At 42.0% G+C, this 71,569-nt stretch overlaps 4 protein-coding genes and 1 pseudogene across 4 annotated transcripts; 2 read left to right on the top strand and 3 right to left on the bottom strand.

The window, feature by feature from the left end:
- Positions 1 to 10,388: 10,388 nt before the first annotated feature.
- LOC119769769 lies at positions 10,389 to 10,990 on the top strand (annotated as a pseudogene).
- A 17,155-nt stretch (positions 10,991 to 28,145) lies between these two features.
- LOC119769773 (uncharacterized protein K02A2.6-like) lies at positions 28,146 to 29,401 on the bottom strand. The gene is made up of 2 exons (XM_038263354.1): positions 29,095 to 29,401; positions 28,146 to 29,055 (listed from the first exon to the last, which is right to left on the bottom strand). Exons 1-2 carry the CDS (start codon positions 29,355 to 29,357, stop codon positions 28,146 to 28,148), a joined length of 1,173 nt encoding a protein of 390 aa, XP_038119282.1. The 5' UTR covers positions 29,358 to 29,401.
- A 102-nt stretch (positions 29,402 to 29,503) lies between these two features.
- Positions 29,504 to 31,030, bottom strand: LOC119769775 (uncharacterized protein K02A2.6-like). The gene has a single exon (XM_038263363.1). It carries the CDS (start codon positions 31,028 to 31,030, stop codon positions 29,504 to 29,506), a length of 1,527 nt encoding a protein of 508 aa, XP_038119291.1.
- Positions 31,031 to 31,045: 15 nt separating this feature from the next.
- Positions 31,046 to 32,098, bottom strand: LOC119769777. The gene has a single exon (XM_038263375.1). It carries the CDS (start codon positions 32,096 to 32,098, stop codon positions 31,046 to 31,048), a length of 1,053 nt encoding a protein of 350 aa, XP_038119303.1.
- Positions 32,099 to 33,239: 1,141 nt separating this feature from the next.
- LOC119769780 lies at positions 33,240 to 34,756 on the top strand. The gene is made up of 3 exons (XM_038263384.1): positions 33,240 to 34,010; positions 34,074 to 34,216; positions 34,652 to 34,756. The coding sequence occupies exons 1-3, from the start codon at positions 33,698 to 33,700 to the stop codon at positions 34,754 to 34,756; spliced, it is 561 nt and encodes a 186-aa protein (XP_038119312.1). The 5' UTR covers positions 33,240 to 33,697.
- The last annotated feature ends 36,813 nt before the right edge of the window (positions 34,757 to 71,569 follow it).

A 71,569-nucleotide genomic window follows, 5' to 3' on the forward strand; every position in this document is an offset into this window, starting at 1 on the left:
TGACAGGGCTATATAAACAGGGACGGCTGATGGCAGAGATTTTGTTTATGTTACTTTATTTAAAATCATGATTAAACAGATTTTACTGAAGTAACTTTTGCACATTTTTGGTGGAGAGGTAGCTTATTAGGAGTACTTTCAGAATATGCAATAACCCAGAAAGTGTCAAAAAGGACATGATGCCTTTTGAAATGTTACCGTCGATTTGCCGGACCGTTAGAGTTTGGCCACTAATTGTATCAAACTTTATGGTTTTTGATACTGGACATGAAATTTGATATTTTGGCAGTAGTGGCCACAATCCGGAGTGGCCGGAGGTCCCGCGGATGTTCCGATGGGGGGACATTTGCCGAACCGTAAGAGTTGGGGCAATATGGGTATCAAACCTTATGATTTTTGATACTGGATATAAAAAGTTGCATTTGGCCATTATCTGAATTTAAGCAGTTAAAATATATTGCTTATTAGCCAGGAAGCAATAAATAGATTACTGCGATGCACATTTTTTTGTGCCACTGCGAAGATCTGTTTCTGGAAATTTAGAACAACTATCTCGTAATCAATTAGAGCCCTGTAAAGGGCAGTTTTAATGTCTGCTGTTCAAATTTCCTTTACTGCCGCCGATTGCTTGCAAAAGCCTTGCAAAAACATCCCCGCATCTTGGTAACTTTCGAGTGGTGAAGGAAAGTCAATTGATTTCACTTCGATTTCTATTTCAGCTCCACTTGCAATTCCCGTCCCCTTAATTCGATAGGACGGTAATTATAAGGGGGAAATCGATCTGTAAAACTAGCTCTGGCGAGGGTTCTGGGCACTGTGGCAATCGAATGTACCGGCGTTTTGCTTCCGGTTGCATTTGATTTGAGGAGAAGGTTTTTCAATCCACCAGAGGCTTATTCGGGGCAACAGTTTCGGTAATCCGGAAGATCCGGCATAAAAAAACAAACTTAGACCAATCTTCCAAGTGTGCGCTCTTTTGGGGGGCGCATACCGAAGAAGAGCGGAATTTGGGGGGCGTTATTTCGGGGTTTGAGCGCGAATCGAGGGAGCGTTATTGCGGGGTTTCGCGTAAAACGGGGTTTTCTTTTTTAATTTTATTTACAATTTAACGAAATATTTATATAACGGGTCATCCTCAAAACACTGATAAGGGGCCATCCTCAAATCTGGGTATCCAAGAACTCCCGGATGTCATAGCCTAGATAGCTACCTGATCAACGGAGGTCTTTAAGGGTGAATTAAAAATCGGTATAGCTTCAGGTAGCTTCAGTGAACCACGATGGATACCCTTCACCATGTTGGATTAGTATGGGTCCTTCAGGAACTCCCAGGAGTTATGACCTGATGATCTACCTGATCAACGAGGGTCTATATGGGTGTATTAATCATCGGTATAACTTGAAATTGTTGGCTTGGCCAGCACAGAGCAAGAGACTCAGACCGAGTCGGCATTGCTACTAGGTGATTCAGGGGAGGTGACGGACAATCAGGAAAACCACGAATTTAAACTTTTTCACAGCACTTTATTGCGGGATCTTTGGGAAGTTGGAAGTGGTGTGTGGGTTTGTCAGTGTAAGTCGTTCAGGGGCTATTCTTACCGCGCAAACTCAGCTGATGATCGCGCGCTGGCGACGTTCGAGCCGGCAGAGTGGCTTCCAGCCTCGACTCTGCGGCGACGGCCCCGTAGAGGGGGGGGGGGGGGTTTGTTTGCTGGCTGCGGTGGCTTGTTCCTAGCTGCGTTCGTCCGGTCCTTCGGTTGCCGGATGCAGCTTCGTTCGCCGACCTTCGTAGGCGGCTCGATTCTACGGCTTCGTGCCGGTTCCGGGTTGATGGACGACCAGCGGGCGTTGCTGGCTCCGACGGGCAGGCGTCTTCCCTCCTTGATAAATCGGCAAGCCCCAGAGTCCACCGATTTGGACTCGCCGAGAGGGGTCCCTCCTTTACGTTCAAGGCCAGCGGCCTAAGGGTGGACGTCCTTGATGATTATGGCGCGGGGAGGCGCCAGACGACGGGTTGGGGTCCTCTTACGTTTCGACGTAGGCAGATGCGCAACGCGACTTACAAAGCCTAGGCCGACCAATCCGAGTCCAGGCCATGACTTCATGAATTTCTGGATAACCCAAAACATTCCATTTCTATCATGGTTCAGTGGAGCTACCTGAAGCTACATCGATGGTTGATTCACACATATATACCCCCGTTGAGCAGGTAGATATCCAGGCCATGACTTCCGAGAGTTCCTGGGAAACCCATAACAATCCAGCATGGTGCAAAGTGTCCATCATGGTCCACTGAAACATCTTGAAGCGATACCGATGGTTGATATACCCATATAGACCCGCGATGATCAGGTAGATCATCAGGTCATCACTTCCTGGAATTCTTGGATGATCGATAACAATCCAACGTACCCCAGAGTATCCATCGTAGTTCACTGAAGCTACCTGAAGCTACACCGATGGTTAATTCACCCATATAGGCCTCCGTTGATCATGATCTCAGGGAGTACCGGAAAACAAACCCCGTAATAGTGGACAATATGGTCCTAAAGCCCTAAGTCATTTTTTATGTTCAACGGTAAAAAACAGATTAAAAACCATTTCTGATCATTTTTTTTTTCATTTAAATGTAGAAAATAGGACAGGGCAACATTATTTTCGACTAAGTAACTAAGGTCCGCTTAGAACGAGCTGTCAAGTAGGACCTTTTTGTCAAGAAGGGCTGCGTTGTTAATTTTTTCAAATCGATTTAAAAATCGATTTTAAATCCTTCTCGGTCGTACAAAGTGTCATTGTACTCAGAAAAATAAGCTTTATCCACGCAGAAAAATGTTTTGTAGAATCAGCCTGTACGAGGTTTGAATCAACAAAATTTTTGTTAAATATTCTTAGCAGAGTGTAGTTAAAATGCGACTGTTCAGTTTGAATGTTCAGTCCAGAATGTATTTCGTTTCCCAAATAGTTAAAAGGTAACTTCGATTGTCTTCAATCTTCAAATATTCCAGGCTTCTTCGATTCGGTATTTCTTCACTCATCCTCGAACTCGAAGAATCCTAGTCCCAACGCAGCTCTCAGCTTCTCCAGCTTCACGCGGGTTAATAGTTTCGTCAGCGCATCAGCCACCATCGAATCCGTGGGACAGTACCGTACACAAATCGTTCCATTGGCATTCAGGTCTCGAACGTAGTTGTATCTGGTGTCGATGTGTTTGGTTCGTCTGTTCTCACCTTCCTTGTGTAGTATGCTGATACAGCTTTGATTATCTTCGTTAATGACAACCGGAAGCTTAACCTCCTCTCCAACATCAGCCATCAGATTCAGCAACCACTGCAGTTCCTTGCACGCCTCCGCAAGTGCCACGTATTCCGCTTCCGTTGATGACAGCGTGACACACTGCTGCTTCCGTGACGTCCAGCTGATAGTTCCAGTCCCCAACTGGAAGATGAAGCCTGAGTTGGATTTCCTGTCCGACTTGTCGCCAGCCCAGTCAGCATCTGCAAAACCGATCAGATTTCCATCTCCACCAAGCTTCAATTTCATCTCCGTGGTTGTGATCAGGTACCGCAGAGTTCTTTTGGCCTCAGTCCAGTCAGCTTCTGTTGGGTTGCTTACTTTACGACCGAGTATGGAAGTCGTGATCGCGATGTCCGGCCTGGTACATACTGCAACATAGAGCAAAGCACAGCAGAGTGTAGTTAAAATGCGACTGTTCAGTTTGAATGTTCAGTCCAGAATGTATTTCGTTTCCCAAATAGTTAAAAGGTAACTTCGATTGTCTTCAATCTTCAAATATTCCAGGCTTCTTCGATTCGGTATTTCTTCAAATATAATCAACGCCGATTTTGCGTTCAAACAAACCTTGATTTTTTCAATTCCACAAAAGTCTTTTGCTGTTTCGAAAAAGCTGCTTTGACGTTTAGCGTTGATTCAACAAAAATAATGATTTTTAAATCAACAAAATGTTTTGTTGATTCAAATATGCCTTATTTTTCTGCGTGTCGTTGTGAACAATAGTACACTCAACCTCCGGTGGTTGGTCACTTTTTCGTTTGACACTTTTTTAGTTTGTACCCCGTTGGTTGGTCAAAGTCAAACTAAAAAGTGACGAACTGTCACTTTTTACACGGCGCTTACGCACAATACCAAAACAAACGTTTGGTAGTGTGTGTGAATTCCGTGTAAAAAGGGTGTCAAACTAAAAAGTGATCCCGTTCGTTTGACAACAGTTGGTGTCAAACCATCGGGGTTTGAGTGTATCACAAATTTAAGCTTCACTTTAGGACCCAATTGAAACATATCAAACAAAATATTTGAAACCAAACCTGCACAACAACAAACAAACAGAAAAAATGAGGCTTTATTTTGTATCCAGCAAAGTATTTAATTCCTTTCGTTATTGCAAATTGACTTTTTATTGCATTTTCTGATTTGTATGAAACTTTGACCATTGATTTATTTATTATGATCAAAAAAGTTATTCAGCACTATTGCTTCATATTCTTCATACAACACCAGGTTTGAATTAAAAACTTTTTTATGTCTAAAAAAGATTATAGCTACTTGAAGCTATACCGATGATTATTACACCCATATAGAACCCCGTTGATCAGGTAGATCATCAGGTCATAACTCCCGGGGGTACCTGGAGGACCCATACTAATCCAACATGGCGAAGGGTATCCATCGTGGTTCACTGAAGCTACTTGAAGCTATACCGATGGTTAATTCACCCCGTTGATCTAGGCTATGATATCCGGGAGTTCGACGGTAACATTTCAAAATGCATCATGTACATTTTGACACTTTCTGGGTTATTGCATATTCTGAAAGTACTCCTAATAAGCTACCTATCCACCAAAAATGAGCAAAAGTTCCTTCAGTAAAGTCTGTTTAATCATGATTTTAAATAAGTAACATAAACAAAATCTCTGCCGAGGAGAGTGCGTTGAGCATCGGGCGAGAGCGGACGTCTGGCAACATCGGTCTCGGGTCGTAGTGGTTTTGCAGTTTTTTTCGGTTTTATGTTGATTTTTAAGTGTGAAAAAGGAGCATCTTTTCTGGTGCGAAAAGTGTGAAAGTGCATCTTTATTAGAGAAGTTGTAATTTTTTTCTCGAGGCAACACGAATGCTTCATGCAACGCAGACCACGGCGGTTTTACCCCCTTGGCCGGATTTGTGGCTAGTTTCTGGGGGCTTAGTAAAAGCAGGTGATCTGTGAACGGGGCTGAGTTTTTTTTTATTTAGGAAGTGATAGTGATCATTGTGAAAATACGGAAAATACAGCTGCAAAATGTTGTAATTTTGTGAAAACCACGCAATTGTTCAAGATGGCGGGATCGAAAGGCAAGGCGAGAAAAAGAGCGTGAGAGTGTTTTAGAAGAGAAGAAGAGCGGGCGAGTTTTGAAAAAAGATTTGAGAGAGCACTTTGGAAGAGAAGAGCCGGAGAACAAGAACAAATGTATATATACAGCAATTCCATTTGAAAAGAGCCTAAACCGAAAAAAAAGTTCTCCAATCGGGCTCAAAATTTTTCTGGGGGTTCCTTGGCCAAAATAATTAGACCCGTATTTTTTTGTTTGGCCGTTAGGGTGACCTACATCGTGCTAGGGTGGTTCGAAAAATGGCAATTTTCGTCATTTTTTGCAAAAATCACTTTTTTCGAAAAATCATATCTCCGCGCCATTTCATCCGATTTTAGCTGTCTTAGACGCAAAAGAAAGGTGATGAGTTTGGCAATTTAAGAAAAATAGTAAAAAGTTCCAAAAATCTAGCTTAACTATTGAAAAAGTCGTATGAAAACTTAAAATGGCGTTTTGACCGTGTCTGGACCAAAGAGCCTATGTCTGAAAATATTTTTATCGGATTCCTCGGAAAATTTCACGTAACATATCAAAAAATTGGCGATGTCGAACCGTACGTTTCCAAGATATGATTTTTTGAAAATAAAAACTGAGTTTTTCAACGCGCCAGTGGCCAGTGGCCACAAGCCGAAAACTGATCCCTAGGGTATTCTAAGCCTCTGTGCAAAATTTGAGCGAAATCGGTCAACATTAACCCATTGATACTCGGCCATGAAGTTTGTATGGGAAAAATCGTCAAAATGTATGGAGAAACGGCACAGTTTCGTAATTCTCCCTGTAGGTGGCGTTGCGAGTGTCCAAAATTTGCCAAACGTGATATTCTTATGTGAAATTTAATGCTCAACAACTTTGTAGAAGAGTGCAAGACGATCCGAGTTAACCCCAAAAAGTTATTAGCATTTTAGTGAAGTGGTCTCCAACCGACATGGCCAAAGGGCCTAATCCGGTATTGCCACTAAGGAAAGCAAGCATAAAATTGTAATTTTGGGATATTTTTTGTCAAACAAAGAAAACAAAATCAACAAAGTATGAATTAGACTAAATCGATCCAGCTGAATCCGAATTTAAAGGATAATAGGCGGAATTTTCAAAGAGACGCAAGACATTCAAGATGGCGGCCAAGATGGCGGCTGTATAGAAAACCCTAAACACAAAGGGTATTATGTGACCTGCAATCGACTACTCAAATTTAACTAATCTTGGGGCTCTAAACACGATTAAGACCACTACAGACTTCCAAACAGACAATGTTATTCAAACTAAGATGGTGGCCAAGATGGCGGCTGTATACAAAATCCTATAGATAATTAAATACTAAAATACTAAAATACTAAAATACTAAAATACTAAAATACTAAAATACTAAAATACTAAAATACTAAAATACTAAAATACTAAAATACTAAAATACTAAAATACTAAAATACTAAAATACTAAAATACTAAAATACTAAAATACTAAAATACTAAAATACTAAAATACTAAAATACTAAAATACTAAAATACTAAAATACTAAAATACTAAAATACTAAAATACTAAAATACTAAAATACTAAAATACTAAAATACTAAAATACTAAAATACTAAAATACTAAAATACTAAAATACTAAAATACTAAAATACTAAAATACTAAAATACTAAAATACTAAAATGCTAAAATACTAAAATACTAAAATACTAAAATACTAAACTACTAAAATACTAAAATACTAAAATACTAAAATACTAAAATACTAAAATACTAAAATACTAAAATACTAAAATACTAAAATACTAAAATACTAAAATACTAAAATACTAAAATACTAAAATACTAAAATACTAAAATACTAAAATACTAAAATACTAAAATACTAAAATACTAAAATACTAAGATACTAAAATACTAAAATACTAAAATACTAAAATACTAAAATACTTAAAATACTTAAAATACTAAAATACTAAAATACTAAAATACTAAAATACTAAACTACTAAAATACTAAAATACTAAAATACTAAAATACTAAAATACTAAAATACTAAAATACTAAAATACTAAAATACTAAAATACTAAAATACTAAAATACTAAAATACTAAAATACTAAAATACTAAAATACTAAAATACTAAAATACTAAAATACTAAAATACTAAAATACTAAAATACTAAAATACTCAAATACTGAACTACGAAAATACTAAAATACTATAACACACTGAAATCCCGATGATTTGAAACCAACTGTTGTCAAACGAAAGGGGTCACTTTTTAGTTTGTCACGCTCTTCACACAGTGCTTACAATTACTACCATTTTGTTTGATAGTATGTGTGAGTCCCGTGAAAAAAGTGACCGTTCGTCACTTTTTAGTTCGACTTTTTCAAACCAACGGGGTAAAAACTAAAAAAGTGTCAATCGAAAAAGTAACCAACCACCGGGGATTGAGTGTACTAAAATATTTAAATACTGAAATACTAAAACATTAAAATATTAAAATACCAAATTAGTAAAAAAAACTAAAAACAATTCATTTCAAATAATTTCATCAATATTTGTGAAGCCAAATTAGAATTTTCTATCAATTTGAGCAACTTTTGTTCTACGAAAAACATCACTTCTCTTGTTTTATTTTTTTCTTGTTTCGTTTTAAGTATTTTAATTTAAATTTTTTTTGTTAGGTTTATGTTTGTTTTAGGTAGTATTTCGCCTTTTCTACCACCTCCTATCATTACATTTTGCCTATTTATTTTTTTCATGTTTTTACAGTAACTTTTTTTTATTTATTTTTTGCATGTTTTCAACATTTTCTGCTTTGTAATGGCACCATAATCATTTAAATTGTAAATAAATGTTAAGAGGCATAGTCTGGGGCACTAGAAAAAATACTGCATTCTTCTTTTTACTTAAAGTCTAGGAAATGTTAGTAAAAAACACAACCAAAGCATTTTAAAAATACATTGACGAAGTCACTCACAATAATCAAGTACTTCCAACCCACACAGTATTTAAAATTTAAGGCCTCTTCTTTCCAATGCTTTTTAAAGATCAAAAATTTGTTGAACAATGGATTTTTGGCGATTTTTTAAATCGAAGCCCGTCTAAAGGCGGGGTTGGGTTGTAGAGGGATAACCTTGTCTGTTTGGAAGTGTGTGGTCTTAATCGTGTTCAGAGCCCCAAGATTAGTTAAATTTGAGTAGTCGTTTGCAGGTCACATAATACCCATTGTGTTTAGGGTTTTCTATACAGCCGCCATCTTGGCCGCCATCTTGGTTTGAATAACATTGTCTGTTTGGAAGTCTGTAGTGGTCTTAATCGTGTTCAGAGCCCCAAGATTAGTTAAATTTGAGTAGTCGTTCGCAGGTCGCATAATACCCTTTGTGTTTAGGGTTTTCTATACAGCCGCCATCTTGGCCGCCATCTTGAATGTCTTGCGTCTCTTTGAAAATTCCGCCTATCAACCTTTAAATTCGGATTCAGCTGGATCGATTTAGTCTAATTCATACTTTGTTGATTTTGTTTTCTTTGTTTGACAAAAAATATCCCAAAATTACAATTTTATGCTTGCTTTCCTTAGTGGCAATACCGGATTAGGCCCTTTGGCCATGTCGGTTGGAGACCACTTCACTAAAATGCTAATAACTTTTGGGGTTAACTCGGATCGTCTTGCACTCTTCTACAAAGTTGTTGGGCATTAAATTTCACATAAGAATCTCACGTTTGGCAAATTTTGGACACTCGCAACGCCACCTACAGGGAGAATTACAAAACTGTGCCGTTTCTCCATACATTTTGACGATTTTTCCCATACAAACTTCATGCCCGAGTATCAATGGGTTAATGTTGACCGATTTCGCTCAAATTTTGCACAGAGGCTTAGAATACCCTAGGGATCAGTTTTCGGCTTGTGGAGCTGGGGGTCATTTTTTCTGGGCACCCTACGCGCCACGCGCAAAAACAGGAAAATGACGAAATCAGCAAAAAATCAACTTTTTTCACTAAAACTGCGATAACTTAAAAATTTCAGCTATGACCTATACATGTCTGTGTACCAAAAGTTGCGTCATTCAATTACGATGTTATGGTACCAAAAGTTGCGTCTCTCAATTACGAAAATTTTGGTACCCAGACATGTATAGGTCATCGCTGAAATTTTAAAGTTATCGCAGTTTTAGTGAAAAAAGTTGATTTTTTGCCGATTTCGTCATTTTCCCGTTTTTGCGCGTGGCGCGTCGAAAAACGCAGTTTTTATTTTCAAAAAATCGTATCTCCAAAACGTACGGTTCGACATCGCCAATTTTTTGATATGTTATGTGAAATTTTCCGAGGAATCCGATAAAAATATTTTCAGACATAGGCTCTTTGGTCCAGACACGGTCAAAACGCCATTTTAAGTTTTCATACGACTTTTTCAATAGTTAAGCTAGATTTTTGGAACTTTTTACTATTTTTCCCAAATAGCCAAACTCATCACCTTTCTTTTGCGTCTAAGACAGCTAAAATCGGATGAAATGGCGCGGAGATATGATTTTTAGAAAAAAGTGGTTTTTGCGAAAAATGACGAAAATTGCCATTTTTTGAACCACCCTAGCACGATGTAGGCCACCCTAATGGCCAAACAAAAAAATACGGGTCTAATTATTTTGGCCAAGGAACCCCCAGAAAAATTTTGAGCCCGATCGGAGAACTTTTTTTTTGGTTTAGGCTCTTTTCAAATGGAATTGCTGTATATATATATTTGTCTATAGACTTGTGGTGTTGGGAAGAGTCGGCGATTCTCCGAGTGGTTCTGTGGGGACGAAGAGCAGAAAGAGGAAGCAAGAGAGAACGGTTGTGAGCGAGGGGCGTGAAACTGGGCTTAATGTATTTAATTTGCGCATTTAATGTATTAAGGAATTAAATTCCTCTTGTCAACTAACATTTGACAGCGCCCAACCTGCTTTGTCGAAAACATTGAATTGTTTTGCGTCTCCTTCGCACACCCGCCTGTCAAGTTTGTGTTTGTTTAGTTGTTGAATTTGTTCTTGGTGAAAAATGTGGCGATGCCGGTCAGTATTTTTTGTTTGAAATTTGTTTTGGAAGTAATTAGTAAATTTAGATTGCTAGTAGGTAGCTGCAAAAGGTGGTACATCGTTCGCCGCAGTTGCGCAGTTTTCGAAACGCCGGTCGGTCGGTATTGAAGCTGACTCAACCCGCATCACCAAAGAGGTCATCGAGCTGAATGGCAAGTCCGTCGAGTAACTGATCGCTTTCGGCCGCGAGAACCTGTCCTCGATTCCGTCCGGTGGTGCTGCCGCGGCCGCTGCCGCCGAGGAGCAGAAAGAGGAAAAGAAGATGGGCGAGTTCGATTTCGAGGACGATGACGACATGTGCTGCGGTATCTTTGAATAAGGGATTTCCTCGTGGCCACATCGCCGGATGGCTACTGGCGGTTGCACTGGCCCAAAGACGGCAGGACGGAACTGTTCCGTGCAGTGGTTCCGGAAGTGTACAAATTATTTATTTCTACGAAATGCTAAAAGAAGGAAAAAGGACGATGGCCGTACAAAAAGGGCAATAATTATTTCGTTTTTTTATTCAGCTGCTTTGTTGGTACTTTTGGCATTGAGTTGTTAGAGTTTGAAACAATAAATAAGGAATCATCTGCTTGTTTTTATGCTTCCCACGATCAGCACGTTCGCTGGTCCATCCATGTTTCCGCCGGCATGGCCATCAGCTGGGATGATTGCTGAGCGTTGGAACTGGATTCGGTTGCTTCGGAAGAGGCTCCCAATGAGACTCTCGAGTGCGCGACAGCCGCAGGTACCGGTTCGACCTTGGACGAATTTCTAAACTCGGGTTCCATCTCGGCGGCGGCTGCCACCGGAATTCTTCCTCCGCTACTTCTGAGAATGTTCGGCTCGCAACGATTTCTAATCAGATAAATCAACTGCTCATGGAACTTTCGCGATAATATGATGGCCGGATTGGAGTGGGTTTGAGAGACGTGGATTTTAAGTCCACTCGACGACTACTCTAGCTCAGGGTGGTCAAAGTAGACGTCGACTGGGTGGTAGGAGAGCTTGTGATGACAATCTGGCCGACGCTGCTGGCTTGAACGAGTTGTGATCCGATATCAGGGTTGGTGAATGGGCCGGGGATCGGGTCCCGTTTGTCATAATTTCGGTGGTGGAAATCAGCTTTAAGCCATCGTTCGGAAAGAAGCGCCTCTGTTCATCGCTTGCTGTTGGAGGTCGTAGAGATGGTGCTGTCTTCTAGTAGCTCCCTGTCGTCCATTGCAATCGGGATGTTGTTCCCGTCGGGAGGTACCCGGTGCGCCAGTCGCAGGAGACGACGAGCTTCCAGCTGATTGGCAACCCTGATGATTCTCTGTACTGGCCAGCTGCAACAGGTCTCCTGAACTCGATGATCGTTTCCAACGGATCCCTCGTACGGGCCAGTTATTTTTTTTTTTTTTTTTTGAAGAAAACAATTTTCCACCCAACGCAACAACAACAATCACGCACGATGTCGAACTGTCAAACGTCGTCGGTCAAATCAATGTGGTGTAAAGAGAGGTGACGACGTTATGATCGTAAACAAAAGTTAATTCGTTAATTCCTGCAGTTAATTAATTAAATGTATTTATTTTTTTACTATTGTCGCGCCCCTCGGTTGTGAGAGTGCCCCTGGAACCCACATAGAAAAATGGGCGGAAAACGGCCAAAAAGCGGGGACGTTTTGCCTGAAAGCGGGCCCGATTTTCAGCCCGTTTTTTCCCCTCGTTGTGGCCCATTGCGTGCCAGAATGCAACATTTAGGCGGGCGTTACGCATTTTGGCCGCTGTGTTACGCCCGTCTGTGGCACGCTTTTGGGCCCGTTTTGACCACGATAACGGGCCTATAAACGGGGGACTGACGTGCCGGAAACCGGGGGGATTCTCCTTCCTGTTTACTTCGGATTTCAAGTTAGGGCGATTAAATAAAATAGGGTGACAAATAAACACGACAGATTTTTTTTTTATTTAAAAAAATATTGAATTAACAACAAACAACCTTAAACTAATTACCTAACTAGCTAAAAGATATAAGTTAGGTTAGTATGTTAACAGGACTTTAAATTGATTTTATTGGTAATTTGGTCAAATTTAGTTTATTTTAGTTAGATTTACTTAAATTTAGTTATGTTCAGTTAAACTTAGTTAAACGTAGTTGAATTTAGTTAGATTTAGTTTAATTTAAATAGATTTAGTAAAATTTAGTTAAATTAAGTTACATTTAATTAAATTTAGTTTAATTTAGTTACATTTAGTCAAAATAAGTAAAATTAAGTTAGATTAAGTATAATTTACTCAAGTTTCGTAAAATTTCGCTAAAATTATTTCAATTAAGTTAAATTTAGTTAAACTTAGAAAATTAAGTTAAATTAAGTTGAGTTTAGTTAAATTTAGTTAAATTTTGTTAAATTTAGTTAAATTTAGTTAAATTTAGTTAAATTTAGTTAAATTTAGTTAAATTTAGTTAAATTTAGTTAAATTTAGTTAAATTTAGTTAAATTTAATTAAATTTAATTAAATTTATTTAAATTTAATTAAATTTATTTAAATTATGTTAGATTTAATAAAATTTAGTAAAATTTATTTAAATTTAGTTAAATTTAGTTAAATTGAGTATTTTTTAGTAAAATAGTAAAGCTTAGCTAAACTTAGTTAAATTTAGTTAACTTTAGTTGTATTTAGTGAAATTTAGTTTAATTTAGTAAAATTTTGGTCAAATTAGGTAAATATAGTAAAATTTAGTAAAATTCAATTGAATTTTGTTTGATTTAGTTAAATTTAGTTAGATTTAGTCAAATTTAGTTAAATTTAGTAAGATTAAATTAAATTTAGTTATATTTAGTTAAACTTTGTTAAATTTTGTTAAATGTAGTCAAATTGAGTTATATTTAATTAAATTTAGATACATTTAGTTAAATTTGGTTATATTTAGTTGAATTTAGTTAAATTTAGTTATATTTAGTTAAATTTAGTCGAATTTAGTTACATTTAGTAACAATAAGTAAAATTTAGTTAGGTTAAGTAAAATTTTATAAAGTTTCGTAAAACTTCACATAATTTACTTGAATTAAGTTTACTTTGGCTAAATTAAGCTATATTAAGTTAAATTTAGTAAAATTATGTTAAATTTAGTTTAATTGAGTTATATTTAGATACATTTAGTTAAATTTAGTTAAACTTAGTTGAATTAAGAAAAATTTAGTTATGTTTAGTTTAGTTCATGTAAATTTAGATGAATTTAGTTGAATTTAAATAGATTTAATTCAATTTAGTTGAATTTAGTAACATTTAGTTTAAATTAATTAAATTTATTCAACTTTAGCTAAATTTATTCAAATTTAGTTAAATTTATTTATATTTAGTTAAATTTAATTAAATTGAGTTATAAAAATAAAATTTAGTACGATTCAGTAATGTTTATAAATTTAATTAATTAAATTTATTTAATTTATTTCAATTAAGTTAAATTTGGCTAAATTAAGTTATATTAACTTAAAATAAGTTAAAATCTGTTATATTCAGCTGAATTTAGTCAAATTCGGTTAAATTAAGTTCAATATAGATAAATTTAGTTGAATTTAATTAAATTTAGTAAAAATAAGTAAAATTTATTTAAGTTCATTAAAATTCATATTGGATAAATTTAGTTAGATGTAGATTGATTTCGTTGAATTTACTCAAATTGAGTTAAAATCATAAAAAATTGGCTTAATTTTAATGAAATCAGTTTAAAGAAAGTTATTTATTGAAATAAGTCGAATTATATTAAATTTAGAAAAATTAGGTTAAATTTAGTAAAATTTAGTAAAATTTTGTTGAAATAAGTTAAATTTATCTTAATTAAGCTTAATTAAGCAATATTATGTTTAATTTTCCTAAATCTGTTTAAACTTAGTTGAATTCAACTAAGTTAAATAAAGTTTGGCTGAATTTACTAAAATTTTGCTAAATTTATTTAAATTTATATAAAATTTGTTGAATTTATTCAAATTAAGATAAAATTTATGAAATGAAGTATAATTTAGTTCAATATGTCTGAATTTATTGAAATTACTTTAATTTGGCTGAAAGGTAAATTACGTTAAATTAGGTAAATTTAGTGAAGTTTAGTAAATCTATGTTTAATTATGTTGAATTCAATTAAGTTTAATATTTTTTTATAATCTTTGTTAAATTTAGTAAATTTAAGTTAAATTGAGTAAAATTGGATTAAATTAAGATAAACTTAGTTAAAATTGGTAGAATCAAGTAAAATAGAGTCAAATTTGGTTTAATCACGTTATATTTAGTATGATTGAATTGAATTTGGCAGAACTTAAGTCAATTAATTTAAATTAAGGTTAATTGAGTTGAATTAAGTAAAATTTAGTTAAAAAATGTTAAGTTGAGCGAAATTTCGTATAATTTAGTTTAATTTTGCTAAAATGAGCTAATTCAGTTAAATTTGGTTAAATTACGTAAAATTTGGTTAGATTAAGCAAAATTTATTTATGTTTAGTAAAATTTGGCTTAAGTTTGACTAAATAAAGTGGTATTGAGCTTAATTAGCAGAATTCACTTAAATTTTGATTAATTGAGTTAAATTTACTTAAATTTGGCTAAATTTGTTTTTTAAACTAGTAAAATAGAGTTTAATTACTTTCAATTCAGTCAAATTAAATTAAATTTAGTAAATTAAGTTGAATTATGGTTAATTTAGCTAAATTTTGGTAAATTTTAGTTCAATTTGCCTAATTTTAGTTAAATTTGGCTAAATTAAGTTATATTGTCTTAAATTTTGTTGTTTGTTTGTTGAGTTTATTAATTTAACTAGTTGAAATAAGGTAAATTTTATTTAGCTTGGTTATTTTTTATTGAATTCCATTGAATTCAGTTAAGTTAAATAAATTTTATTAAACTTCGCAAAATTTATTTAAATTAGGTTAAATTGAGTTGAATAAAGTTAAATTGGGTTAAATTCAAATAAACTTAGTTGAAATTGGTAGAATGAACTGGAAAAAGTTAAATTTCGTTAAATTAAGTTATATTTAGTAAAATTGAATCAAATTTAAATCAATTAAATAAAATTAAGGTAAATTCAGTTAAATTTAGTAAAATTTAGTTAAAGTTAGCAAAATTTGGTAAAATTCAGTTCAAATTGGCTAAAATGAGTAAAATTTTGTAAATTAAGTTAAATGTGGCTGAATTCAGTTTAATTTAAATAATTTTGCCTATTTTTTAAATATTAAGTTGTATTTTTGTATTTTGTATTTTTGTATTTTTGTTTTTTTTGTATTTTTGTAATTTTGTATTTTTGTATTTTTGTATTTTTGTATTTTTGTATTTTTGTATTTTTGTATTTTTGTATTTTTGTATTTTGTATTTTGTATTTTGTATTTTTGTATTTTGTATTTTTGTATTTTGTATTTTGTATTTTTGTATTTTTGTATTTTGTATTTTTGTATTTTGTATTTTTGTATTTTTGTATTTTTGTATTTTGTATTTTGTATTTTTGTATTTTGTATTTTGTATTTTTGTATTTTTGTATTTTTGTATTTTGTATTTTTGTATTTTGTATTTTTGTATTTTTGTATTTTTGTATTTTGTATTTTTGTATTTTATTTTTGTATTTTTGTATTTTTGTATTTTTGTATTTTTGTATTTTTGTATTTTGTATTTTTGTATTTTTGTATTTTTGTATTTTTGTATTTTTGTATTTTGTATTTTTGTATTTTTTATTTTTGTATTTTGTATTTTTGTATTTTGTATTTTGTATTTTTGTATTTTGTATTTTTGTATTTTGTATTTTTGTATTTTTGTATTTTGTATTTTGTATTTTTGTATTTTGTATTTTGTATTTTTGTATTTTTGTATTTTTGTATTTTTGTATTTTGTATTTTGTATTTTGTATTTTTGTATTTTGTATTTTTGTATTTTGTATTTTGTATTTTTGTATTTTTGTATTTTGTATTTTTGTATTTTTGTATTTTTGTATTTTGTATTTTTGTATTTTTGTATTTTTGTATTTTGTATTTTGTATTTTTGTATTTTGTATTTTGTATTTTTGTATTTTTGTATTTTTGTATTTTTGTATTTTATGTTTTGTATTTTTGTATTTTGTATTTTTGTATTTTTGTATTTTTGTATTTTGTATTTTTGTATTTTGTATTTTTGTATTTTGTATTTTGTATTTTTGTATTTTTGTATTTGTATTTTTGTATTTTGTATTTTGTATTTTTGTATTTTTGTATTTTTGTATTTTTGTATTTTTGTATTTTTGTATTTTTGTATTTTGTATTTTGTATTTTTGTATTTTTGTATTTTGTATTTTTGTATTTTTGTATTTTTGTATTTTTGTATTTTTGTATTTTTGTATTTTGTATTTTTGTATTTTTGTATTTTGTATTTTGTATTTTTGTATTTTTGTATTTTTGTATTTTTGTATTTTTGTATTTTTGTATTTTTGTATTTTTGTATTTTTGTATTTTTGTATTTTTGTATTTTTGTATTTTTGTATTTTTGTATTTTTGTATTTTTGTATTTTTGTATTTTTGTATTTTTGTATTTTTGTATTATACTGTCTAAGACTAGACCATTTCATTTAAAATTTAACAACCGATAAACGGGAAATGTCTCATCCGCAGCATCCGATTGTTTGCCTTGAGAATAATATATAACATCTTTTAACAAACACTATGATTTTGGGTCGCATCATCATCTTCTATGATGAATCCTGACCAAACACCCTATCCTACTAACAAGTTTTCAGGTTCCTGGCGCTCGTGGGGTGTAAGCACAAGTAAATCAGCTGCCCTAGTAGCAACCTGCGCTAACTAACATTCCGTCCCTTAAAATCGAGGTCTACAAACTGACATGGCGGGCGCCGTTGGTGGCCAATGACTGTTACCTATTCGCAACTGATCTAGCTTTAGCAATCATGGTGTTTATCTTTTCAGCGCATTCATACATGCTGTTGATAAGGGAAACACCACTAGATCGTCGAAGCCTATAATCAGTAGTGCTGAAAGGATATTACGGTTCTGTTCAGCAACGGAGGGGCAACCATGGGTGATCTCTCATGCTCATGCTCATGCTCATGCTCATTTTTGTATTTTTGTATTTTTGTATTTTTGTATTTTTGTATTTTTGTATTTTTGTATTTTTGTATTTTTGTATTTTTGTATTTTTGTATTTTTGTATTTTTGTATTTTTGTATTTTTGTATTTTTGTATTTTTGTATTTTTGTATTTTTGTATTTTTATATTTTTGTATTTTGTATTTTTGTATTTTTTATTTTGTATTTTTGTATTTTGTTTTTTTTTTGTATTTTTGTGTTTTTGTATTTTTGTATTTTTGTATTTTTGTATTTTTGTATTTTTGTATTTTTGTATTTTTGTATTTTTATTTTTTGTATTTTTGTATTTTTGTATTTTTGTATTTTTGTATTTTTGTATTTTTGTATTTTTGTATTTTGTATTTTTGTATTTTTGTATTTTGTATTTTGTATTTTGTATTTTTGTATTTTTGTATTTTTGTATTTTTGTATTTTTGTATTTTTGTATTTTTGTATTTTGTATTTTTGTATTTTTGTATTTTTGTATTTTTGTATTTTGTATTATTGTATTTTTGTATTTTGTATTTTGTATTTTGTATTATTGTATTTTGTATTTTTGTATTTTTGTATTTTTGTATTTTGTATTTTTGTATTTTTTTTTGTATTTTGTATTTTTGTATTTTTGTATTTTGTATTTTTGTATTTTTGTATTTTGTATTTTTGTATTTTTGTATTTTGTATTTTGTATTTTTGTATTTTTGTATTTTGTATTTTGTATTTTGTATTTTGTATTTTGTATTTTTGTATTTTGTATTTTTGTATTTTGTATTTTGTATTTTTGTATTTTGTATTTTTGTATTTTTGTATTTTTATTTTTGTATTTTGTATTTTGTATTTTTGTATTTTTGTATTTTTGTATTTTGTATTTTTGTATTTTGTTTTTGTATTTTGTATTTTGTATTTTGTATTTTTGTATTTTTGTATTTTGTATTTTTGTATTTTTGTATTTTTGTATTTTTGTATTTTTGTATTTTGTATTTTTGTATTTTTGTATTTTTGTATTTTTGTATTTTGTATTTTTGTATTTTTATATTTTGTATTTTTGTATTTTTGTATTTTTGTATTTTGTATTTTTGTATTTTTGTATTTTGTATTTTGTATTTTTGTATTTTTGTATTTTGTATTTTTGTATTTTGTATTTTTGTATTTTTGTATTTTTGTATTTTTGTATTTTTGTATTTTTGTATTTTTGTATTTTTGTATTTTTGTATTTTTGTATTTTTGTATTTTTGTATTTTTGTGCCAAATGACGAGGAAATTAAACAAATTGTATTCTTTTTGAGAGGAGAAAGTGAGACATGAAAAAGTGTTGAAAAATGAAACAGAGAAGAAATGCCAGCTCAAGAGTCTTTGAACATGAATCGCTTCATTGATCAAAGCCAACAAACATCGACGCAAGAGGATCCATCAAATTTGGTGAGCTCGTTCTATGTTGTGTGTGTGCAAATGCGTGTTTGAATGAAAGTGGATAGTAGGCCACGAACTATAATTTCTATGCATTTTCTTTCAGGATAACGTAAATGACAAATATTTTCTTTTTATTAGTACAGTTTTTTACGCGTCGGTTAAACTTTAGGATTCGAACGATCAATTCGATTTTTTTTAAATATAAATATGCTATCTAATTAAATACTTTTTGAATCGGTCGTTTTAATTTAAATTCTAACTCTCGCATTTAAATATAACAAATGAATAAATAAATATTTGATGTTCACTCCGCATTGCTGTAAGAGTTTAAATTCAAGATTCTAATTATGCGTTTAATCATTTTTAACCTCGAATTTCGCTTGAACACACAATCATTTATAGAAAAATATATACAAACTTCGCTTTACTCTTACAGTCAATACCTTGAGTTTAACAGCAGACATGTTAAAACTGTGTTTAATCGGCATTGTTTTTACCTGAGGAAATGGTTGGTTTAGTATTACTACAGACAATTTAATCATGCACGGCTTCGTCGCGTTGTATCTGCCGTGGCTTTAAATCGAATATATATATAAATCATGCATTTTTTATACTGTACAATCATCTGTATAAGTTTAATAATCAAAAAACTAAATCTAATTGACTCGCCCGCAATACCTTTCGGGGTATATCCTAGGGTTCTACCTCTCCTACTAACATTGAGTCCAAAACCTCCTTACAAACATCTATACCACTAAGGTGACGTAGGGGTCTCTGCGCACTTTAGATAGGTGTTTACTAACATTCCTTCATTTCCCCGAGGATAGCTTGGACCCGGCGTGGACCCCCTTATGCCCTGGGCTGTATTACACACTCATCGAAAGATGAAGACATGGTATCTCCCGTGTTGGATTATTGTTCCGGATGAGGGTCTAACACAACTACACCAAACAGTGGGATAAGCGTTGTGGAGCCTTCCGGTGGTGGGGCGTCCTCCAAATGCTAATGCTAATGCTAATGCTAATAAACAAAATCTCTGCCATCACCAGTGTCTGTTTATATAGCCCTGTCAACCTGTCAAACAAAAGACTACATGAACCTCGTGACGAAAAAAAAGCAACATGAACAAAGCGCCATGTACATTCGGCGAAGAAAAACGAATCATAACAAAGCGTCCCCCTCAATGACAGCAGGGTGATATAGACGTTGGTGATTAAGAAGTTATGTTTGTTTTTCTCAAATAAAATTACGGTAATAATGTTTTATTGAATTTGGATGATCAAGTATCAATAAAAGCAACGTTTTTCATCGTTTGTTATCATTAGAGCATCTTCTTTTGCTTTTATATTAAAATGGGAATTGAAAATGGATGCTCAACATTCAAATGCGTTTTTCTCAAAACGCATGGTTTGTACATGATGCTTTTTGAAATGTTGGCGTCGAGTTCTTTGATACCCAGATTTGAGGATGGCCCCTTATCAATGTTTTGTGGATGACTCCTACACTGAAACTAAAATCATGATTGAATTTGTATGCCAATTGCATACAAACCACGGCTACGTCACGAATGTCATCCACATAGAGTAATCTACGTGCGCATGTATTGCGTGTTTGTACACGAAGGGTTTTTAGGTTAAAATTTGTACCCGCCAGCAAAAACAAATGGTAAGCTAGTGTATATAGAGTTATCTAAGCCCGAGCTCACGCACACTAGCACCCCATTTGTTTTGCTGGTGGGTACAAAATTTAACCTCAATCTTTTTCGTGTACGTACACGCAATACACGCGCACGTAGATAACTCTATACAAGGCGAGTGAAGTCAAAATCGAACCAAGTTATTGGCGCGTAACGTTTGAAAAGGTTGTATGCGCATCGGTAATAATTTATAAAAATTATAAAACTTTTTATGTTTTTTTTTCTATCAAAAGATTTACATTTAATTTCGGACTTGAACTTGGGGGTCAGCATATAATTCCAGCGAGTACCTCATGTTGGCATATCACCTTTTTGGTGTACAATTAAAAATAGTTTAAAACATTTTCGACGGAAATTTAGCGAGTATTATAATAGCGCAATTTATTTTAAACCAACGGTCAGGAAGAATCAAACGTAATTTATGTTGTTTCAAGGAAATGTTTTGTTTAGTGAATTGTGATATATTGCTTGGATGGTCAATAATGTAATATTTTGATATTATAGTTGTTAAATGTGGAGAAATTTAAGTAATACTTGTAATTATCTCAAATATATATGCGAAAGAAAGTGAAAACTTAGAAAAAACTTATTAGAAAAAAATAATTATGTAAATACGACCTTGAGCAATTCTCTACCAAAACCGGAAATGGATTTTATTTGTATTTTTTGATTTGGCTCAAACTTTGTGGGGGCCTTCCCTATGACCAAATAAGCTATTTTGCGTCATTGGTTCACCCATACAAGTCTCCATACAATTTTGGCTGCTGTCCATACACTTTTGACTTTTGAGAAAAAAAATGGTACACGGAAAAAAAATTGCAGATTTTTTAATCAACATTTTTTTCACTAAAACTCAATTTCCCAAAATACGTATTTTTTTATTTTCGAGATTTTTTGATATGTTTTAGGGGACAAATATCCGCAACTTTTGAGCCATAGAGAAACATGGTCAAAAAATCTGCCGCCGAGTTATGATTTTTTGAAAAAATAGTGATTTTTAGAAAAAATCGAAGTTTCATGCAAAAACAAATTTGACATCATTTTTTTAATGCAAAATTGAATTTGCAATCGAAAAGTACTTTACAGATTTTTTGATAAAGGGCTCCGTTTTCAAGATATAGCCACCGAATGTTTGATTTTAGCAAAATATTTGCAGTTTTTTGATTTTTTAAAATAGTGACCATGAGTGACCATTTCCAAAAATATTTTTTTTTAAAAGTTCAGAAAATTTGCTATGAAATTGTCTAAGAGACATTGAAGATTGGACCTCGGTTTGCTGAGATAGAGCCGCTTTAAGAAAAAGAAACACGAAAATTGAAGTTTTCTAAGTCTCACCAAAACAACCCACCATTTTCTAATGACGATATCTCAGCAACTAATGGTCCGATTTTCAATGTTAATAGATGAAACATTCGTGAAATTTTCCGATCTTTTCGAAAAAAATATTTTGAATTTTTTTAAATCAAGACTAGCATTTTAAATGGGCGTAATATTCAATGTTTGGCTCTTTTAAAATGTTAGTCTCGATTTAAAAAATTTCAAAATATTTTTTTCAAAAAGATCGGAAAATTTCAGGAATGTTTCATGTATTAACATTGAAAATCGGACCATTAGTTGCTGAGATATCGTCATTAGAAAATGGTGGATTGTTTTGGTGAGACTGAGAAAACTTCAATTTTCGTGTTTATTTTTCTTAAAGCGGCTCTATCTCAGCAACCCGAGGTCTAATCTTCAATGTCTCTTAGACAATTTTATAGCAAATTTTCTGAACTTTTCAAAAAAAATATTTTCGGAAATGGTCACTCATGGTTACTATTTTTAAAAATCGAAAAACTGCAAATATTTCGCAAAAATCAAAGTTTTGGTGGCTATATCTTGGAAACGGAGCCCTTTATCAAAAAATATGTAAAGTAATTTTCGATTGCAAATTCAATTTTGCATTAAAAAATTATGTCAAATTTGTTTTTGCATGACATTTCGATTTTTTCCAAAAATCACTATTTTTTCAAAAAATCATAACTCGGCGGCAGATTTTTTGACCATGTTTCTCTATGGCTCAAAAGTTGCGGATTTTTGTCCCCTAAAACATATCAAAAATCTCGAAAATCAAAAAATACGTATTTTGGGAAATTGAGTTTTAGTGAAAAAAAAGTTGATTAAAAAATCTGCATTTCTTTTCCGTGTACCAATTTTTTTCTGAAAATTCCTCAACAATACCTAAAACTTTGCCGAAGACACCAAATTGATCAGAAAATTCACTCAAAAGTTACAGCTGTTTGAATATTTACATACCATTTTTGTATGGACAGCAGCCAAAATTGTATGGAGACTTGTATGGGTGAACCATTGACGCAAAATAGCTTATTTGGTCATAGGGAAGGCCCCCACAAAGTTTGAGTCAAATCAAACAATACAAAAAATATAAATGGTCGAAATCGGCCGATTTCGTAGAGAGTTGCTCCCTTTTCAAAAACCACACGTAAACAATATATTGTTATCCGAGCATTCGTTGGTGAAGGTTGTCTGAATCAACATGACTCGTCGCGTCCCGGCGCAAAACGCCGGCAATATTGGCCTACCTGCGGCTCAAGCAGGCAAAAAAGTGGGAATTTCCAAAAGGAAGGTTGAGGCCTCAACTGATGGCCAAAAACCGGGATTTCCAAAAGGAAGGTGCTTTTGGAAGTGACATCGAACAGCAAAAAGACGAAAAAGAGCGACGGTACTGTACCGATGGATGAGGAGGAGGAGAACTCTTCGTCGCACGAGGAGCAGCTATTGAAGAACAACAAGTTTGCTGGACTGCCTGACGAGGACCAGGTAGCGGAAGCAAAGGAGAATGAAGTGAAACAGCGAAAGGAGAAACTGCCTCCTTTTTATGTGCGGCAATCAGCAGCAACGATCGACTTTCGTGCGGGGCTGGTTGAACTCATCAAGTCTGGGAAAGTCCAAGGCAACATTCGTCTGTGTCAGGACGGATTTAAGGTGCTGGTGCAATCCAGGCAGCACTATCAACTGGTCAAGGATTACTTGACCGAAAACGAGGCGGAGTACTTTACCCATGATGTCGTCATGGATAAGCCGTACAAAATCGTCGTCAGAGGTCTGTACGACATGCCAGTGGAGGAATTAGCTGCCGAGCTAAAAGTTTTGAAACTGGATGTGTTGGCCGTGCACAAAATGAGCCGACGCAACAAAGACATCAAGTACCGTGACCAGCTCTACCTGCTGCATTTGGCTAAGGGATCGACGACGCTTCCTGAGCTGAAGGCAATCCGAGCGGTTTTCAACATTATCGTGTCGTGGGAGCGATACCGACCAGTGCATCGTGACGTCACACAATGCTTCAACTGCCTGGGTTTCGGGCACGGAGGTAAGAACTGCCACCTGAAGCGTCGTTGCGCCAAATGTGGTACCGATGCGCACATCACATCCCAGTGCATCCAAGATTCGCTGGTGAAGTGCCTCAACTGCAACGGTGAGCACTCGTCAACCGACCGAAAGTGCCCCAAGAGAGCTGAGTTCGTGAAAATTCGGCAGCAAGCATCGACGAAGAATCAGCCTCAGCGTCGTAGAACTCCTCCAGCCCTGGTGGAGCAAAATTTTCCACCTCTTCAACCGCGACGCCAGGTCCCGAACTTGGCACCGTTGCCGTTGGATCCCAGGAAGAGAGCTGAGATGAATCATCCACGGCCGGGTTCCAGCCAGGAGCCGAGACCGCCACCACCGGGCTTCAGCCAGGAGCCAAGACCAACCCAAGAACCAGCAGTTGAGGAAAATGGTAATGATCTTTACACCTCAACCGAACTCCTCAATATTTTCAAACAGATGTCCGCTGCACTGCGTGGATGCAAAACCAAGACCCAGCAGATTGAAGTGCTGACCTCGTTCGTCATCCAGTATGGATCGTAGGTCCCTCAAGCTGCTGAATTGGAACGCTTGCTCCATTAGGAGGAAGAATTTAGAGCTGGTGGATTTTCTTCGCGAGAAGGAGATCGACGTAGCTGCCATCACGGAAACTCATCTGAAGCCCGGTGAAAAAGTTTATCTGCAAAACTACAAGATCGCGACGCAGCTCGATAGGACCACCTCTGGAGGAGGAGGTGTGCTTGTCGCTGTTCATCGTGATCTCAAGCCACGCCGGCTGCCACACTTCAAGCTGGACATCATCGAGGCCGTTGGGGTGGAAATTCCCACTTCGGTTGGCCCAGTACTCTTCATTGCTGCATACTGCCCACGTCAGGTGAATGCCAGAGATGGTTCAGCAGCAAAACTGAAGAGCGATATCCAGAAGCTGACACGGCGGAGCGCAAAGTACATCATCGCTGGTGACCTCAACGCGAAGCATGAAGTTTGGGGCAACAGCAGGAGGAATCGGAACGGAGTGATTCTGCACAACGATCTGCAAAACGGATACTACAACGTTGTGAGTCCGGATCGTCCAACGAGGGTGGCTCGGTCTGGGAATCACTCAATCATCGACTTCTTCATTACCAATATGGCTGAGAACGTGGCTCATCCTGAGGTGTTTGAAGAGTTGAGTTCTGATCACTATCCGGTGGTTGTGGAGGTTGGAGCTTCCGTTACTCCGCAGCGGCAACCAACCCGGAAAGATTACCACAACGTTGACTGGCAGCAGTTTCAGCAAGTGGTCGACAGCAACATCGACTATGATCAACACCCGGAAACTTCTGCCGATATTGATCGTTCGCTGGAGGTGATCCAGCAGGCTATCAACCAAGCAGAGGCTGCCAACGTTCGGGAGGTTCCTGTTAATTTTAAGGTAACTGATATTGACGTAGATACTAAACACTTGATTAGACTTAGGAATGTTTATAGGAGACAATATCAACGGACTGGGGACTATGACAAAAGATTTCAGTGAACAATTTGAACAAAATCATACAAGACCGACTTGACAATATCAGAAATCAAGAATTTTCAAAACATGTAAGCCAGCTTGACAATTATTCAAAACATTTTGGAAACATTTCAAAAGATTTTAGAATTTCAAATCAATGACATTCTCAATTACATGAGGATCTGAAGGCAAATGATCATTATGCATTCATTCAGCTTCAAAACCATTTTGAAACTTTCAAAAGTTCTTAAGCCTACTCCTCTTATTGTTGAGGATTCTCCTTTGATTACATCCGAGGAAAAGGCAAATGCACTTGGGCTTCATTTTGTTAGTTCACATAATCTTGGCGCTTCCATGACCAGCCGTAAAGAAACATCAGTTGCCAATAGTATTTCAACAATCAATGACTCTACCTTTGAATTTCCTGCAGATTCCCATGTTTCTGGTGAGGAAGTCAAAGTTGCAGTTAAACAAATGAAAAATATGAAAGCTCCTGGCTTTGATAACATTTTAATCTAGTGTTGAAAAAACAGAGTGATCAGTTCTTTCAACATCTAGCCAATATTTTCAATAAATGTTTGCAACTTGGTTACTTCCCCACCAATTGGAAACTGGGCAAAGTCATACCAATTTTGAAGCCTCAAAAGATCCAACATCGCCAACAAGTTATCGTCCCATTAGTCTTTTGAGTAGTCTGTCCAAACTCTTTGAGAAGGTCATCTATTCAAGGCTTTTGGATTTTACCAACGATAATAATATAATTTTGAACGAGCAGTTTGGCTTCCGAAAGGGACATAATACTGCTCATCAGCTTACGAGAGTAACTAAAATCATCAAGCAGAACAAGCTTGAGTCTAAATCAACTGCTATGGCTTTGTTGGATGTTGAGAAGGCTTTTGACAATGTTTGGCATGATGGTTTGATACATAAACTGTATTTATACGGTTTTCCAATGTATCTTATCAAAATTATCCAGCACTATCTTTCGGAGAGATCGTTCAGGGTTTTTCTGAATGGGATTGCTTCTGGATTATTCAACATTGATGCTGGGGTTCCCCAAGGAAGTATTCTTGGCCCACTTCTGTACAATATTTTTACATCTGATTTGCCTACTCTTCCTGGTAATGGTGTGTTGTCACTTTTTGCTGATGACACTGCCGTTATTTATAAGGGTAAAATAACCAGATATTTAGTTGGCCGTCTTCAGAAGGGTCTTGACGTTCTTTCCGAATACTTTGGCGACTGGAAAATTCGCATAAATGCAGCCAAAACTCAAACCATCATTTTTCCACTTTCCAAATCGGCCAGATTTGTCCCAAAGGATGATGTTTTGATTAAAATGAATGATGTTTCGATACCCTGGTCAAAGGAAGTTGTCTATTTAGGTCTCATACTTGACTCGAAACTTTTGTTTCGGCAGCATGTAGATAAAATATTGAACAAGTGCAGCATTCTCATCAGGTGTTTGTATCCTTTAATTAACAGAAAATCAAAGCTATCTTTGAAAAATAAGTTAGCAGTTTACAAACAAATAATTTACCCCGTTATTGAGTATGCAGTACCTGTTTGGGAGTGTTGCGCTAGAACTCATAAATTGAAGCTCCAGCGTGTCCAAAACAAGGTACTCAAAATGGTTTTGAATGTTCCTGGCTGGACAAGATCAAGTGAGGTTCATGAATTAGCAGAAGTAAAAATGTTGGATCAGAAGATTCAAGAAAAATGTTTGAAATTCAGGGAAAAATGTGCTATTTCTGAATACCCCTTGATTCAAGGATTGGTTTAGTTTATTGTAAGTTGAAGTTAGTTTTAGGTTAGGTTATGTTTTCTTAACATTTTTTTTTCCTCATTGTACCTAGTGTTACAAAAATGATAAATCATATACTTTTAAAGTTATGAAAATGAACAGTGTTTATTTTGTATCACCACGTACGCCCGGTGGCCGATGTCGTACGTGAGAAACAATTAACATTTAACAAATTAAAAGCAAGGACAAAATAAGACTTAATGTCCAACAAATAAAACAACGTGTTATCTTGTAAGTAATTAAACACGGAATGGCTTTATTGCATCCATTTGACAACCGGAACCTCCTCTACGTATGCGCTGTGGTGACGTCGTGACCTGGACGTTCCAGACGCCAAGTTCGAGTCCAGCGGCGTGCGGACTGGTGGGGACCATCGCTGATTAGGTTGTCCCAACATCCCCCCTTCTCAATTGAGCTGGTACGAGTTGAACCGCTGAGGCGTCTTTCGAACTCGTGTAGAACGACGAAGCCCCGGTACCAGCGACGCAGGCTCGCTTTCAGGCGATGCAACCTGCTCGGGTGATCTTGGTATGGATGGCGAGCATTCTGGGACACCAGGTGACGAGCGTTGCTACGTACTTGCTGACTGTTGTGACGCGTCCAAGACCGTCGGTGTTGTTGGGTCCGCAGCCGGTGTTGGTTTCGACAGATTCCAGGAATCCAGCAGGATGTCGAGGGGCAACTTCGGCTTCTCTGCTCCATCTGTCCTCGGATTCCAATCTGCACGACTGAGAAGCTGATTTGCGTGCGATCGGAGCATACGGCGGTCCTCGACCCAAACGGTATACATCACCTGGCCAACCCGGTCGCAAACAACGCCAGGCGCCCAGTGCCACTTGTTTCCGCTGTACAGCTTTGCGTAAACCAGGTCGTGCGGTTCAAACCGTCGCTTCCGGGAACCACCTTTCAACCCGTTGACTCGCTTGGTGGTTTTGGTGGTGGTGGCAAGAGCAGTTCCAGATTCGTCCGGATGCGGCGTCCAAACATGGCTTCAGATGGTGACACGCCGCCTTCGACCTGACGATTCGGTGTAGTTCGATACGTCATCAGGAAGACGTCTAGCGCTTCGTCGATTGAGCTCCTCCCCGCCTGAATCTTCTTCACTGCTCGTTTAAACGTATCCACAAACCGCTCCGCTTGGCCATTGGACTGCGGATGAAACGGGGCCGTCGTAAGGTGCTGGATGCCGTTAGTTGAACAGAACTCCAGGAATTCAGCGCTCGTAAACTGTGTCCCGTTATCGCTGACCAGCAGTTCTGGCATACTCAGACGAGCAAAAACGCTGCGAAGCATGCCGATTGTTGCTACCGAAGTGATGCGATTCGTCTTAATCACCTCCGGCCATTTGGTGTAGGCATCTACAATCAGCAAAAAGTACGCACCTTGCATCGGACCAGCGAAGTCCACGTGCACACGTTTCCAGGGTCCCGTCGGTCTAGGCCACGGAACTGGTGCTGAGTGCGGAGGGGATCGTGCCGCTGATGCGCAATGCTTGCACGCCTTCACAAGTGCCTCCACATCATCGTCAATCGAAGGCCAGTAGACATAGCTTCGGGCGATGGCCTTCATGCGTGAGATCCCCGGGTGTCCTTGGTGCAGCTGGCGCAGACACCGCTGCCGGTGCCGTTCAGGGATGACCAGCCTTTCTCCAAACAAAACGCACCCGTCCACAGTGCTCAGCGAGTCCTGCCGAGCGAAGAAGCGCAAAATTTCCGAGTCGACGATCGTGTGCTTCTGTGGCCAGCCATTGCGCAGGTAACGGTAGATCTTCTTCAGCAACGGGTCGACTTGCGTGTCCCGCTCCACAACCCTAAAACTGAGAGGAAGGGCACTTGCTACGTCAACTACTACTGACCTCAAATCGTTGTCCAGGGTGATGCTAGCAATAACGTAGTCCTCGTCAGGTTTGGCGTGGTTGCTGATGAGCCGTGACAGCACGTCGGCGTGACCGAACTTCTCAGTCGGGACGTGCTCGATGGTGAAATCGTACAGCAAAAGGGTCAACGCGTAACGCTGCAGCCGGTTCGCCGTATACACGGGAATGCCCTTACGCGACCCGAAGATCCGCAACAGCGGCGCATGATCGGTCTGGAGCCGGAACGAGCGACCGAAGATCATCTTGTGGAACTTGGTAACGGCGAAAATGATGGCTAGACCCTCTCTGTCCGGTTGGCTGTACCCCTGTTACGCCTTCGACAGCGCCCGAGCTGCGTGCTGAACGACTTTCACCGACCCGTCGGTGTACTTGTGGCTGATGGTTGCGCCTAGCCCAACGGATGACGCGTCTGCCGAGACAATAATCTCCTGCGTCGGATCGTAGTGGGCCAGTACAAGTCGGAGCTGAGAATCTGCTTGAATCGGTCGAACGCTTGCTGGCATTCCGGCGTCCACCGAAACTTGTTCCCATCCTTCAGCAGCTCGTCGAGGGGATACCGCAGATTTCGCATGTTCGCCACAAACTTGCCGTAGTAGTTAAAGGCTCCCAGAAATGACCGAACTCCACTGACATCGGTCGGAACGGCGAGGTTGGCGATTGCTTCGATCTTAGCTGGATCCGGCCGCAATCCCTGGCGATCAAGAAGATGGCCCAGGTAGCGAATTTGCGGCTGACCGAACGAACATTTTTCCGCACGAATCGTGAAACCAAACTCCTCAATGCACTGCAGCACCGCCCGTAGGTTTTTCTTGTGGTCCTCTTCGTCCAAACCCCCGACAACCACGTCATCGAGATAACCACAAGTCCTCACGAGCCCGGACAGCATCCCGTCGATGACTTGCTGGAAAGCTCCCGGTGCTGGCTTTACTCCAGGTGCCAGGCGGTTGTACTGGTATAGTCCCCGGTGCGTGTTGACGGTGAGCATGGCACGCGAGCTTTCGTCCATCTCCACCTGCAGGTACGCATCGGTCAAGTCAATCTGACTGAAGACGGTACAACTGGCCAGACTAGCAAAATGTCCTGGGAAGAGGCAACGGTACTGGTTGGGCTGCAACGCGTCGTTCAACCCCGTGGAATAGTCTCCACAGATTCGTACTGCCCCGCTTGCCTTTCGTACCACCACGATCGGAGCTGCCCACTCCGAAAAATCCACAGGAGAAATTATGTTGCAGCGCTCGAGTCGGTCCAACTCTTCATCTACAGCTTGGTACATCGCGTAAGCAACCGGTCTCTTGGGCCGAAAAACGGGTGATTTTTCCGGCTTCAACTCAAGTTTCACCTTCGTCTTCACGCACAAGCCCAACTCTCCAGAAAACAAATGTGGAAACTCCGCCTTAAGTGCATCGACATTTGTTGTTGTTGTTGTTGACGTTTCAACCAGATGACAGATGGTGTCAAGCGGCACTGACCACAGCCCAAAGCTGTCAATTGTGTCAGAGCCCAGCAAATTCAGTGGTTGACTTGTCACTCGAACCAGACCAGAAGACTTTCGTCCCCCGACCACCATTTCGCACCAGAACTCACCGTCGATCTCCAAGGGCTTGCCCGTAGCAGTTTTCGCCACGACGGAAGTTGTTGACATTGGTGGACTTCCAATGCTGCGCCACGTTCCCGTTGAGATGATGGTGATGTCGGACCCGGTATCGAGTTGCAGCCGCACAGAGGTGCGATTCATCACGACTGGCACGTACTTCCGACGATCTTCCACGCTGCACGTGTTAACTTTCACCACCTTCGTCGAGACGTACTTCTTCCGGACTTTCTCAGCGCTCCGGCAGTAGCCTTCTTTGTGGCTAACCAGGCCACAGTCGGTGCACTCGTGCGCCTTGATCGAGCAGTCCCGTGCGTAGTGCATCCCACCACACAACCATCAGGCCGTGTCTGGACCACTTCTACCGGACTTCGCGCGATCACCAGACGGACCAGACTTGAACTGCTTCCTCGAGAACTTCGGCTTCGAATCCAACGCTTGCACAGCGGCTACCTGCTCCTCAATCATCGCCGCGTCGTGCCAAATGTTGAGAAGGCGTTGGCATTCTTCCGAAATCAGCTCCAGAGTTATGACTGCTCGCTCCTCGATCCTGCACAGCAACCGCGTTCTTATTTCTACGTCTTTTTCTGACTTCAGACCACACACAAAAACAAGACACTTGAACTGCTCCTCCGAGAGCTTGGGCAGTTCGAATTCAACGCAAGCTTTGTTGATGCGGCAGGCATAGGTGACATAGTCCTCCAAAGGTTGCTTCATGATCTGCAAGCAGCGGTACCGTCGACTTATCACTGATTCGGCCGTTTCGAACAGTGACGTAAGCTTTGCCACGGTATCCGCGAACGAGAAAAACTTAGCTGTTTTCGGCAGTATGTAGCTCGTGTACCGCTCGTGTTCCGACATCCCCAGCTTCCTGAGCAGCAAGCGCACCTTGGCCGGATCGTCCAGCCGGCTAGCGTCGTTCGCAAAGAGCTCGTCATAACGATTGTACCAGGCCGCGAAGGTGACGTTGTTTTCCGGATCATACCTGAACTCCTTGATGTTGTTGGCAAGCGAGTCCAGAATGACCTCCGGGTTCGGCGGGACCTGTATATTGATCCTAGTCATGACGTTCCGTAGAAGCTGCTCCTGCTGCTCCATGAACGCTCGCTGTTGCTGCTGCATGGCCGCTTGTTGCTGCTGGAGAACCTCCTGCTGCTGGCGGAACATCTCCGACACGTAGACTTGCTGCTGCTGTGAGAACCACTGCATGTACGGATCTGCCCCAGGTCGGAATCCATGTGGTTGCTGCCCGAACTGCCCGTTCGGCGGCAACTGTCCGTTTGGCGGCAACTGTCCATTCGGCGGCAGCTGTCCGTTCGGCGGCAACTGTCCGTTCAGCGGCACCTGCCCGCTCGGTGGAACCTGGCCGTTCATGGATTCGTCACCGTCCATCGAGCTCTCGGAACTTTCCCGAAGTCTTCTACGTTTCCGCGTGGGCGACGTCTTGGACCCGTAAAGATTAGGCCAAAACTAACCCGAGTCGCCACTTTTGTATCACCACGTACGCCCGGTGGCCGATGTCGTACGTGAGAAACAATTAACATTTAACAAATTAAAAGCAAGGACAAAATAAGACTTAATGTCCAACAAATAAAACAACGTGTTATCTTGTAAGTAATTAAACACGGAATGGCTTTATTGCATCCATTTGACAACCGGAACCTCCTCTACGTATGCGCTGTGGTGACGTCGTGACCTGGGCGTTCCAGACGCCAAGTTCGAGTCCAGCGGCGTGCGGACTGGTGGGGACCATCGCTGATTAGGTTGTCCCAACAGTTTAAATCACGAAAAGCAAACTAAAGCTGGAGAGCCACAGCTGACCACTTATTATGTAAACCAAATGTAATTATTATAAGAAAGATTCAATAAAGTATATTTAATTCAAAAAAAATTCACGTAAACAATATTGACAGCGCCTCTGGCGGTGACTTTAGAAAACTGCATGAGTGTCAGATCCTTGATACAAATGCGCTTTAGATTTTCATAAATAATCTCCATGATGCAGCCTCATGAACAGCATATGCTAACATATAATTATTAACTTAATTCTCAATACAGTTTATATGCGTATTGCTTATAACCATGCTTGCCTTCTGCTGCTAAAAAGCATTATGCTCGCAAGTACACATTGTGAACATTGTATATAAACTGTATGTGCGAGGATTTGGGTGACTCACCACACATAACCTTTGGACGACTAGAAATGAGCAGAAACTTGCAACAGAGACCACAAAAGACCCGGGGGTCGTTAAAGTGGATTGCTTTGCTTTTAGTTATTACTTAAGCTATACATTCGATTACAAAATTATCTTAATTTTAGTAGTGACTATGGTTGTGCCAGCATCTAAGGGACTGCGGTAGTGGCGATCCATCGGATTCGTTATCTGGACGGTGTTGGTCGGAGCCGGATGTCCGCTGCCATGGGCGCCGACGGTGTCCATTCCGTCGTTAACCACCCGAAGCAGAGATAGGAAGAAATGGTCTCGTCGATTGGAGAGGTCGGCTAGCACAGCGAGTAAAAAAGGTAAAAAAATCTCATGAATACACGGATAGAAATCCGGTCCGCAAATCCAAAATCAATCTGTCTTGAAATCGAAAACATCGTTTGTTTTCGATTTCGTTTCAAATGTTTTCAAAAACGACAACATTTTCATCACATTCGAAAACATTTGTGTTCGAAATCGCCCCCCGCTTTTCTCAAATTTTCTGAAGCGTAACAACTGTCAAACGCACCCAAAACCGCAACCCAATTCCAACGCGCGAGTGCGACTGTTTTTGTTTATGTTTTGATTTTAGCCAGAAGTGGAAGTGTCATCGAAGAGAAGGAACAATTCGTCGCCGTGTGGTTAATTGACGACCTCCGGATCACATTCGGTTCTTCTGCCGCGGAATGACGGGGACGACCCGTCCTGGTTCTTTGGAAGTCCGCCAGCATTGCGGCGCGTGGTTCTTGCTCGACGTTGGCCAGCGACACGTAGTTCTTCGGCGAGGATGGAGCGGCCCGTAGTTTTTTTTCGGCATTGGCCAGCGGAACGTGGTTCTTGTCCGGCGGGTCCGCGTGTTGACCAGCAGCTCGTCCGACGTCGTTGGCCGCACTTAGTTCGGTTTTCGACAACGACGCCGGCTCGGAATCACGAGTGCCGTTTCTTGACAACCGCGCCGAACCTAAGCGGCCTTCCGCCGCTTCGATGTGCTCCCCCAGCGGTGTTTTACTGGCACGAACCGATGGATATCGCGTGGAATCTCAGCCATGGGATTCTAAAGCACAAGTACCACAAGAAGCGGCGCTACTCCATGAATTGTGGTAAGTTTGAATAATAAAAACCTCCCGAAATATCATAACCTAATCAACCTTTTCCCTCACTAGACCTCCTGCTCATGCCAAGGAGAAGATATTGTCCAGCGGAAGGAAATCATCAACGAGCCGTTGCCGTTCTGCCGTTGATTGACGTCCCTGGAAAACTGGCTGCTAACAGAGGAGTAGGAGGTTCCGACGAAGCAATTCTGAAGGTGTCCGTCTTTCCAGAACTGAACCCCTTCTCCTCCTCCTCCTCCTCCTCCTCCTCCTCCTCCTCCTTCTCCTCCTCCTCCTCCTCCTCCTCCTCCTCCTCCTCCTCCTCCTCCTCCTCCTCCTCCTCCTCCTCCTCCTCCTCCTCCTCCTCCTCCTCCTCCTCCTCCTCCCTCCTCCTCCTCCTCCTCCTCCTCCTCCTCCTCCTCTTCCTCCTCCTCCTCCTCCTCCTCCTCCTCCTCCTCCTCCTCCTCCTCCTCCTCCTCCTCCTCCTCCTCCTCCTCCTCCTCCTCCTCCTCCTCCTCCTCCTCCTCCTCCTCCTCCTCCTCCTCCTCCTCCTCCTCCTCCTCCTCCTCCTCCTCCTCCTCCTCCTCCTCCTCCTCCTCAATCCCAAAATACATAATCAATCGATCTAATCGACCTTTATTACACCACAGACTGCGACGCCGACCTTTTCCACTGGATCTTCAGCCACCTCGGCAAGAAAAGCGGCCCGGCCAACATCAACATCATCCGTACCAGTCTGGGTTGTTCAACGATAAGACGCATCTACTGAACTCGAGCTCCGTCGGCATCCTGGAGGCGATCTTGGTCAAGCTTCGGTCGGTCGTACAGAAGGCGCTGAATATCCACACACACACACTTTGCTACACTCTACCTCTACAAAACTCTAATCCAAAATTCTTCAATTCTAATTTCAAAAACTCAATAATTTCAAAACCCTAAAATTCTTAAAACCTGAAAATCGCAAATTCTAATATACTAAAGTTCATAAATTGTACATTCCTAAAATTCTAAAATTATTCTTGAATCCTAAAATTGTGAACTTATGAAATTCTATAATTTAAAATTTCTAAAATACGAATACTAACTCTTATAACCTAAAATCTCAAATTCTATTTTTTCCAATTCTGGACTTTTTATTTCTAACTTTCCAAAATTTTAAAATCAAAAAGAAAAATATCAAAATTTCTGAAATTCCAAACACTGAAACATTCAAAACCTAAAATATATAATTCTAGAAAACTAATGATATTGAACTTTCAATTCTGAAATCCAATAGTAATAAAGTTATTAATTCTAACATTTTAAATTTTTAAATAAAAATTTCAAATTTCAAAATTTCAAGGCATTGAAATTTTTAAAAATAAACAATCGAAAACTCTACAGTTCTAAAGTTTCTTTATTTAAAGTTATGAATTCTTTACTTCCAAAAATTCTTTAATTCCAAAACACTGAAATTTTCTAAACCTAAACCAAAATTCTAGAATTCTGAAGTTCACAAATTTTTATTGAAATATTCTAAAGTTTTAAAATTTTGAATTCAAACCTTCCAAAATTTGAAATTCTTAGATTCCAAATTTCTAAAATGCTAATACTAACATTTTTTTAAACAACACAAACAACAAATTTTAAAGCACTGAAATTTTCTAATCCTAAAAATCTTTAATTCTAGAACTCTAAAGTTTTTTAATTCAAGAATTCAAAAATTTCTTTAATTTTCAAATCTGAACTTTCAACATTTTATATTCAAATATTCTAAGTCCAAATATTCTAAAACAAAAACTATATTTCAAAACCTGAAAATCATAAACTCTAGAATTAGGAAGTTTTCAATTTTTTTTATTAAAAAAATCTACAGTTCTATTCAATTAAAAAGTTCAAAAATTCTGAAATTCTGATATTTCAAAATTCTAAAACTCTAACACTCCAAAATTTTAAATTTCTGAAAATCTGAAACTCGAAAATTCTAAAATTCTAAAATTCTAAAATTCTAAAATTCTAAAATTCTAAAATTCTAAAAATCTAAAATTCTCAAATTTAAAATTTAAAATTTAAAATTTAAAATTCTAAAATTCTAAAATTCTAAAATTCTAAAATTCTAAAATTTAAAATTCTAAAATTCTAAAATTTAAAATTCTAAAATTTAAAATTTAAAATTCTAAAATTCTAAAATTCTAAAATTCTAAAATTCTAAAATTTAAAATTCTAAAATTTAAAATTTAAAATTCTAAAATTCTAAAATTTAAAATTTAAAATTCTAAAATTCTAAAATTTAAAATTTAAAATTCTAAAATTTAAAATTCTAAAATTCTAAAATTCTAAAATTCTAAAATTCTAAAATTCTAAAATTTAAAATTTAAAATTTAAAATTTAAAATTTTAAAATTTTAAAATTTTAAAATTTTAAAATTTTAAAATTTAAAATTTAAAATTCTAAAATTCTAAAATTCTAAAATTCTAAAATTTAAAATTTAATATTCTTAAATTCTAAAATTCTAAAATTCTAAAATTCTAAAATTTAAAATCTAAAATTTAAAATTTAAAATTTAAAATTTAAAATTCTAAAATTCTAAAATTCTAAAATTCTAAAATTCTATAAATCTAAAATTCTATAAATCTAAAATTTAAAATCTAAAATTCTAAAATTCTAAAATTTAAAATTAAAATTCTAAAATTTAAAATTCTAAAATTTAAAATTCTAAAATTCTAAAATTTAAAATTTAAAATTTAAAATTTAAAATTTAAAATTCTAAAATTTAAAATTTAAAATTCTAAAATTCTAAAATTTAAAATTCTAAAATTCTAAAATTTAAAATTCTAAAATTTAAAATTCTAAAATTTAAAATTTAAAATTTAAAATTCTAAAATTCTAAAATTCTAAAATTCTAAAATTCTAAAATTCTAAAATTCTAAAATTCTAAAATTCTAAAATTTAAAATTCTAAAATTCTAAAATTCTAAAATTCTAAAATTCTAAAATTCTAAAATTCTAAAATTCTAAAATTCTAAAATTCTAAAATTTAAAATTTAAAATTTAAAATTTAAAATTATAAAATTTTAAAATTTAAAATTCTAAAATTTTAAAATTCTAAAATTCTAAAATTTAAAATTCTAAAATTTAAAATTCTAAAATTCTAAAATTCTAAAATTTAAAATTCTAAAATTCTAAAATTTAAAATTTAAAATTCTAAAATTCTAAAATTCTAAAATTTAAAATTCTAAAATTCTAAAATTCTAAAATTTAAAATTCTAAAATTTAAAATTCTAAAATTCTAAAATTTAAAATTCTAAAATTCTAAAATTTAAAATTCTAAAATTCTAAAATTCTAAAATTCTAAAATTCTAAAATTTAAAATTCTAAAATTTAAAATTTAAAATTCTAAAATTCTAAAATTTAAAATTCTAAAATTTAAAATTTAAAATTTAAAATTCTAAAATTCTAAAATTCTAAAATTCTAAAATTCTAAAATTCTAAAATTCTAAAATTCTAAAATTCTAAAATTCTAAAATTTAAAATTTAAAATTCTAAAATTTAAAATTTAAAATTTAAAATTCTAAAATTCTAAAATTCTAAAATTCTAAAATTTAAAATTTAAAATTCTAAAATTTCTAAAATTCTAAAATTCTAAAATTCTAAAATTCTAAAATTCTAAAATTTGAAATTTAAAATTCTAAAATTCTAAAATTTAAAATTTAAAATCCTGAAATTTAAAATTTTAAATTCTAAAATTTTAAAATTTTAAAATTCTAAAATTTTAAAATTCTAAAATTCTAAGATTCTAAAATTCTTAAATTCTAAAATTCTAAAATTCTAAAATTCTAAAATTCTAAAATTCTAAAATTCTTAAATTCTAAAATTCTAAAACTCTAAAATTCTAAAATTCTAAAATTCTAAAAATTCTAAAAATTCCCAAATTTCCAAATTCCTAAATTCCTAGCTTCTAAAATTCCTGAATTCCCAAATTCCGTAATTGTCAAATTCCCAAAATCCCAAATTCCCAAATACCCAAATTCCCAAATTAACAAATTCACTAATTGCCAAATTCCCCAATTCCCAAATTTCCAAATTCCCAAATCCTTAAATTCCTAAATTCTTAAATTCCCCAATTCCCAAATTCTTAAATTCCCAAATTCTCGCATTCCAAAATTCTAAAATTCCTAGATTCCCAAATTCACAAGTTCTCAAATTCCCAAATTCTTAAATTTGCAAATTCCAAAATTCCTAAGTTCCGAAATTTCTAAATTCCTAAATTCCCAAATTCCCAAATTCCCAAATTCCTAAATTCCTAAATTCCTAAATACCCAAATTCCTAAATTCCTAAATTCTTATATTCCTAAATTCCTATTTTCCTATATTCCTAAATTCCCGAATTCCCAAATTCCTAAATTCTCAAATTCCCAAATTCCTAAATTCCTAAATTCTTATATTCCTAAATTCTTTTTTACCTATATTCCTAAATTCCCGAATTCCCAAATTCCTTATTCCCAAATTCCCATATTCCCAAATTCCCAAATTCCCAAATTCCTAAATTCCGAAATTCTTGAATTCCTAAATTCCTAAATTCTCAAATTCCTAAATTCTTAAATTCTCACATTCTTATATTCCCAAATTCTAAAATTCCCAAATTCCTAAATTCCTAAATTCCTAAATTCCCAAATTCCCAAATTCCCATATTCCCAAATTCCCAAATTCCCAAATTCCTAAATTCCTAAGTTCCTAAATTCCTAAATTCCCAAAAAAAATCCTAAATTCCCAAATTCCCAAACACCCAAATTCCTAAATTCCTTAATTCCTAAATACCCAAATTCACAAATTTCCAAATTCCCATATTCCCAAATTCCCAAATTCCTAAATACCCAAATTACCAAATTTCCAAATTCCCATATTCCCAATTTCTTAAATTCCCAAATTCTTAAATTCCTTAATTCCCAAATTCCCAAATTCTTTAATTCCTAAATACCCAAATTTCCATATTCCCAGATTCCCAAATTCCTAAATTCCTAAATACCCAGTATCCCAAATTTTCAAATTCCCATAATCCCAAATTCCCAAATTCCCAAATTCCTAAATTCTTATATTCCTAAATTCCAATTTTCCTATATTCCCAAATTCCCGAATTCCCAAATTCCTAAATTCCCAAATTCCCAAATTCCCATGTTCCCAAATTTTCAAATTCTTAACTTCCTAAATTCCTGAATTCCTAAATTCCCAAATTGCCAAATTCCGATATTCTCACATTCCCATAATCCCAAATTCCTAAATTCCTATATTCCTAAATACCCAAATTCCCAAATTTCCAAATTCCCAAATTTCCAAATTCCTATATTCCCAAATTCCCAAATTCACAAATTCACAAATTCACAAATTCCCAAATTCTTAAATTCCTAAATTACTAAATTCCTTTATTCCTAAATTCCTAAATTCCCAAATTCCCAAATTCCTTAATTCCTTAATACCCAAATTCCCAAATTTCCAAATTCCCATATTCCCAAATTCCCAAATTCCCAAATTCCTAAATACCCAAATTCCCAAATTCCTAAATTCTTATATTCCTAAATTCCTTTTTTCCTATATTCCTAAATTCACGAATTCCCAAATTCCTAAATTCCCAAATTCCCATATTCTTAAATTCCCAAATTCCCGATTTCCCAAATTCCCAAATTCCCAAATTCCCAAATTCCCAAATTCCCAAATTCCTAAATTCCTAAATTCCTGAATTCCTAAATTCCTAAATTCTCAAATTCCTAAATTCTTAAATTCCCAAATTCTCACATTCTTATATTCCCAAATTCTCAAATTCCCAAATTCCTAAATTCCTAAATTCCAAAATTCCCAAATTCCCAAATTCCCATATTCCCATATTCCCAAATTCCTAAATTCCTAAGTTCCCAAATTCCTAAATTCCCAAATCCCCAAATTCACACACACACACACACTCACAAAGATTAGTTTTTTAATTAATTATGTATTTTTTGCCTCAATAAATAAAAAAAACGAATCAACTGTTTTACTGAACCAACAGAAATATCCAACGGTCAATTCAAAAACCAAAACCAACGGTCAATTCAAAAACCGATTAAACCATTCGGGATGGCTGCGTGCTTTTTGTTTTGACAGGCGTCACCAACCGTGACGACTCAAAATCGACAACATTGTTCTCGATTTTGTTGCAAATGTTACCGGACGACTGGTCGACAACATTCTGAAACGAATTTCAGAACGAATCGAGAACAATGTTGTCGATTTCCCGGACAGGATTTCTATCCGTGTAGAATCTAAAAAATGCTTTCTTTTTGAAAAAAAATCCAAATCCCTCGTATTTGGCCACCCCCTCGGATTGCGCCCTTCGGCTGCTGGCACTACTTCACCGGGTCCTCTCCACGTTCGTACTTCTCGTCCGACACGACGCTCTCCGCAACATACCTCGGAACTGTTTCCATGTTGCTGCCGACCGCCAAGACCGCCCTCAGCATGGTCATGAACCCGCCGTTGTTCGCAATCACCTCCTTCAGTTGGTCCTGCTCCCGGTTCAACGCTTGGGTCCGTTTTCCGGCCTTCAACAGCACCTTCTGGGCCCGCTCCCGTTACCCCTTCAACCGTCCAATCTATCCGCACCAGATTCTCCAGTTAGTGTTTCTTCCGCAGTCGGTTCTCCCGGACCATGACCACGTTCCTGTTGCCGGCTTTCGGGTATGGCCACCACGTCGAATTGCACTCGATCTTCTGCACGAGACTGCTGGCGTTAAGCCCCTCCATGGCAGGTTCGTACTCTTCGGCCGATTCGACGCTGTCCGCGGCATCATCCGGGAACCGCACCGACGTCAGTAGTTTTTGTCTCGTTGACCGCAGTGTCCTGAATGTCATCTTTGAAGTAGGCAGATTTAGGAAATATTCGGACCAGAACAAAATCTCCCGGAGCGTATACAGTGTATTTTAACATAATTTATGCAGAATGTAAATGAATAATAAAAAAACCCGATTTAATCCCACCTGGGGTGAGATAGAGCCTTTCTTACATAAGGAAGATAACGGCAGTTGAATTTTTTTCAAAGAAATAGCAAAATAAAAATCAATTCAAAACTCAATCTGATTTTTTCATATAACCCATTTTTTTTGCCCCATTTGCCACGGCCGGATGTAAGCTGTGCTCGCACACAATCATTTTCGATTTTTTAAATCAGAACAAATTATTTGTGAGGCAGAGAATTAGCTTACAATTTGCGATGTTCGTAATGTTTACTGCCTATCGCTAAATTGTTTGTAATCTCTGAGTGTTTTTTGCACTTTTCATAATATCAAGAATTAACGAGAAAACAAAATAATTCCGTAATAAAGTGGTTACAAAATGACTGGCAGAAAGTGTTTCCACACCCGAGAGTTTTCCGTGTTGTAAACGTTGTAACGGTAAAGCCGCATAAATGTTCTTGAACGCTTTGAAACGCCTACTGGAATTCACTAAACTGACATTTAGGCGTTAGGCAAAATTGTGAGCTTCAGCCCTCTGTCACTGTCACCATGTTTATGAAACCAAAATATTCGATAACGAACATCAAGAAAACAAAGAAGGAAACTACTTTCAGATTTTGAAAAATAAACAAAGTGCTGAGACGTTTTTAAAATTATGTTCTTTTGCTGCATGTCCAGGACTCTTTAAAGAATGTTACTTCCGAGTAGAAATTTTCAATCTCCGGTTCCAGATTTTCACGGTCGAATCGGATTTTTGCTTTAAATTGGTTAAAACTACTTCTGCTTCTTCGGCTGCTCATCCCGCCATCCGATTCAAGAGCTCCTTCGACTCCGGCCTCATACACACACATAATATGTTCGGAAATCTGCCCTAGATAAACAGGACCAATCGCGTGACCACTTCAACCGAATGTTGTAATAAATTTACACCAAAATTTTATTTTTGGTTAACCGGGTTAACCTCTTCGCGTTCGCCATTTTCCTATTGTGATGTAAACAGCCCTCTGTCACTGTCACCATGTTTATGAAACCAAAATATTCGATAACGAACATCAAGAAAACAAAGAAGGAAACTACTTTCAGATTTTGAAAAATAAACAAAGTGCTGAGACGTTTTTAAAATTATGTTCTTTTGCTGCATGTCCAGGACTCTTTAAAGAATGTTACTTCCGAGTAGAAATTTTCAATCTCCGGTTCCAGATTTTCACGGTCGAATCGGATTTTTGCTTTAAATTGGTTAAAACTACTTCTGCTTCTTCGGCTGCTCATCCTGCCATCCGATTCAAGAGCTCCTTCGACTCCGGCCTCATACACACACATAATATGTTCGGAAATCTGCCCTAGATAAACAGGACCAATCGCGTGACCACTTCAACCGAATGTTGTAATAAATTTACACCAAAATTTTATTTTTGGTTAACCGGGTTAACCTCTTCGCGTTCGCCATTTTCCTATTGTGATGTAAACAATCAGAATACACCAATACTACTTCATCCAAAGCTTTGTTGATGGTGGGCTCTTCACACATACTAATGCACATTCTCTATCCAATGCATTGTTTCTGGTGGGCTCTTCACACATACTAATGTGTGGGCTCTTCGAGGTTTTGGTGACTGTCAAACGTTCTAGACGCTTACAGTGGTGCCAGAGGGCTGGTGAGCTTTCAATAAGCAAGCCAGAAAATGATGTAGTATGCATTAAGGCGTTTTGGGATTGGGAAGCATACTGCGACTGAGCGCTCGGTGAGACTTCACTACGGCAAACGCACGTTGGGTTCATTGCCGACGAGCCGATACGATGAACCAAAATACTAACACACAAAAGGCTCGTACCGAAGTTAGAAAACCAAACCCGCGATGTGCGTTGTCACTGGCGCATGGGAAACTGGACGCTAACCAGAAATTCGATCACTCAGAGATCGATCAGAGAATGAGCAAAACAAAAAAGAAATGCAAAAGAATGAACATGGGGCTTCAAAACGGATAGCTGCTTGCGTCTAGTATGCATTCACTGAAGCTTAGCATAGATAATCATGAAAGGCAATGTGTGATGAACGAGCAATCGATAAAGCAACTTGCACTAAAATGGGGTAATCTAGTATCAAAACTCTATACGCGCCAGCATTGCTCGCGTCTGCATGTGAAGCTCAACTTGACAACTTGTCGACGAGGCGACGAAAATCGATCGTCCATGATTTTTTGCAGATTTTTCGAATGAATATTTCTCGAGATATGATTTGGGAACGAAGCTTGAATTGGCGACGGAGCCAAAAGCAAACCCTATACCTTTCTTTAGTAAGAAAGGCAAAAATGGAAATTTTCTAAAATCTGAATGAGGTCAAATTTGTTTCAGAAACTCGATTATGGCTGGGATGGGATAAACAAAGAGAAAAAAAACCTATTGTCAAACTAAACCACTTTCAACATGGCCGCTTCTGTCAACCTAAACCAGTCCTTTCTTATGAGGAGAAAATGAGAAGTATTGTAATTTGAGTTGAAAAAAAAATTAAATCAATTTCAGAAATCATTGTAAATTGCATTGATAGATTGATTAAAATATTTTCAATTGAGAAGCATTTATTGCTATCGTACACCGAATGTTGACTTATCAGCATTTTCATTTTAAAAAACCATACATTTCATGAACTGACTATTCTTTTGCCCATTTAAAACTTTTTTTTTGCACGTTACATAGAAATGTCATCTAAGGGCTTTTGTTAATTTGATTCGGTTAACCGCGGTGGATTTTCTTGAAATAACTCGAACTGTCAAAAATCCACCAAAGGATCTACCGGTGGATACTTTTCTACACGCAGAAAAATAAGGCATATTTGAATCAACAAAACGTTTTGTTGATTTGAAAATCATATTTTTTGTTGAATCAACGCTAAACGTCAAAGCAGCTTTTTCAAAACAACAAAAGACTTTTGTGGAATCGAGAAAATCAAGTTTTGTTTCAACGCAAAATCGGCGTTGATTATATTCAACAAAAATTTTGTTGATTCAAACCTCGTACAGGCTGATTCTACAAAACATTTTTCTGCGTGTACCACAGTTTTTTGTGTGATCAATGTGGTAGATGCTTTGGTGGATTTTTGACAGTTCGAATTATTTCAAGAAAATCCACCGCGGTTAACCAAATCAAATTAACAAAAGCCCTCTAGATTGAACCAGTACTTCCCATGAAATTAAAATGCGTGCCACAAATTGAAAAACAAACTTTTTTGCTCTTTGAAGTGAATGAATTAGTACAAATTTGAATTTTTGCCAGCCATTTCTTTCGATTCTGACACCTTATTGCGTGCGACCTATGGAATGTAAACTTTCTTCAAAGTTGAGTAAAATTTGCCGTTGAATTCGACGTGCTCCTCTTTGGGGAACTGGGAAAGATTTATTTACTTTCTTTGCGTAACGGGACAACGACAGGAGCAGATCTAAGAAAAAATCTCCCCTCTCATTTAATGACTTTTTTTTTGTTCATAACTTATTTTTATTAGGTCCTTTTAGGTGCTGTAACCAGGTTAGGACCGAGGATCAAAAGTACAAAAAATAATAAAAGAAAAATAAAAACCGGAACTGATCTAGATTATCATTTTCTCGTGCCATGTGTCAGCAAGTGTGCGATCACGTCAATCTGTTCCTCGGGTGTCTTGCACTGCCTCAAGCGACCTCTGTATTCTCTGTAAATGGACCACAGCTCCGACTCGCTGTACAGCTTCGGTTCGCTTTGATCCGCCTTCGGGGTTGCACCGGCGCCGGCGCCAGTATTATCTGGACTTCTTCCTGCGGGACGAGGATGTTTTTCTTCCGTCCCGACGGACGGCACCGCTCCAGGTAGCGGAGGAAAATCCGCCGCGGTCAACGTGGCTCCTGCTGGAGTCTGTTTGTCCTTCTTCCATGCTGGCGGCTTCGGCTTGGACGCCTGCTGCCTCGACTGGATGAACTGCGCACGTTTGGGACAGCTGCGGTCCAGACCCTCGTGAGATCCAGAGCGGTTGACACACTTCTTGGCTTCCGTTTCTTCTGCTTTGCACTTTTCCGTGCTGTGGGCACCCCCACAGCTGCTGCACCTGGGCTTGAGATGGCAGTTACTGGTTCCGTGACCGAACTGCAAGCAGTTCTTGCACTGGGTCACGTGCGGTTCTTTGTTCCGGTAGGCCACCCACCGGACGACGACTGGTCCCACTTTCTTTACCTTGCTACTCAACTCCTTCAGACTGGTATGCCCCTTGGGGAAGAGCACGATGAAAGGCGTCTCATCGATGGCGGGAAGCTGCTGCTTCCGCCTGATGGCGTGTACTGCCAAGACGTCCAGCTGATGTTCCGTCTTGAGCAGCTCCTTGACGTAATCCGGTTCCGCGTTCGGGAGACCTCGCATTACTACCCGGTGCGGTCTCGCACTGCGCTTTCCGTGCGTATAGAACTGCATCTTGTTCTTCTTCAGGTGAGCTTGCACCGTGTCGAAGTCGTCGCTCGAGAAGCACGTAATTTTGGTGCCGTACCGCGTCAGTTTGTGTTCCGGCTGGACATCACATGTCGCCATCACCTTCGCAAGGCGGGCGAAACTCGTTTCTTTCACCACCAGTGGCAGCTACTTCTTCTCCCCGGCCGACTTGCCGGGTGCTGGTACCACGGGGGTGGTTTTTTCTGCTGCTGGGTTCGCATTGTTGTTGTTGTTGCTCTTCTCCGCTAGCGGGCTGAACTTGTTGTTGCTGAGCAGTTTTATCCACTTCCTGGCCATCGCCGTCGTTGATCTCCTCCTTAGCCTTCCTGCGGCGAACCTTGATCACAGGACGAAATTCGCCCCCGTCCTCTCCTCCTCCTTCGGAGTCTTCCACCTCCATGCCCGTCGCCGCCTGCGTTTTGGGTTGGAACCCGTCCGGTTTCTCCCACACACTTTTCCTCAAGGCCGCGTTCCAGTAGTACAGCCTTCCATCCTCAGCCCTATGCTCTGTCTACTCACTCTCCGCCGTTGCGGCCGCCGCCATGGCCGTCAGCAAAAGTAAAAAAAAAAACACCGTCAAAAACGCGCTCAAAAGACACACGTCTGCTCTGAGCAAGCTGTCAAACTGGAATGGCATTTAATGACTTGCAGGCATTTTAGGATTTTTTTTAGATTGAAGTAAGAAAACGGATTTAAATCGTATTGCATTTTTCACATCCGAATGAAAATTAAAAATCTTTCATATAAAAAACACGTTAGAAATTGAAAAAGTGAACTTTTTTTGACTCATCTTTGATTTGCCAACCATTTCAAGTAATTTGTATCCGTAAAATCTGTAAAAACAGAAGAAGAATACAAACGTAAACACTCAAAAAGAAGACTCTATCCAGCCGTCCCGTCCCAGGATTATGGTCTAGATTATGATATGGAGAAAAAAATTAGATAAAATGCCTAAGGAATAGTTTTGGCATTTGGTGAAAATTGGCTTTTATCTTTTTTAGGGGTTTTTCCCCCTCACAGTGAATTAGTCCTCAAGCTGTAAATCAAGAACCACATTACCGACATGGATGAAAATTTGGGAGGATGTAGGGCTCAAAAAATGCAATTTTTTGGATAAATAAACGATTTCAATACTTCAATTTTCGACCGAATTTTCATTTGAAAACCGCCTGATCAGGTGAAAACACACTCCGAGTCCCCATAAAAAATGAATAAATTCAAATTTGGTATGGAACTGGTTCAGGTTCAGCACATCCCCTTTCAAATGCGCCCAAGAGAGCTTAAATCCATAATGTGGGCTCTGAGAAACCCCCTACCACAAAATTGAGCACTTTTTTACCACACACGGACGTCACGCGTGCTCTACGGTAAAATGAGCGCCAAAATTCAGATATTGGAGATAGACCAATTCTGTCATTGTCAAACGATCGGGCGTCGAAAATCGATCGTCCATGATTTTTTGCAGATTTTTCGAATGAATATTTCTCGAGATATGATTTGGGAACGAAGCTTGAATTGGCGTCGGAGCCAAAAGCAAACCCTATACCTTTCTTTTGTAAGAAAGGCAAAAAAGATGAATAATAAAATTAAAAACTTCATCATTCATTACCATTTTTTGAGGAAACACAAGAGGAATTTAAAAAAAAATAATAATGTAATGTGTGTGTGTGTGTGTGTGTGTGTGTGTGTGTGTTTTTTTTTTTTTTTTTACAAGGTCGGAATCCGCTACCAGACACCTGAGAATTCATTTCTCAGGTAGTGTGGGGTTGGGAAAACAAAAGAGTTTTCCCGACCCACTAAACCAGTCCTTGAACGCCGTGCCCTTGTCCCCTCGGGACCACCTTTCGGTATAACTTCGGGGGGAGGCGTTGCATTTTCTGCACTAGTCTACTTACAGGATCCATGCCGGGTGCTAGAACCATTTCCTGTTCTACATACATATGAGTCCATGCGAGGGTTTAACCGCGTTGCTTTTGATCGGCTAGTCATATGCAGCCCTCTCCTTGGACCATCGAGACGTGTACCGATTTGGTAGAGCCAACCGTCATAACGTGCTCTCCTTCACAGCCACACTCGTGGGTTCTCGACTCCTGTGACCATCGAGACGTGTACCGATTTGGTAGAGCCGACCATCATAAAGTGCTCTCCTTCACAGCCACACTCGTGGGTTTTCGACTAGGCTCCTAGTCGTTCCGGTGGTAGTGCAGTAGTGCGCGCTTGTTGTGCCTCGATACGGCTCCGCGAAAGTATCCTCAAAACCACGGTTACTCGGTTTTATCGCGACCCAAAGTGATACTAATCAACGCGGGAAGGTGCCGGGAATCAGTGCAGTGAATTATATTTCCCCTGCGACCGGTGGCGGAGCAGAAAAAGTGAAGATTATTCTGCTGCACAGCGGCGGCATCGTGGGAAGAAACAAAGGAAGCAAAACAAGTGATCGGTCGTGGCCTGGGCTAGTGTTTCGCTACGGGTGACGACACGCACACCATTAAAGGTCGATCGCGGTGTGTCGAGAGTGCAATTTTTTGAGAAAAAAGTGGTAAAAGTTTTGAAATTGTTGAAAATTTAGAAAGTGATTTCGGTAGCGTAAAAGCACACAAGCACAAAGCAGTGTATTTATGTTTTGCTGCTACGTTCTCTTCCGGATATGAAGACCGTTAGGCTTCGAGACAAAAGCCCCCGTTACGGTATCGAGAGAAAACCGGAGCTAAGTCTCGGTAGCTCGTAGGCGACCTCGTCGCCCTGAGGCTAGGTAGCGCGGCCCTGATAAGGCTGCCTACCGAAAAGAGGATCGCGAATGGCAAGAAGATTGGAAATCCGGAGCAAACGGCAGAAGCCTATTAAAAGCAGATCACCGATTGGCGACTCGGTTCTTGGAACTGCAGATCCCTGAACTTTTGGGTTTCCAGTTCGCATTGGCGAATGAGTTGCAACCTCGCAACTTCGATGTTGTGGCACTGCAGGAGGTGTGCTTGAGGAGGAGCAGGTGCTCGACTGGCCAGGTCGGCAGACCGATTCCCGTTTTTTTCTGAGCGGCGGCAAGGACAAGAAGCTGGGTACCGGCTTTATTGTGCGGGGCAAGATGCAGGATCGCGTGTTCGGCTTCACGGCGATCAGCGAGCGGATGTGCAAGTTGAGGATAAGAGGCCATTTCTTCAACTACAGCATAATCAACGTGCACTGCCATCATTGGGGATATGAACGCTCGGTTTGGGAGGGAGGAAATGTATCGGCCGACAATAGGCCCAGAAAGCCTGCACTCGGTCACGAACGACAACGGCCAACGCTGCATTGACTTTGCAGCCTCCCGAGGAATGGTGGTCAGGAGCACCTACTTCCCTCGCAAGGACATCCACAAAGCCACCTGGACATCACCTGACCAACGGACGAAAACGCAAATCGACCACGTCCTGATCGACGGCCGATTCTTCTCGGACGTAACGCACGTGCGCACCTTTCGCGGTGCGAATATTGACTCGGACCACTACTTAGTTGGAGTTGACATGCGCTCAAAGCTGTCGACGGTGTTTAACCAACGCCGGAGCCGGCGGGCCCCTCCGTTCAACACCGCGTGTCTTCAGAACGGAGAAGTGGCCCACAGGTACGCGCAGCAGCTGGAAGCGAATCTTCCAGGTGAGGAGGAACTTGGCGCAGCCTCGCTCGAAGATGGTTGGAGTCGCATACGCTCAGCCATCGGCAGTGCAGCGGAAGCCACACTGGGTAGTGCGATCCGAGTCAGCCGAAACGATTGGTACGACGACGAGTGCCAACGGATTACCGCCGAGAAGAAGGCAGCTTACGACAGGAAGCTGCACAAGGCGACGAGAGGGAACGTGGAACGATACAGGCAGGCTCGGAATCGGCAGGTCGCGGTCTTCAAGCTCAAAAAGCGCCAGCAGGAAGACCGGGATTGCGCAGAAATGGAGCAGCTATTCTGAGCTAACGAGTCGCGGAAGTTTTACGAGAAGGTGAACCGGTCCCGCAAAGGCTTCGTGCCGCGAGCCGATGTATGCAGGGACAACGAGGGGAACTTGATCGTGAACAAAAGCGAGGTGTTGGACAGGTGGAAGCAGTACTTCAACGAGCACCTTAACGGCGATGAAGCGGACGGAGACGGCGTTGGAGTCAACCTTGAGCGCCCGCAGCTGATGAACAGTTCCCGGCGCCTGATCTAGAAACGGTGAAGAGGAGATCAGGAAGCTGAAGAACAACAGAGCTGCCGGCAAGGATCGGTTACCCGGTGAGCTCTTCAAATATGGAGGAGAGAAACTGGCGAGGGCGCTTCACTGTGTGATCTCCAAGATCTGGGAGGAGGAGAAGCTACCGGAGGAGTGGATGGATGGTGTCGTGTGCCCCATCTACAAAAAGGGCGATAAGCTGGAATGCGGCAACTACCGCGGCATCACGCTTATCAACGCGGCCTACAAAATCCTCTCCCAGATCCTCTGCCGTCAGCTGTCACCCCATGCAAGGAGGTTCGTGGGGCCCTACCAAGCGGGCTTCACTGGCGCGCGCGCCACCACGGACCAAATATTTTGTCTCCGACAGATCCTCGAGAAATGTCGTGAGTACAACGTGCCCACACATCACATCTTTATCGACTTCAAGGCGGCCTATGATACAGTCGACCGCGAGCAGCTATGGCAGATTATGCACGAGAACGGGTTTCCGCCTAAACTGACTCGACTGATCAAGGCTACCTTGGATGGTGTGATGTGTCACGTGCGTGTTTCGGGGGATTTAGCGGAACCCTTTGGATCACGCCGAGGGCTGCGGCAAGGTGATGGCCTATCCTGTGCGCTGTTTAACATCGTCCTTGAGGGCATTATTCGAAGGGCGGGCATTGACACGAGTGGCACGATCATGAACAGGTCCTACCAGCTGCTTGCTTTTGCCGATGACATCGACATTGTGGCAAGAAACCTGGAGACTGTGAAGGATGTCTACACCCGACTGAAGGTACAAGCAAGGCGTGTAGGACTTGGCATGAATACGACGAAGACGAAGTACATGAGAGGAAGGGGTTCGAAGGACGTTGGCCCCCATGTCTCACCCTCTAGCTGTGGATGATGATGAGTTGGAGGAGGTGAGCGAGTTCGTGTACTTGGGATCGCTGGTAACCGCCGACAACGACACCAGCAAAGAGATCCGGACTCGTATTTTTGCCGGGAATCGTGCGTACTTCGGATTACGGAAGACTCTCACATCAGATCGAGTGCAACGCCGCACGAAGCTGACGATGTACAAAACACTGATTAGACCGGTAGTCCTCTATGGCCACGAGACTTGGACGATGCGGCAGGAGGACGAACGAGCCCTTGGAGTTTTCGAACGGAAGGTGCTACGAACGATCTACGGTGGAGTGCAGGTGTCTGACGGAGTATGGCGAAGACGCATGAACCACGAACTGCACGCGTTTCTTGAAGAACCGACCATCGCCACCCAGGCGAAGATCGGGAGGCTCAGGTGGGCCGGCCATGTCGCCCGAATGGACGAGAGCCAGCCTGTCAGACTGCTTTTGACCGCGCTGAACCAGCTGGCGGAACAGGCAGAAGAGCAGGGAAACCGCGCGCACGGTGGGGAGATCAAGTGAATGGTGATATCCGGAAGATCTGTAACCTGGGAAATTGGAGAGTAGCAGCTCAAGATCGAGAAAGATGGAAGCGTCTTCTTGCTACAGCACGCGTACCTGGTGCGCTATGCTGATTGGTATGGTATGTATCCTAGTCGTTCCTCCTCTGATCGTCTCTCCATTTCCGCTGGAGAGCCGAAGTGATCTGCGTCACCGCTCCGACGACCGCATTCCACTTGGCGATGTCGCTGCACATTCTTCGCACCACATTATCCGGGCTGGTGTCCGCTCCGATAATGGCCAGCATTTCGCTTCGCGCTGCCTCGAAGCGAGGGCAGGCGAACACCACGTGCTCCGGTGTTTCCTCGCAATCGACGCAGTCCGGACAGAGAGGAGACTCTGCATGTCCAAACCTGTGCAGGTACTTCCTGAAGCAGCCATGGCCCGACAGGAACTGTGTGAGGTGAAAGGTGACCTCTCCATGCCTTCTGCTAACCCACGTGGATACGGACGGGATAAGCCGATGCGTCCATCTGCCTTTCTCCGTGGTGTCCCATTCACGTTGCCACCTTGCCAGCGATTCGGCTTTCGCAGCTTCCCGGATACCTCTCGTGCCTCTCCGGGTGTAGCGCACGGTGTCCTCCTCCAGTGTGATGCCGATGGGGATTATTCCGGCTATGACGCCAACTGCTTCCGACGAAATGGTCCTGTACGCGCTTGCAACCCGCATGGCCATCAGTCTCTGCGTTCTGTCGAGCAGCGCTCGATTTCGCTTCGTCTCCAGCGCCGTCCACCATACCGGTCCGCCGTACCTAAGTATGGACGTCGCGACACTTGCCAAGAGGCGGCGCCTACTGCTCCTGGGTCCAGCGTTGTTCGGCATGATCCTCGACAGTGCCATGATCGCCTTAGCCGCCTTCTCGCAGGCGTAATCGACGTGGCTGTTGAAGTTCAGCCGGTCATCCACCATCACCCCGAGGTACTTGAGCGCTCTCTTCGAGTGCACGACGTGTTCTCCAACGTGTATCTGGGCCTGCTGCACCTTCTTGTGGTTACTAACCAGCACCATCTCCGTCTTGTGGTGAGCGATCCGCAGCTTCACCTCGAGCATCCAGTTCTCGATCATTGCGATTGCCTCCATAGCCACTTCGACCTCCTCGACATTTTCGCCGGTTACCGTCAGCACTATGTCGTCTGCAAAGCCAACAATCTCTACGCCGTTGGGTAGTCCCAGTGTCAACACTCCGTCATACATTCCGTTCCACAGTGCTGAACCCAGAATGGATCCCTGCGGAACTCCCGCGGTAACAACAACGGTTTTTTGTCCATCGGCAGTGTCGTAGACCAGCACGCGGTTCTCGAAGTAGCTCTTTAAGATCATGCACAAATAGTCAGGCACCTTCATTTTGTGCAGCGCTGCTGCTATTGCCGCCCAGCTCGTTGAACTGTTGAACGCGTTCTTGACGTCAATCGTGACTATTGCGCAGCAACGGTTCCCCCTGCGTTTTTTCCTCCGCGCTTCGTCGGCTTTCTCGACCACTTTCCGGATGGCGTCCACCGTGGATCTCCCTTTACGGAAGCCGAACTGCCTCGCTGCTAAGCCATGCTCGCTCTCCGTGTACTTGGTCAGCCGGTTAAGGATGATCCGTTCCAGAAGCTTTCCGAGGGTGTCCAGCAAACATATAGGCCTATACGATGATGGGTCCCCCGGTGGTTTGCCTGGCTTCGGCAGCAACACGAGCTTTTGAACCTTCCACGGGTCAGGGAAGTGTCCTTCGTCCAGACATTTCTGCAGGACTGTTCGAAACCTGTCAGGGAATGCTTGAACCGCCGATTTCAGGGCGAAATTCGGGATTCCATCCGGGCCGGGAGCTTTCTTCACCTTCAATCGCTTCGCTACTGCCACAAGTTCTTCGCTGGTGATCAGATGACCTTCGGCGTTGCTACCCCCTTCGTCGTTGTACGGTGTAGGAGGCCATGTCGTTGGGTCATGTTTTGGGAAGAGCCCTTCCACAATGACCTTCAGCTTGTCGGGACACGTTTCAGCCACCATCGATGGGCCTCTGATCTTCGCCATCGCTACACGATATGCGCTCCCCAAGGGTTTGCATCAGCGTCTTGGCATAACTCCTTGAAGCAGTTTGTCTTGCTGCATTTGATCGCTTTCTTGAGCGCGGCCTTTGCAGACCGGTACTCCTCTCTGCACTCCTCTCTAGTTGCTTCGGATCTTGCTCTCTGGACTCGTCTTCTGGCGCTGAGGCAACTTGCCCGAAGGGTACCGAGTTCTTCATTCCACCAGTAGGCTGGACGACGACAGTTCCTTGGCTCCAGTCTCCGCGGCATGGTTGTGTCGCATGCTGTCACCAGTTGTGCTGTTAGCACGTCGGCACTCAAGTCTTGGGGACCATCACACCAATGGAGCGCTTCCACGAAGAGACCCTCGTCGAAGTACTGCAGCTTCCATTTCCTTCCGTAGGACCGGCTGCTCCTATCTGGTACAGGGGCTCGTCTCCCGATGCTGTACCGGATCGCTTGGTGATCGCTATGGGTATAGTCCTCACTCACCCTCCAGTTCATGTCGGCCGCCAGTCGCGGGCTACAGAACGTAACGTCGATAATGGACTCACGACCGTCTTTGCGGAAGGTACTGCTGGTTCCGCGATTCGCCAGCCTAACGTCTAGCTTTGCCAGAGCTTCCATTAGGCTATGCCCCTAGCATTGGTGCATCTGCTACCCCACTCGACCGCCCACGCGTTGAAGTCACCTCCGATAACGATCGGGCTTCGTCCGATCAGTTCATCGGTCAGACTATCCAGCATCTGCTGAAACTGCTCCAAGGTCCATCTTGGGGAGCATAGCAGCTACAGAAGAAGGTTCCGTTTACTTTGGCGATCACGAATCCTTCAAACGCCCTCGAGACCACTTCCTGTATGGGGTACCGCCCCATCACGTGTATCGCCGCCATTCTTGCTGTATCCGCGGCCCAGTTTCCGTTGTCGTGTGGAACTCGGTACGGTTCTGCAATAATTGCCACGTCACACCCCGTCTCCGCGGTCGACTGCCACAGCAGTTGCTGTGCAGTGTCGCAGTGATTGAGGTTCACCTGGGACACCTCCATTACTTTTTGCCCGAGGCCAGCTTCTTGTACACCGGGCAATTAAAGCCACCCGTCGCATGGCTATTGCCGTCGCCTTCTTTACAGAGCACGCACTTCGGCTGATTTTTGCAGTCTCTTGCCATGTGGCCTTCTCTACCACACCTTCTGCAACTGTTGGTTCGATCGGGACCGTCGCAATTTCTCGCCTGGTGGCCGAAACCCATACAGCGGAAACACCTCGTCATCTGCTGGGTCACTCGAGGAACAGGCCTCAGTGGGCACACCGACCACCCTACTTTGACCTTGCCGGTTTCCAGCAGCTTAGACGCCGAAGGCGTCGATAGTCGGATCGACGCAATTTGCGTGCCGCCGTAGGCTTTCCTCAACCGGATTGCCATCGGTGTCGTACGGTCATCCAGAAGAACGATCAGCGCATCTTCTAGCTCTTCCTCCGTCGTGATCTCGTCCAGGTTCCTGCACTCGATCGTTGTCTCCGGCGATAGCGCTCTTACCTTCGACTCGTAGCCTACGGCTTTCTCGACGAGGGACTTAAAAGCTGAGCTCTTGACCGCGGGATCCTTCTTCAGCTCAAAAAGCATCGCTCCGGTTTGGGTGCGCCTGGTTTTAACCACGTTCTCGCCAAGCTCCTTGAGTTCCGGATCGGTTCGTACTTTCCGGAGGAGGTCTGCGTACGAAACACCTTCCTTCACCTCGACCACCAAAGCCTCGCCTTTGTTACGCTCCCTGCGAAACTTGGGTTTTTGGGTGTCCTCGTTCTGCTTCCCTTTTTTCTTCCGCTTCTTTTTCTTGACCTTCTCCCATTCCTTCTCCTTCCCTGGGGTTGGTTCTGGCTCCTTCGCTGGGTCCGGACTGTCTCCATTCCTCTGCATCTGCTTCTTTGCGTCCTCCTCCTCTCCAGGCGTTTCCCTGTACCTTTTAGAGCTTGGGCCGGGCGGCGTTTTCGGTTCTTTATCCCGTAGCGCTTCCTCCTCCAGTTTTGCATTCAGCGTTTCTTCGGCTCTTTTAGCTCTGAGCTTCAGTGAATTCCGCGTCACCACCAGCGAGTTGTTTTCGCGCTCTGCGGCATTCATGGCTGCCTTGACTCCATTCACCATCTGCTTGATTCTGGTGTGGACGTTGTTTTTGTCCTTGATGAAATCAAAGAGTTCGTTGACCCTCCTCCTGACCTCCTGTAACGCGGTCCTTCCAAGCAGGACTCCGTCCTGAGGGGTACTGCCGGCGAAGTTCAACAAGGATGACTTGGGAGTCTCCTCTCCAATTACTCCTATCTGCTGACTCGAAGCAGCCGCCTGGTTCAACACTGGGGATCTCAACACCTTCCCGCTTCCACGGAACGCGCTCGCCACTCCGCCTGCTGTGTCGCCGCCGTTTGACTCGCCTCCTGCCATTTCGACGTTTGCGTCCTCTTCTACCTCCGTGTTTTCCGATGCTTGGGGCGCATCGGGACCCTTTTGTTGGTTTGTTTCACTTGTCTTCATTTTGAATCCCACGAGTCGCTAGGGAAATACGGTCCGCTGCGCCAGTGCCCTGCCGTGACGCAGTAAGGGCAAATTACGTGTGGGGTTCGCCCCTGCGCCCCACAGGCTCGCGTCACATCTTGGATTCGGGGTTTGGTGAGGTTTTGGGCTAAAACACTTATAGCGGCGTTCGATCGCTTGACAGAGGTGTTTACGGACCCATGTGTTTTTTTCGAAGAAATTAAACAGTGCCCTTGTTCAATTCCGCCACGTCCTAGACATCCTCCCGCTGCTGGTCCGGGGGCGATGCAATGAATGTATGCAATCGCCGACAGCTATTCGCCTACTACAACCCGCCTGGTAGCTGGCAGCTAAGCTCCTCAGGGACCCTCACCTGTCCCCACGGTTCACGGGTGTGTGTGTGTGTGTGTGTGTGTGTGTGTGTGTGTGTGTGTGTGTGTGTGTGTGTGTGTGTGTGTGTGTGTGTGTGTGTGTGTGTGTGTGTGTGTGTGTGTGTGTGTGTGTGTGTGTGTGTGTGTGTGTGTGTGTGTGTGTGTGTGTGTGTGTGTGTGTGTGTGTGTGTGTGTGTGTGTGTGTGTGTGTGTGTGTGTGTGTGTGTGTGTGTGTGTGTGTGTGTGTGTGTGTGTGTGTGTGTGTGTGTGTGTGTGTGTGTGTGTGTGTGTGTGTGTGTGTGTGTGTGTGTGTGTGTGTGTGTGTGTGTGTGTGTGTGTGTGTGTGTGTGTGTGTGTGTGTGTGTGTGTGTGTGTGTGTGTGTGTGTTTTTTTTTTTTTTTTTACAAGGTCGGAATCTGCTACCAGACACCTGAGAATTCATTCCTCAGGTAGTGTGGGGTTGGGAAAACAAAAAAAGAGTTTTCCCGACCCACTAAACCAGTCCTTGAACGCCGTGCCCTTGTCCCCCCGGGACCACCTTTCGGTATAACTTCGGGGGGAGGCGTTGCATTTTCTGCACTAGTCTACTTACAGGATCCATGCCGGGTGCTAGAACCATTTCCTGTCCTACATACATATGAGTCCATGCGAGGGTTTAACCGCGCCCAAGAATCGCGTTGCTTTTGATCGGCTAGTCATATGCAGCCCTCTCCTTGGACCATCGAGACGTGTACCGATTTGGTAGAGCCAACCGTCATAACGTGCTCTCCTTCACAGCCACACTCGTGGGTTCTCGACTCCTGTGACCATCGAGACGTGTACCGATTTGGTAGAGCCGACCATCATAACGTGCTCTCCTTCACAGCCACACTCGTGGGTTTTCGACTAGGCTCCTAGTCGTTCCTCCTCTGATCGTCTCTCCATTTCCGCTGGAGAGCCGAAGTGATCTGCGTCACCGCTCCGACGACCGCATTCCACTTGGCGATGTCGCTGCACATTCTTCGCACCACATTATCCGGGCTGGTGTCCGCTCCGATAATGGCCAGCATTTCGCTTCGCGCTGCCTCGAAGCGAGGGCAGGCGAACACCACGTGCTCCGGTGTTTCCTCGCAATCGACGCAGTCCGGACAGAGAGGAGACTCTGCATGTCCAAACCTGTGCAGGTACTTCCTGAAGCAGCCATGGCCCGACAGGAACTGTGTGAGGTGGAAGGTGACCTCTCCATGCCTTCTGCTCACCCACGTGGATACGGACGGGATAAGCCGATGCGTCCATCTGCCTTTCTCCGTGGTGTCCCACTCACGTTGCCACCTTGCCAGCGATTCGGCTCTCGCAGCTTCCCGGATACCTCTCGTGCCTCTCCGGGTGTAGCGCACGGTGTCCTCCTCCAGTGTGATGCCGATGGGGATCATTCCGGCTATGACGCCAACTGCTTCCGACGAAATGGTCCTGTACGCGCTTGCAACCCGCATGGCCATCAGTCTCTGCGTTCTGTCGAGCAGCGCTCGATTTCGCTTCGTCCCCAGCGCCGTCCACCATACCGGTCCGCCGTACCTAAGTATGGACGTCGCGACACTTGCCAAGAGGCGGCGCCTACTGCTCCTGGGTCCAGCGTTGTTCGGCATCATCCTCGACAGTGCCATGATCGCCTTAGCCGCCTTCTCGCAGGCGTAATCGACGTGGCTGTTGAAGTTCAGCCGGTCATCCACCATCACCCCGAGGTACTTGAGCGCTCTCTTCGAGTGCACGACGTGTTCTCCAACGTGAATTTGGGCCTGCTGCACCTTCTTGTGGTTACTAACCAGCACCATCTCCGTCTTGTGGTGAGCGATCCGCAGCTTCACCTCGAGCATCCAGTTCTCGATCATTGCGATTGCCTCCATAGCCAGCACTTCGACCTCCTCGACATTTTCGCCGGTTACCGTCAGCACTATGTCGTCTGCAAAGCCCACAATCTCTACGCCGTTGGGTAGTCCCAGTGTCAACACTCCGTCATACATTCCATTCCACAGTGCTGAACCCAGAATGGATCCCTGTGGAACTCCCGCGGTAACAACAACGGTTTTTTGTCCATCGGCAGTGTCGTAGACCAGCACGCGGTTCTCGAAGTAGCTCTTCAAGATCATGCACAAATAGTCAGGCACCTTCATTTTGTGCAGCGCTGCTGCTATGGCCGCCCAGCTCGCACTGTTGAACGCGTTCTTGACGTCAATCGTGACTATTGCGCAGCAACGGTTCCCCCTGCGTTTTTTCCTCCGCGCTTCGTCGGCTTTCTCGACCACTTTCCGGATGGCGTCCACCGTGGATCTCCCTTTACGGAAGCCGAACTGCCTCGCTGCTAAGCCATGCTCGCTCTCCGTGTACTTGGTCAGCCGGTTAAGGATGATCCGTTCCAGAAGCTTTCCGAGGGTGTCCAGCAAACATATAGGCCTATACGATGATGGGTCCCCCGGTGGTTTGCCTGGCTTCGGCAGCAACACGAGCTTTTGAATCTTCCACGGGTCGGGGAAGTGTCCTTCGTCCAGGCATTCCTGCAGGACTGTTCGAAACCTGTCCGGGAATGCTAGAACCGCCGATTTCAGGGCGAAATTCGGGATTCCATCCGGACCGGGAGCTTTCTTCACCTTCAATCTCTTCGCTACTGCCACAAGTTCCTCGTTGGTGATCAGATGACCTTCGGCGTTGCTACCCCTTCGTCGTTGTACGGTGTAGGAGGCCATGTCGTTGGGTCATGTCTTGGGAAGAGCCCTTCCACAATGACCTTCAGCTTGTCGGGACACGTTTCAGCCACCATCGATGGGCCTCTGATCTTCGCCATCGCTACACGATATGCGCTCCCCAAGGGTTTGCATCAGCGTCTTGGCATAACTCCTTGAAGCAGTTTGTCTTGCTGCATTTGATCGCTTTCTTGAGCGCGGCCTTTGCAGACCGGTACTCCTCTCTGCACTCCTCTCTAGTTGCTTCGGATCTTGCTCTCTGGACTCGTCTTCTGGCGCTGAGGCAACTTGCCCGAAGGGTACCGAGTTCTTCATTCCACCAGTAGGCTGGACGACGACAGTTCCTTGGCTCCAGTCTCCGCGGCATGGTTGTGTCGCATGCTGTCACCAGTTGTGCTGTTAGCACGTCGGCACTCAAGTCTTGGGGACCATCACACCAATGGAGCGCTTCCACGAAGAGACCCTCGTCGAAGTACTGCAGCTTCCATTTCCTTCCGTAGGACCGGCTGCTCCTATCTGGTACAGGGGCTCGTCTCCCGATGCTGTACCGGATCGCTTGGTGATCGCTATGGGTATAGTCCTCACTCACCCTCCAGTTCATGTCGGCCGCCAGTCGCGGGCTACAGAACGTAACGTCGATAATGGACTCACGACCGTCTTTGCGGAAGGTACTGCTGGTTCCGCGATTCGCCAGCCTAACGTCTAGCTTTGCCAGAGCTTCCATTAGGCTATGCCCCTAGCATTGGTGCATCTGCTACCCCACTCGACCGCCCACGCGTTGAAGTCACCTCCGATAACGATCGGGCTTCGTCCGATCAGTTCATCGGTCAGACTATCCAGCATCTGCTGAAACTGCTCCAAGGTCCATCTTGGGGAGCATAGCAGCTACAGAAGAAGGTTCCGTTTACTTTGGCGATCACGAATCCTTCAAACGCCCTCGAGACCACTTCCTGTATGGGGTACCGCCCCATCACGTGTATCGCCGCCATTCTTGCTGTATCCGCGGCCCAGTTTCCGTTGTCGTGTGGAACTCGGTACGGTTCTGCAATAATTGCCACGTCACACCCCGTCTCCGCGGTCGACTGCCACAGCAGTTGCTGTGCAGTGTCGCAGTGATTGAGGTTCACCTGGGACACCTCCATTACTTTTTGCCCGAGGCCAGCTTCTTGTACACCGGGCAATTAAAGCCACCCGTCGCATGGCTATTGCCGTCGCCTTCTTTACAGAGCACGCACTTCGGCTGATTTTTGCAGTCTCTTGCCATGTGGCCTTCTCTACCACACCTTCTGCAACTGTTGGTTCGATCGGGACCGTCGCAATTTCTCGCCTGGTGGCCGAAGCCCATACAGCGGAAACACCTCGTCATCTGCTGGGTCACTCGAGGAACAGGCCTCAGTGGGCACACCGACCACCCTACTTTGACCTTGCCGGTTTCCAGCAGCTTAGACGCCGAAGGCGTCGATAGTCGGATCGACGCAATTTGCGTGCCGCCGTAGGCTTTCCTCAACCGGATTGCCATCGGTGTCGTACGGTCATCCAGAAGAACGATCAGCGCATCTTCTAGCTCTTCCTCCGTCGTGATCTCGTCCAAGTTCCTGCACTCGATCGTTGTCTCCGGCGATAGCGCTCTTACCTTCGACTCGTAGCCTATGACTTTCTCGACGAGGGACTTAAAAGCTGAGCTCTTGACCGCGGGATCCTTCTTCAGCTCAAAAAGCATCGCTCCGGTTTGGGTGCGCCTGGTTTTAACCACGTTCTCGCCAAGCTCCTTGAGTTCCGGATCGGTTCGTACTTTCCGGAGGAGGTCTGCGTACGAAACACCTTCCTTCACCTCGACCACCAAAGCCTCGCCTTTGTTACGCTCCCTGCGAAACTTGGGTTTTGGGTGTCCTCGTTCTGCTTCCTTTTTCTTCCGCTTCTTCTTCTTGACCTTCTCCCATTCCTTCTCCTTCCCTGGGGTTGGTTCTGGTTCCTTCGCCGGGTCCGGACTGTCTCCATTCCCCTGCTTCTGCTTCTTTGCGTCCTCCTCCTCTCCAGGCGTTTCCCTGTCCCTTTTAGAGCTTGGGCCGGGCGGCGTTTTCGGTTCTTTCTCCCGTAGCGCTTCCTCCTCCAGTTTTGCATTCAGCGTTTCTTCGGCTCTTTCAGCTCTGAGCTTCAGTGAATTCCGCGTCACCACCAGCGAGTTGTTTTCGCGCTCTGCGGCATTCATGGCTGCCTTGACTCCATTCACCATCTGCTTGATTCTGGTGTGGACGTTGTTTTTGTCCTTGATGAAATCAAAGAGTTCGTTGACCCTCCTCCTGACCTCCTGTAACGCGGTCCTTCCAAGCAGGACTCCGTCCTGAGGGGTACTGCCGGCGAAGTTCAACAAGGATGACTTGGGAGTCTCCTCTCCAATTACTCCTATCTGCTGACTCGAAGCAGCCGCCTGGTTCAACACTGGGGATCTCAACACCTTCCCGCTTCCACGGAACGCGCTCGCCACTCCGCCTGCTGTGTCGCCGCCGTTTGACTCGCCTCCTGCCATGTGTGTGTGTGTGTGTGTGTGTGTGTGTGTGTGTGTGTGTGTGTGTGTGTGTGTGTGTGTGTGTGTTTTTTTTTTTTTTTTTTTTTTTTTTACAAGGTCGGAATCTGCTACCAGACACCTGAGAATTCATTCCTCAGGTAGTGTGGGGTTGGGAAAACAAAAAAAGAGTTTTCCTGACCCACTAAACCAGTCCTTGAACGCCGTGCCCTTGTCCCCCGGGACCACCTTTCGCTATAACTTCGGGGGGAGGCGTTGCATTTTCTGCACTAGTCTACTTACAGGATCCATGCCGGGTGCTAGAACCATTTCCTGTCCTACATACATATGAGTCCATGCGAGGGTTTAACCGCGCCCAAGAATCGCGTTGCTTTTGATCGGCTAGTCATATGCAGCCCTCTTGGACCATCGAGACGTGTACCGATTTGGTAGAGCCAACCGTCATAACGTGCTCTCCTTCACAGCCACACTCGTGGGTTCTCGACTCCTGTGACCATCGAGACGTGTACCGATTTGGTAGAGCCGACCATCATAACGTGCTCTCCTTCACAGCCACACTCGTGGGTTTTCGACTAGGCTCCTAGTCGTTCCTCCTCTGATCGTCTCTCCATTTCCGCTGGAGAGCCGAAGTGATCTGCGTCACCGCTCCGACGACCGCATTCCACTTGGCGATGTCGCTGCACATTCTTCGCACCACATTATCCGGGCTGGTGTCCGCTCCGATAATGGCCAGCATTTCGCTTCGCGCTGCCTCGAAGCGAGGGCAGGCGAACACCACGTGCTCCGGTGTTTCCTCGCAATCGACGCAGTCCGGACAGAGAGGAGACTCTGCATGTCCAAACCTGTGCAGGTACTTCCTGAAGCAGCCATGGCCCGACAGGAACTGTGTGAGGTGGAAGGTGACCTCTCCATGCCTTCTGCTCACCCACGTGGATACGGACGGGATAAGCCGATGCGTCCATCTGCCTTTCTCCGTGGTGTCCCACTCACGTTGCCACCTTGCCAGCGATTCGGCTCTCGCAGCTTCCCGGATACCTCTCGTGCCTCTCCGGGTGTAGCGCACGGTGTCCTCCTCCAGTGTGATGCCGATGGGGATCATTCCGGCTATGACGCCAACTGCTTCCGACGAAATGGTCCTGTACGCGCTTGCAACCCGCATGGCCATCAGTCTCAGTGTGTGGGTGTGTGTGTGTGTGTGTGTGTGTGTGTGTGTGTGTGTGTGTGTGTGTGTGTGTGTGTGTGTGTGTGTGTGTGTGTGTGTGTGTGTGTGTGTGTGTGTGTGTGTGTGTGTGTGTTCCGATCCAATACCCGCTAACCGGTAGCGAAATTATGGGAAAGTATAATTTGTATCAGACTTTGTATATGCCGAATGCTGATACAACTTATCTCAGTCAGTATTAGGTGGTAATAGCCCTCGCGCTGCTTCCAACGACCCATTTCAGAATGGCAGAGATCCTAGCGGCCCAATTCCGAGGTCGTTGGGCATTGTCCGGCCCCGCCTTAACATAGAAGCAAGCACCAGACGGATCCTTGATCTATCTTAAGACTCCCAATCCCTTCAGGCAAATCAGGGATCAGAGCGTATTTAATATGAGAAGAATACAACATGTATTACAACCTTCAGATGGCAGACTGGTTAGAGTCCCAGACCATCAATCCAGAGGTGTGAGTTCGAATCCCATCTGATTCAGTTTCGTTTTTGTTCCAATTCCTGATTCCAAATTTCAAAGGTACCGACCGGGATTTGATCCCTGAACCTTCTGCTTGTGAGGCAGAAGCCGTAACCATTAAGCCACGGAGCCGGCTTTTAAATAAAAATTTATTTAATGCAATCAAAATGTTGAAGTTCTTAAAAATCATATAAAGGATCTGTTAGAAACTATGAATTCTACATATTTATGTTATATGTGGCTGTATATTGCCAGATAATTCAATCTGTGAGCATTACATACAACGTTCATGTGCCGTGAACAAATATATTAGGCGTCATCCATAAAGTATGTCACGCTAAAATCGGCCAAAATTAACCCCCCCTCCCCCCTATGTCACACTTTGTCACGCTGGCTCTGACCCCTCAGAAAGTACGTCACGTTTTGTCGGACCCCCTCCGCACTATCTTGTTTTTTGTACAATTTTACACAGTAAAAAAATCATGGTAATATTACATCTGGGAAGGGGAACATCTTTTATGTCAGAAAAAATGTGTAATTTTACCTCTGAAAATGAGTAATTTTACTACTTTTCTGGTGTAATGACACTTTTTGAGTCTAAATTGAGGTAAATTTACATCAATTAATCTGTAAAATTCAACTTTCAGAAATCACAGCTTCGAAATTTACACATTTTTTTACTGTGCGGCATGATTTATAAAAAGGATGATTTTGAAATTCGGAATTCATTCGAGAATGTTTTTAATGTTTACAGGTTGCGTTTGGATTTTTTAAATTTTGTTCAATGTTGTAGTGATAAAAATTACCATCACAGTTTTTTGAAGCATATTAAATCCATCATCAAAAACTCTGTTTCATAAAGCCTTGAATCGTGTTTGATTTATGAGTCAAAGTTATCAAACATTAAATTTTCAAAGCTATATTTAAAAAAAAAGTTCAATATTAAATAAACAGTCTAGCGTGACGTCACAGTCTCACGTACCCCCCCTCTCCCTCTTGTCACCCTTTGTCACACTTGCGACAACCCCCCCTCCCCCCCTAGAGCGTGACGTACTTTATGGATGACGCCTTATATGCGATAGCATATTTCGAACATTGCTTCGGCAGAAGTCTCAGCGGGTGGTCGTGTTTTTTCGCGGTGTGTTTGGCGCGTTTTTCACGGCGATTCCGAGGCGTGTGCGAGCGGACAAGCCCGTTCCGGTGGTCAGAGAGGCCACAATCTGGTCATCGTGGACACGGCGGTGGTGCAGCAGCGGAAGAGGAACGAGTTCCTGCATCCGAGCAGCAGCAGCAGCAGGAGGAGTGAGCAGCAGCGGCCGCGGAGGCAGCTGAGGCGAGAGACGGTCGTTGGTCGGTGGAACCGGCCCCGGAGAGTCGACTGCGGTCGGCGGACCAGTTTTCGGCCAGGCCAGGTCGGAGACAACCCCGTTGTTTACGTGGCTGGCAGCAGGCAGCACAACAACAACAACAAGCGCGCGCAAACGAGCTTCCTGCGCATCCCGCTGCGGGCGGCAGCCAGTGCGGCCAGTTCGGCGGTGATTGCGAAAGGCGAGTTAATTAGTTTTTTTTTTCGCGCATAGTTTTTTTTGTTAGTCATATTTTTTTTCTCTTCTTCCTTGGGTTTTTTTTCTTTTTCGCGTAAATCTTGATTAGCTTTTGTATTAGTTTTTCTTTCGTTTTTCATTCCAACCATGGATCCGGATGAGGACCAGGTGGAAAAAATGTCCGAGTCCGAAGACTGGGACACGGACAACGAGGGTGAAGTTGATCCTCTCCCAGGAGTGCCTTCTAACCAAACCGCGTTGGAACTCTACGGAAAGGACACCAAGGTCGTTGTGAAGGGCACTGGCGTGCGCAAAGCGAAGAAACGCAAGTCTCGACTGTCTCCGAAACCATACCCAAAACCTGACCCCACTTCCCCTCCAACACAAAAACCGGATCCAGCTCTTCCACTGAATCCAAGTCCTCTGGTCCCAAAAAATCCAACTCCTATTCCAACGAACCCAACCCATCCGATACCGCCAAACACGAATCCAATCCCACCGGCACCAACCCCTCCGATTCCGCCAAATCCGAATCCTATTCCACCGGCACCAACTCCTCCGATCCCTCCAAATCCAAATCCACCAGGTGACAAGGAAAGACCAGTTCAAGCTCGCGCTCGCCAGTACGTGGGGGGCTCGCAGACGGAGTGGGTGGTCTTCTTCCGGCCCAAACAAAAACCCCTTAACTTCGTTCGGATCACAAAAGATCTGCATAACCATTATTCTGGGCTGGTACAATGTACTAAGCTGAACAAGAGCAAACTCAGCGTGATCGTGAACTCCGCGGAGGAAGCTAACCAGATCGTGAAAGACATTCGGTTCTGTGTCGAGTACCGTGTTTGGATTCCGGCCCACAAAGTCGAAATCGACGGCGTGGTGACCGATGACAGTCTGTCGCTTGTCGACCTCTCAAGGGCGGTGGGACGCTTCAAGAACCCTAAACTTCCAGCTGTGGAGGTACTCGAGTGCCGGCAACTGGGCAACGTCACCACCGAGGGTGGCAAGAAGAAGTTCATTCCTTCTGCCTCGTTCCGGGTGACTTTTGCAGGGTCAGCTCTGCCGGACTACATTGAGCTGTACAAACTTCGGCTTCCAGTTCGATTGTACGTTCCGCGTGTGATGAGCTGCGAAAACTGCCAGCAGTTGGGACACACCAAGACCTACTGCAGCAACAAGAGCAAGTGCTCAAAGTGCGCAGGCCCCCACAAGGACGTGGAATGCCAAAAGCAGGCTGAAAAATGCCTGCTTTGTGGCGGGGAACCGCACAAAACTCGGCAGTGCCCAAAGTACAAGGAGCGCGAGGACAAGATGAAGCGATCCTTCAAGGAACGCTCCAAGAAGTCCTTCGCGGAAATCCTTAGCCAGGCGAACCAATCCAATCGTTTCGCCCCCTTGGCAGATGATTCGGGAGACGAGGAAAACGAGGAGGAAGTCCTCTTCCGGAGAGACGAGGAAAGTGACTCTTCCGGACCAAATCCGAAGCGCAACAAGGTTTCCAAGTCCACAAAAGCCGCTGGCGGCAAGGGTAAGGAAAGTTACTCGTTGAACTTCGAGGAGAATTTTCCTTTCGGTCCGTCAGGTAAGCCCGCTCCGAAGCCGGCACCGATACCTCTCAAGCCGCTGAAGCCCGTTCCCAAGCTGCCAAAGATCCCCCTAAAACTGGTTCCTCAACCAAATCCGATCACCGATGCCTTCAAAGGAGTCCTTACTTTTTCCACAATCGTGGAATGGCTGTGCTCTTTTGTGAGTGAACCGACGCGTTTAATCATAAAGCGGTTTGAGCCTCTCGCTAGACACATCGGGAAACAGCTTGCTAGCACGATGCCCCTCTTGTCGTTCATTTCCTTTGATGGGTAATACACCAAAAACGAAAAACGGCATCTCCTTTCTACAATGGAATTGTAGAAGTTTAACCCCCAAGTTAAACGATTTTCAACAATTCGCATTCGAACGGGACTGTGATGTGTTTGCGCTGAGCGAAACGTTTCTTATCGGAGATGAGACGCCAGCTTTCCGGGGGTACAACATCATCACAGAGAGCAGGGCAGGGCCAAATAGAGGTGGAGGCGTATTGATTGGGGTCAGGAAATGCCACACTTTTAGAAAGGTCACGCTCCCGAAGCTAGGAGGAATCGAAGCAGTCGCAGTACAGGCCAGGATCAGAGGACTGGACATTTGCATTGTGTCCGTCTATGTTCCCCCACAGGTGTCGTTAACTCGACAAAAGTTGTGGGCACCGCGACTGGTTCTGGGTGACTTTAATCTTCACAGCACCGAGTGGGGAAGTCACAAGACAGACCCTCAAGCATATCTGATTCATGAACTGTGCGACGACTTCCAGATGACCCTCCTAAACAGGGACAAGCAAGTTACGCGGATTGCAACACCACCAACGCCAACTACGTCCGGTACGAAGGCGAGTGCCATCGACTTGTCGCTCTGTTCCAACAGTCTGGCAGTTCTTTGTGACTGGAACGTGCTTCAAGATCCTCGTGGCAGTGATCATTTGCCGATCGCTATTCTGGTTAGCCATGGCCCACAGCAATCGACAACGGTGGAGATGCCTTACGATCTGACGCGAAATATCGACTGGAAACAGTACGCGGAGGCAGTCTCTATTGGAGTTGAATTGCGAGCTGGGTTGGCACCGCTTGAAAAATATGCGTTTCTGGCTAATATGATCTATGACAGTGCGGTACAAGCTCAGACGAAACCCGTCCCGGGACCATACATCCGAACACGCCCTCCACTTCCCTGGTGGGACAAGAAGTGTACGGATCTCTCGGCGGCCAGGTCTGTAGCTTATGTGGACTTCTGCAAGTGTGGATCCCCAGCGAACTTCCAAAGGTATAGAGCTCTTGATCGCAGGTACAGTAATACTCTGAAGCGGAAGAAGCGAATGTACTGGCGGGAGTTCGTTGAAGGACTACCAGCAGATACGTCCATGAGCACTCTGTGGCGCGTTGCGAGGGCCATGCGTAGAGGTTCCGTTCCGAACGAGAATGTGGAAAAATCGGACAAGTGGATATTGGATTTCGCCAAGAAGGTGTGCCCGGACTCGGTGCCGACACAACCATCATTCGACGTTGTTGATGGGAGCGATTCTAATCCTCCCTTCTCGATGGTAGAGCTCTCCATAGCACTATTGAGGGCAACAACACTGCTCCTGGTCCGGACAAGATCAAGTTCAGCTTGCTGAAGAATCTTCCGGACGTCGCCAAGCAGCGTCTGTTGAAACTGTTCAACACGTTGGTGGAGCAGAACGTAATTCCACACGAATGGCGACAGGTCCGGGTGGTTGCCATTCAAAAGCCCGGTAAGCCGGCGTCCGACCACAACTCGTATCGTCCAATAAGCTTGCTGTCGTGTCTACGCAAGTTGCTGGAGAAGATGATCCTCGACCGCCTCGAACCATGGATGGAACGAGAGCATTTGCTGTCAGACACGCAGTACGGCTTCCGGAGAGGCAAGGGAACAAGCGACTGTCTAGCCTTGCTGGCCACAGGAATCGACATAGCCCGTGGTAAGAAACAGCAAATGGCTTCTGTCTTCCTAGACATCAAGAATGCATTCGATTCAGTCTCCATCGATGTGTTGGGAGTAAAGCTGCGGCGGAGCGGTCTCAATCCGACGATGTGCAACTTCCTCTCAACCTGATGTCAGAAAAACACATGCACTTTGTGCAAGGTGATCTGGCAATCACCCGGATAAGTTACATGGGTTTGGCACAAGGCTCACGCCTTAGCCCATCCATGTATAACTTCTACGTCAGCGATATCGATGATTGCTTGACCGGAGACTGCACCCTTATACAGTACGCAGATGACGCAGTGGTTTCAATCGCTGCCAAGAAGGAAGTCGATCTGCTAGAACCCTTGCAAGATACCCTGAACAACTTGGCCCATTGGGCAGTTGAAAAGGGTATTGAATTCTCTCCGGCGAAGACGGAACTGGTCGTTTTTACGGGGAAGCATGAACCGGCACAGCTCAATCTTTCTCTCTCGGGAAAGACTATCGAGCAGTCGGACCTCTTCATGTACATGGGTACCATCTTCAATCAAAAGGGAACATGGGGGAAGCACATTAACTACCTGAAGCAAAAGTCAGTGTCTTGCGAACCTTTGTGGTGAACGGACACTAGAGCTGCGGTATTTTTTACTACCTAAGCTCAGAGTTATTTCAAAACAAAATTCACAGTCTTTTTAAAGACTACCTGAGTTATTTTCCAAAATTCTAAACAGTCTTTTCAAGACTAACACCACCTGAAATTTTGTTGTATTTAACAAACGAAGCCATCTTTTAAGAGAACTTTGCTTGCAAAATGCGTCAAAACAAAGGTAAACGCAAATCTTCTGAAGATTTGGTCGTTACGTCGGTGAAGCGTTTGAACGCTAAACCGGCTAACGGAAACAGAAAAAGAAAACAGCCTCTTCTGAGGTCTGATTCTGATTCTGAATGTGAGGTCAATCCTCCAATTCCATTGACAAACAGTTTCGGTGTTTTATCCGAAACTGATGACAAGGAACCTTCTCCTCGTACTGAGCCTTCTGCCGTCGAGAAACGAGTAAAGGCTCCGCCAATTGTAGTGACTTCCGTCTCCGATTTGGCCAGCTTTCGAACGCAACTGAAGAATTGCAAGGAAACTTGCAATTTGAAAGTTTCGTTCCAGCTTGGTCGAAGAGGAGAATGTCGCTTGTTGACGGAATCTTTACAAGATCACCAAACTTTTGTTGGTTATTTGAAAAACCACAAACACAATTTCTACACGTATGAGACCAAGAATGCTCGGCCATTCAAGGCGGTCTTGAAAGGTCTCTCCAACGACTTGTCGGTGGATGAGATCAAAAACGAACTTAAGGTGTTGCTTGGCTTTGCCCCATCCCAAGTAATACCAATGAAGAAAAAATCAAACGGGAATATTTCTCGCTTTGGTTTGACTTCACAATTTTATCTGATTCATTTCAACAGAAATGAAATCAACAATTTGAAACTTTTGGACAAAGTTCAGTTTTTGTTCCATGTACGGGTAAAGTGGGAGCATTTTAAGAAACATGGCGGTAATGGCCAGAATCTGACCCAGTGCCGGCGTTGCCAGGCATTCGGTCACGGTACTGATCATTGCGCCATGGTTCCAAAATGCATGGTTTGCGGGGATTCTTCTCACGACAAGGACAATTGTCCCGTGAAAGAAGTCACCCAATTTAAATGTGCAAATTGTGGTGGAAATCACAAATCAAATTTCTGGGATTGCCCCATCAGAAAAAGGTTTTGGATTCTCGTGCTAAGCATCAGCCGAAATCCAAACCGAAATTTTCTCAAAGTCAGGTTGTACCTGCATCTTTAAATCAAACGTTCGTGCTGTCTCACTCGAACAATTCTAGAAATACCCCTACCGTGGAAAAGTTAGGTAACAACAATGGCATTTCTTATGCTAACGTCGTTTCGGGTTCATCCACGAATTTTAAATCCTCTACCAATCTTTCTGAAATTGGGCAGGTACCTCAAATCTCATTTGAAAATTTTTCTGCTGGCAACGCTTTGGGATCTTCTGATCTCGGCGATGTTACGTTTGAAAAATGACTTTTTGCAAAACTCACTGTTTGGTTTGATTCAAACAATGAGTAATGCTACATCCATGATGGAAGCAATCCAGATTGGATTAAAATTTGCGAATGATGTTGTTCTTACCCTGAAGTTTAATCATGGATCTAAGTAATTCCATCAATATTATGAATTTTAATGCTCGCTCTTTAAAAGCGAAAGAAAATGAATTTTTCAACTTTTACGAGTTCATAACGTGCATGTTGCTGTTATAACCGAAACATTTTTAAAAACTGGCACTTATTTGAAAAGTGATCCAGATTATAAAGTTATAACTAATAACCGAATGAATCGAAATGGCGGTGGAGTTGCAATAGTTATCCACCGTAGTATGACTTATAGCACGTTACGTGACTTTAAGTTAAAAGTTATTGAAAGTTTGGGCATTGAACTTGAAACTTCTTTTGGGAAAATTATGATTGCAGCTGCATATTTGCCATTCCAATGCACTGGGAAAATAAAAATTATTTCAAAGGGGATTTGAATAAACTTACTCGGCATAGATCTCGATTTTTGATCATCGGTGATTTTAATGCCAAACACCAATCTTGGAATAATTCAAAAGTAAATTCCAATGGTAAAATTCTGTTCAGAGATTGCACTTCTGGTCTTTATTCGGTTTTATACCCGAATGGGCCAACTTGCTTTTCTTCTGTTAGAAATCCATCAACAATTGATTTGGTGTTGACAAATCAAAGTCAGTATTGTGGTCCTTTAGTGACTCATGCTGATTTTGATTCTGATCATCTTCCAGTAACTTTTTCACTTTCTCATGAAGCAGTTACCAGACCCAATAGTTCTGTGTTTAATTACCACAAAGCTAATTGGGACAGGTATCAGCATCATATTGAGAATAATTTAAATCATGATTTTGTTTTAGAAACCAAAGCTGATATTGATTCAGCCTTGGAATCTTTAACTAATGCAATTTTGGATGCTAGGAATATTGCTATTCCTAAAGTCCAAGTCAAATTTGATTCTCCCATTATTGATGACGATCTTCAGCTTCTGATTCGTCTGAAAATGTTCGCCGAAGACAGTATCAACGTTCTCGTGATCCTGCACTGAAGCGAATTCAAAAGATTTGCAAAAGGTTATTGACCACAGATTCACTCTCCTGCGAAATGAAAAGTTCGCAAGAGATGTCGAACAAATTAAACCTTATTCCAAACCTTTTGAAACTTTCAAAGGTTCTTAAGAAACCTCAAAACCCATCCCTTCTTTAAAAGATGGTGATAATATTCTATTAACTAATGGGGAAAAAGCTCAAAACTTGCTCAGCAGTTTGAGAGTGCTCATAATTTCAACTTGAATGTTTTGAGTCCTATTGAAAATCAAATTTCAATAGAATTTCAGAATATTGTTGAACAAGAATTTTCATCAGATGAAGTTTTTAATACGGATCTGAATGAAATAAAATCTATTATCAAAAATTTAAAAATATGAAAGCCCCTGGTGAGGATGGCATTTTTACATTTTAATTAAAAATTACCAGAAGCAACTTTAAGTAGCTTGGTCAAAATTTTCAACAAATGTTTTGATTTGGCATATTTTCCCAGTAGTTGGAA

The sequence above is a fragment of the Culex quinquefasciatus genome, chromosome 1 (genome assembly GCF_015732765.1).
Source record: "Culex quinquefasciatus strain JHB chromosome 1, VPISU_Cqui_1.0_pri_paternal, whole genome shotgun sequence".
Classification (NCBI taxonomy): Eukaryota; Metazoa; Arthropoda; class Insecta; order Diptera; family Culicidae; genus Culex; species Culex quinquefasciatus.

Excerpts from the sequence above, each read along its gene's own strand:
- LOC119769777 (XM_038263375.1), bottom strand. The coding sequence starts at position 32,098 with ATGGACGGTGACGAATCCATGAACGGCCAGGTTCCACCGAGCGGGCAG.
- LOC119769780 (XM_038263384.1), top strand. The coding sequence starts at position 33,698 with ATGGAGCGGCCCGTAGTTTTTTTTCGGCATTGGCCAGCGGAACGTGGT. Across the intron at positions 34,011-34,073 it reads GCGCTACTCCATGAATTGTG|ACCTCCTGCTCATGCCAAGG; the intron begins GTAAGTTTGAAT and ends TTCCCTCACTAG. Across the intron at positions 34,217-34,651 it reads CCGACGAAGCAATTCTGAAG|ACTGCGACGCCGACCTTTTC; the intron begins GTGTCCGTCTTT and ends ATTACACCACAG.
- LOC119769773 (XM_038263354.1), bottom strand. The coding sequence starts at position 29,357 with ATGATCTTCGGTCGCTCGTTCCGGCTCCAGACCGATCATGCGCCGCTG. Across the intron at positions 29,056-29,094 it reads ACCCTGGACAACGATTTGAG|TTTTAGGGTTGTGGAGCGGG; the intron begins GTCAGTAGTAGT and ends CCTTCCTCTCAG.
- LOC119769775 (XM_038263363.1), bottom strand. The coding sequence starts at position 31,030 with ATGCACTACGCACGGGACTGCTCGATCAAGGCGCACGAGTGCACCGAC.